This window comes from Papilio machaon, chromosome 5 (genome assembly GCF_912999745.1).
Source record: "Papilio machaon chromosome 5, ilPapMach1.1, whole genome shotgun sequence".
Taxonomy (NCBI): Eukaryota; Metazoa; Arthropoda; class Insecta; order Lepidoptera; family Papilionidae; genus Papilio; species Papilio machaon.
The window spans coordinates 8,733,145-8,790,406 of NC_059990.1; the positions used below are offsets into that span (position 1 = coordinate 8,733,145).

The window sequence follows — 57,262 nt, forward strand, 5'->3', positions numbered from 1 at the left end:
TAAAATAACTAATGATTTAGAGCCGACTACTATGTATTTTATATATGAATTCGATAAATTTTTAATTACTTCAAGCGAAGGGACTCGCTTTTAGCAGGAAGGCCGAGCTGTAAGCTATTTTATATATTCTGTAATTCCATAACCTAAAACATTATTTTGTCTATTCTATAAATCAATAACACTTTTGATTATTTTAAAATAACATCATTTATCATTGATTTGGGATCCACCATATTATTTAAATATTTGATTCACAAATTTGAAATAGAAATATTCTACTTATTTTGTTATTAATCGGACAGTAATTCGATATCGTAAATTAAAAGTATTGTAATGAGTAGTCTGAATGACAGCCAAGTTGGCATCATTCGGGGAATCGTGAGACAGATGTAAGATTAGTAATTGTAAAAAAGTTGTAATTTACAATTCATCAAAGAAAATATACGAGTTAAAGAAGACTGTATTTTATTAAAAGTATTCTCCGGCTGTGACTCCCACAATAAATACCACGGAAAAACTAAGTTATACAGAGTTCCGCTCAACAATGTGGCCGAGCCGTAATGGGGAGAAAAAACAAACTAAATGACAAAAAAATGAACTTCAAGAGTCTTTAAAAGCACCCTCAATGTAGGCGACATCGCTGCCGCATTGCTGTTGTACCTCAATTTACTTTTTTGTCGGTGTTTTTTAACTTACTGTGGAGAGTGGAACGTTTGGCTTTTTGCCTACAGAAAGGTCTATACGCCATTACCAATATTTTCTCCGTTATGGCCGATTAATTTGTCGACGCAGACAGCGTGGGCATGACGCTGGTTCTACAGCGCTTTTCAAAGCTCTGAAACATTTGGCGTTTGTTAAAAAAATTGATCACAAAGGGAACATGTCCGTAACATTACAAAGGGACTTAATAAACTAGACAGAAATTTGTAGCATTATGATAGTAGATCAACGCATAAGAACGAGTGTGAACGAAATGTATTGTAAATATTTTAGCTTACAAGATTAACTCGAACCTTTCGATGGTGTGGTGTTGATAACGAAATAACGGAGTTTATAACTCGAGTTAATGTTGGAAGCTACAGAATAGAAACTACCCTCTTACTATTGATCAACTGAAATGAATTCAAGGTTGATAATTATCTTAATTTAAAATTCCTTTTCTTGTTCCGACTCACGCCTTATATTTTTGAAATTTATGTACGTAAGTACCATTTAAGTTTTTCTTCCTGACAAACTAATTGGCCTATTTACAGAAAACCAAGTTGAAACACATTTATCTAGCTAGATCTAAAGCGAATCGGACGTAGGCAACTGTCCTAAGCTATTTTTTTATCATCAATATAATTTTGAATAATTTTTCTATCACATACCAAAATACATTTAAACAGTAAAAAAAAAGACATTAAATACAGAGTTTTATAAAAAAGCGTCTTTCAATACATCTGTAGGTATTGTTATGCGTTCTCGCGCGCTTGGCGCTAAGTAAAGCTGAAGAAAGTACTACATGCGAAGAGGAAATAGCGTTCTTGCATTGAAAGTGCACGACCTCATTTCACCACGTAAGAGCAAACTTTGATTCTTCGACACAATGGAGGTACGTAATAAGTGAGGTGATACGACTATTTTTAAAAGGTAAGACCATAGCTTTTTTTTAGACTAACAGAACAATGTTTTGTCCGTCATACAATCACCTACATCAATACATAAAGAACAAATTATAACGAATATGTGAAATTGATCCTGCATATGATAGATACATTTTAAGTGACATGTAAAACTATAGTAGCAAAAGGACAGCCAGGACTATGGTAGCATTTATATTGTATTCAAAAGAAAGATTAAATAGAGAGTTAGTGAGTCAGTTCTCCATATCATTAGAGACATGCCTATTTTGCATGTAAAAGGCAAACATCAATTAAATAACTATAACACTAAACTTTCAATTTTCATTAAATTAGAACCGTCAACGGACGATCACACGTGAGCTGTTCTTAATTAATTAATTATTATGTCTCACGAAAGTTTAAACAATTTAATGTCAGTTTTTCGTTGATTTCTAAGACAAAAATCTCTGTATTAAACATAACGTTACCCATGTCATCTTTGACAAAACAGAGATAACAATATGTTCTCAGAAACACACGATTCTTTATACAATAATTAAAAAAAAATCTCCACGGTGCTTCAACTTAAAACATTCCGTCGTACATAATATGTTAACAAATTACCTAAGTATCGAGGATGTCGACCTCTTGTTTCGAAATGCCTGTAAAAAAAGGGCCGCATTGAGCTCTACGTGCCTAACAACATTTCTAACGCCATTATCTAGCTCTAGTGTCATCTAGCGTAGTATGCCTTTTAAAATGCTCTCGTTTAAAGAACCGTAGCCACCTGAATCTGTGTAGATTTGGCGTCTCGCCAACCCACCTTAATACAAATATAGATGGTCACGTAGCACACTAAAAAGCTAAATATTCAATATGTGCCATTCAAAAAGTTATGAAATATGAATATATTAAATACAAATGAATATTGTCCTTAATCTTATGTCTATTAATAGAAGAAAGGATATAAAATCTTATATCTTCAATTTTGAATATTCCAACAACTTATGAAAAATTAATTTGTACACTTTTAATTACAGTGACTTAATTACAATATCATTTATTAGAATCAGTCAGTCAGTAAAATACCAGAATTATTAGAAAAATAATTATTTTAAATCTAATAATTTTTTCGTTGTCTTAAAGAAAGAAAAAATTCTTTTACCATTTGATATCTGTTAAAAAATGTTACTAAGCATTCTCTCACCTAATTTAGGAGAAACAAAACTGTTTTCCATTGGTCTATCTGGCTCACAGCCAGCGGACACCATTCAGATTCTGCCAACACCTAAACTAGTAATTGGATCACATATTTTGCTTTGTCACATTAAATTGAATTATTTACGCATTCATGTATGAAATATTTGAATAATGAAGCGTCTATTCATCGAGATGAATGTTTGACAATAGCTTATTTATAATGTAAGTCATATTAGAGATAGATTCATCTAGATTACAATCTCGTGTCGTGCCTTCTAGACGTTTTATACGCATCAATTTATTTAGCTGCTATCATTATACAAAAATTATTTTTATCACGTAATCAAAATGTTAATACTCCAGTGATAGAGTGAGACGTGACGCAACCGCGAAATTCTCAAAATAAACTCCTACCCTGAAGATGGACCTCCGACGGGTCCGAAACTAGTCGGTACCGTCACCGGATGATCATATGTAAGTTAAGTTGTTCTTAATTAATTTTATTATGTTTCACGAAAGTTTAAACAATTTAACTCCAGTGACTTTACTACCAATTGACTCTAATGCTCATGACACTTGGTTATACTTATTTTACTAAAGTAAATTATCATCATCATCATATCATTGCCCTTATCCTACTCCAGAGTGTGTTGCGCCGACACCCATGAGTGGGATAAGGGGATTTACATAATTTTCGTCTTCCATCATTTCAGTCAGTATTTTGGTAAATGTTTACATTTGTTAAACAAAAAAAATCTCCTTTGTCATAATTTAATTAAAAAGTAGAACGGTAAAGTCAATTTTAGCAAACAGTAGGTGAGTGCGTGGGCATTCATTACGCGGCCTGACCGGCGCGTGTCCGCGCATAATGCCGCGCGTTAGATCGTTTGTTACGTTCAGACAGCTGAGCCGACAGTCGAGCCATCGGAAAATTCGAGCTTATACAAATTTCTCATTACATTGACATTGTTACAAATGTAAAAAAATCGCAAAAAAAACACCTCAGACATTTTCTCATATTCTACGGTCTCTGGCTTCATACATTTCTTCAATATACAGGATATTCTGAAAAACATAAACAACTACCCCCTTTAATTCAACATACGAGTATGACGAATTAAGACAAATTATGTCTCGTAACTTTCATCGTGTTCTTAGGCTAGGCTTCAGGAGCTAAGCACTTCACTTTCAAGCTGCAGGCTCGGGTTCGAATCCCGCCGTGTGCCAATGTATTTTACCATGTTTTTGTACATTTATCCGACGTTGTTACGGTGAAGGAAAACATTGTGATACAACTTACACATATCTTAGAAGAAATTCAAACCAACCCGCACTGGGTCAGCGTGGTTGACTATGGCTTAGTCACCCATAGTCTGTGGTGACGTATATTGTGCTGATGATGATGATCTTCATCGTGCTCTTGATTACCTTACCCTATTACACTTTTGGTACTTTTAATATTAACTTAAGTATTAAAAGTTATTAATTTTTATAATTAAGTTCATACGTATATCTGCATTAAGCGTCGTCAAGTTACAAAGCCTCAATACCTTTGTACCTAATCCAGTGGCGTCGTGTGAACGTTTGTCGAGGTCGGCGAGGTGCCATCAGCAGGATAATCCTATCGGTTCACACGCGCCGCCACGGCTTCCATATCGAAACTCAATACCCGATATATATACACTTCTGCTTCATATTATTTGGGTTTCAGTATAGTCTGGGGTGATTAAACGAAAGTAAAGCTATGATCGGATATTCACACGTTAGTATAATCTTTAATCTATATATATAAAAGAAAGTCGTGTTAGTTACACCATTTATAACTCAAGAACGGCTGAATCGATTTGACTGAAAATTGGTGGGCAGGTAGCTTAGAACCAGGAAACGGACATAGGATAATTTTTACCCCTAATTTTTATTCCGCGCGGACGGAGTCGCGGGTAAAAGCTAGTTTGTAATAAATTAATAAATGGCAGTTAATCTAAAGATTTTTTATATCCGAGGATCAGATCACTAAAAAATTTGGATTTTTAATGGTTTCCATTATTATGTACGGTTCATATAACTTTAGAACAAAACACAAAACAATTTAATTGAAAAAGGCACCAATACAATTAGAGTATTATCAAAACACAGACAGAGGCCGCGTTTTTCGACAGTAAAAGTTAATTTGGTTCGATGTTCACCAAAAAAGGCACATAAAATAAAGTAGTGCGACAGAGTTAAAACGTCGGACCGTGGCTGGGAAAATTAAATGGCGCCCGAATAATAATAAAAATGAGTGTTTGCAACACAATGGGCGAGCGATGTCAATTTACACCGGCCTCTAGACAACGTTCAACGAAAACTGTAGAGAAACTATGCAGTAAATTTTGTATTTAAATTAAAAACATATATCCATATTATTACTGCTATAGATACGAGAGACATTTTAATAGAACCATTTCTTCTACTAATAAAAGCTTCTGTTTAAAAAAGGTAAGAAGTTTGTTTAGTTCTAAGACTAAGTAGCACTTAATATTATTCTGAATATAACCCTACTCCACGGGTATTACACTCAAAGTTAGCAAAATACCAATTTTTGTAAACCTTCAAAGTTCACTTCTCCCTTATAAAATAGTAAATTAACTAACATGAGGTGTTTTCGAAAGACATGTATACTGCAAGTAAAGATGCCTGACCTATATTTTTTCATAAGAGATGTTCCGTACGCATTTGAATGCAAGCGCTCGAGGTAAGTCATCAACTAGCCTCTAAGACGCGCCCTTCACCTCGAGTGGACTGCTAGCTTTTGACTAATCGTTTGCAGATTTTTCCCTGTGGTTATATTTGAGAAGAGTATTTGAAAGAAATATTAGTCTATACATCTCTTCATACAAATCAAGAAATAATTTACTACCGAGTTATTTAAACTATTTATTACAAACGAAACCAAACTTGCTGAATATTTAGATTTCAAACATCTTTACATTGATAGCTTTTTTAATTATGATGCAGCTTTTTAACACATGTATTTCTATTGGTAACTTTTTTATTCATTACAGGGATTACCCGCAACGTGCTCAGCACGGAAATAAAAAAAAATTGTAAGTTTCTGTCTGACACATTAGTAACCATCCAGTAAAAGTCCCATAAAAATCGGTCCAGCCATTTCGTAAATTACTCAGAACAAACGCGAACTTGCGGACAGACAAATGCAGATGCGCAGAAAAAAAAATGGTTTTACGTTATAAGTTACGTTAATACCTCATGTATACGACTTTTTATAGTATTTGCAACTACTCCGATTTAATTAATTGTCAGTTAAAATCATTCTTAAAAGATTCATAAGCATGTTAGCTTTTGAAATCTGACTATTATAAAAGGCCTTAAACACGCGCGGTCGCCAAGTCACAACCTTTGCACTACCGACACGCAACCACTCGATTTTTCAGGCTCAACGATTATTTAAAAATAAATTACACCTGCCTTAATACATTAACATATCGTGAATTGCCTACTGTTGACTACAAAATAAATGGTGTTTCATTGCCTTCTCACTTCTTTCTAATTAAGCGGTACGAATTTATGAGAAAGGATTAGTCAAAGTTGCATGTATTAAGGTGACTTTTACTATTATATTAAATGGCAATAAAATGTAATTATCATGGTAGGCTAACATGTTGTAATAATTGCCTAAAACTATCAACAACGCCTTTACGAAATTAGCAAATAAACGACTCATTTTTTTTGTTAATTTTTGTTATTAATTTACACATGTAATTTCTAAAAAAATAGAGCTCTTTATTCTTCTATAATTTACAATTTTACTCCAGTGATATTCTATTAACGTAGTCACTTTAGGCATATTAATTTCTAAAATAGGAAACGGCTTAAACACTCACACATCTCCGGTGTCGGCACCGACTAGTTTCAGTATCATCGTGAGTGGGGCTGGTGTTATTTCGCGGACGCGGCCCGTCGCTCACTCTGAGTCGCACTCACCCTGATGAAGGGCCCCCGATGGGCTCGAAACTAGTCGGTGCCGACACCGGATATATGTACGTGAGTGTTTTAGTCGTTTCCTATTTACGTTAATGATAATGTCTCACGAAAGTTTGAATAATTTTAATTCCTCTCGTAAAAACGGTGTTTATTTATCTACGTTATACATACGATTTAATTTTTAAGTAGTACTTAATTACACTGCGTACAAAATACTTAAGATTGATTGTTAAATTCTTAGAAGCTTTCATAATTAAATATTTTAGAAAGTGCAGAACATTCCACTTTCACTTAACCTTGTTTGTTATAATTATTACGTTTTCTACTTTATATTCAAGGAGCATGTTATAGTTTTATAGGTGGTTAGAAAATACCTTTTTTTTTTTCATCTAATTGACGGTTTGGTTCTGATCGCGTGACTCCTAAAGGGGGATTCGATTCAGTCGTCTACTACACAATTATTGGTTATATGTTAACATATAACAGGTGTATTTTTGATAGTTTAATTTGTATACTTAAGTTGAAATTGTTAAAACTTAAAAAGAATGATTAGATAGGTGTCACATTCGACGGTGTGCCACTCGGCAAATGCATGCATTATATTACCGCACGTAATCATAAGTTTCGTAGATTTATCACTCTCATTATCTTTGAAAACAACTGAGGTAGCAATATGTTTTATACAGGATGTTTCAGCAGTGAAAACGTACGATCACAACTAGGCTAACTCGATTGTTTGAATGACATCAGAATTTAAGTAACGTATCGACACACCGTGTGGCACCAGTCTTAAATTTTGTTTTGAATTTAGTAAACGTCATAGTAAAAATTTATATGCCCTTGACTCATTATAATGTTACTAATACTTATGATAAATCTATGTGTTTCTGCATGGTATATATTTTTGTGAAAATTGTATGATTTTTGTAAAAATATGTAATAAATGAATTTGAATTTGAATTTGAATAATATGAATGCAAATATTTAGATGGATAGATGGATGAATGTAAGGATGGATTGATGTTTGTTTGAAACTATCTCCAGAACGGCTCAACGGATCTAGATGAAATTTGGCACGGTTGTTGAACATAGTCTGAAAGAACACATAGGCTACTTATAAAGTGTTTTTAATGCCGTGCGGTCAAAGTCACGGGCGACAGCTAGTTAAATAATAAATCACCCAGATTGTAATACTTAAATATCAAGGGAATGTTGCAGAAACTTGATCAAAGGAGCGGCTTTTAAAATAGTTGGCACCGGTTTTAACCAGTTCTGGCCAGCGGAATTTGGTTGTGCTGTATGGTACAAGTTATAAACTTTTATCATTATAGTACTATGGTAATACTAATATATTTATTTTCATTATATTACGTGTTCTTATATTTCATTATTTAGTGACAGAAAAGGTAACTAGATCATAGTCAACCACGCTAAATAAGGGGTGAGTTTTTCGGTTGTAAAGAACTTAGTGCACTCTAAAAAAATAACACCCATACAAGTTAACTTACATGATGCACTCTCTATAATATTTTTATCAACAACATTCTTACAGTGAATGTAATTTGTATGCAAAAGATCGTACTCTTTCATTTTGGACTGTTTACAATGTGCCTGAAACTTTACACAGAATTTGGTGCAGCGGTTTAATGGTTTTTGATTTATTATACAATAGCCGTTTGATGTTCATTTAAAGTTATTAAATAATTGTTGTTTATAGCTACAGTGATATTTAATTTCGTATAAATAACTTAAAAAATCAGCATAATACAACATATTAAAATAATTATTTTACCATCATCATCTCCTTGACCGTGTCCCACCTACGTAGGGTCGGTGCACCAAGTTTCCGTCCTCCAAATGAATCTGTCTGTCATCATCTCCATTGTCACCCCCTTTTTGATCATGTCATCTTTCACGCAATCCATCAATCTCTTCCTAGGCCTACCTCTACCGGTGTACCTCCACACTCATACTTAACGTTGCCCGTTAAAATAAGTATTTTACCATCTTCTATTATCCTAGTACGGTGGTTTTTATTTTATAGTAGCTGTCAACTGTCAACGGCGACTCCGTTCGCGCGGAACTGAAAAAAAAACGTAATAAGTAGCCTTTGTGTTTTTCCAGATTATGTTCTATGTTTATGCTAAATTTCTTCAAGATCCGTTGTGCCGTTCCGGAGTTACTTTCAAAAATCCATCCATCCATCTAAACATTCGCATTTATAATATTAGTAGGAGTAAGAAGTAAGAATGCAATTAATAAATTGTTTTGTTGATATAATTGCTACTGTATTAGATAACTTTCTAGTTCTACTAACTAATTTTCCTAACAGTACACGGCTTTCTTTTATAAATGATTTCAGTAAATGGTGTTTACATATTAAAAATTTTTGCTTTAGTAATCGGTAATCGGTCAGTTATTAGCTTAAGCTAAAGGAATAATAACTTTATGAAACATTGGTATAAAGTCAGACTACGATTAAAATAGACCAGAAAATTCCATTTTAAAGATGCGGATAATTAAGGAAAGATCATTTTTGCTGTTTGAAACACTGTACTTTCTAAATTTAAACACTTTAGTGTTCGTTAAAGAGCGATTATATATTTTATATGAAATAGGTAAAATAGCAATGACAACTATTTGACTTAGTATAAAATACAATCAGCATTAGTTATTCGATTACCTTCGCGTCACTCACCACGTCAGGAATCGAGGCTAAATCGTTTGACCCAGAAACTAAAAAACTGTGTGATATTCTGTTCTATATATTTGCAACATTTTATATCAAAATAAAATTATTTATCAAATCATTAATCAAATAATTATTAAATCTTTTTTTTCTATCTCTACTTCTAAAGGAAGGGACTCTTCATTTCTTTAATGGTGAATAATATTAAAATGATAATCAATGTATTCTTGCCGGCCGGTATGTCAGTCAACTACTGATGCGAGTCCACTAGCGAATAATACCAGCGTAACACACGAATAATACCAGTCCCACTCACCCTTATGAAGGGCCACCGAAGGGCTCGAAACTAGTCGGTGACGGATAGAAATACATGAGTGATTTAACCGTTTCTATATAAGTTAAAAACAATTGTAATCAATGTTAGAAATGCTTGTTCCAGCTGTACATTGTGTTTTCATGATGAATCAATAATACAATTGCTCGATTCGTGTGTGCTTTCAAAACTGACGAAATTGTTATTTGTGTATTATTTCTCTAACTAGCTATCGACCGTGATTCCGTCCGCGCGGAATGAAAAAAAACTTATTAAGTATTCTATATGTTATTCCAGACTATGGTCTACATGTATGTCAAATTTCATCGAGATCCGTTGAGCTGTTCTGGACATACCTTCAAACGATATGAATATCAATCTGATCTGAACATTCGCATTTATAATATTGTTTAGAGTTTTTTTTATTTCAGGGAAACATCGTGATTTCTAAAATTCAAAATAATTCATTGTAATATAAATATAAGGAGCTTTTATTTTACATTTCTGAATTGGAAAAATAATATCATTGTTATTTCGATACCGTTTATTGAAAGGGAAATTGAACGATAAAAAAATAATAATATAATGTTATGTTTATAAATTAGAGAACATTTCATTTATACTCGGTTCGGAGTCGGTACTTTCTATTTCCGATAATAATAATTGAGATACCTTATTGAAGTAACACAATGGTTTTTAAAATTATTATGGTGGAAATGAGTCTTTATTTTGCAGATTTCTTTTCGTTTCCACTAAGGTTTAAAATGAGTCTAGATAGGAATGGAACTTCAGGACATCAAAATCATAGATAGATAAGTTGTGACCATTTTGGAATTTGTCTTGACTATGAAAACTTTAATTTTCTATTTTCATGTGAAAAATTATTTTGAGGTCCCATAGGAAAATAAAAGTAAATAGAAAAAGTTATATTGCTTTATTATCTCACATCATATTTGTGCTTGGCAGCTTTGCTAAAAAAAAACACTGCAATTCCCACGTGAGCAAACTTTTTCCTCGCAAATTTGTCCCGAACGAGATAAACAGGGGCTACTAGGACGATACAACGCCCGCGTCATGAATATAAACAGTTGAATTAGAACAGGGGTATATGATATAAAACATACGAAAATTCACTATACTGCCTTCATATAACAAAGGCATCTAAGGTATTACATTTTTGGTCACTATTTACTCCGTAGACATTCTTTTGTTTTATGACCACGTCTGAGAACATTCAAACAATCAAATTAATTTAGATCAGATGTTTTTATATGTTAAATACGTCCATTTTATTAATTGTGCTATCGTTTGTATTAATTAGTGTATCACAGAGTTGCAATTCTCAAATTCATTGTAATTTAAATCAAATGAAAATCATTGTAGCATTTTGTTTCGCAAATGAAATTGAACCGTGAGACAAAGAAGACAGATTAACGTGGAAACGTCCGAGTAATTGTGAAAAATGTGAATCCTACCATCGGAAAAAATAAAGATTTCAACAAAAATCGAAGCTAACGACTTCTTCGTATTGAAATGTGGACTTTATCTGTATGCAAATAAGATTAGTATTTCAATCTACATTATAGAAATACATCGATAGGATATTTTCGACGGGTTCTAAACATTACGTTTGCACATTTGTTACAAAATCCCACTGAATTATATACCAGTGAATAAATTATAAACGCTGGCTATTTTCTCTCAACGAGGTAGCTGAACTTTAATTAAGCTGCATTTTAAACGAATAGCCTAAAACATTTGAATAGTTTAAATTTTTAGAATTCTACTGTATTTTAGAACTTTAGTCCTTTTTTCGTACTGGAAGCCTAATTTTAATCCACATTCCTTCCACACTCTTTTCATGTCAGTAAATTGTAGGAAGAGAAAGTGAATTTGGCGGATTTTAGGACGCGTAGAATGGGAAAATATCCTTATGTGCTTCCTGACTCATCAATTAAAGGTAAGCAACGCATCTTCAACTGCAGATGTCCATAGTCAGCGGTCAATTCACGTCACGGCTTGAAAAGAACCTAGCAGGAAAATCATTGTTTCGAATATCAATATAGCATCTTACTATCATAGAATCTAAAGTTAATATGTCTGTTTAACACAATTTCTTAGGACAAAACAACTATATTAAAAAATTAAGACTCAACTATGTTTTTAACTACACCAACATAACATAGCTACAAATACTTACTCTTTGATGTGTACAAGATATCAAAGAGTAATAACAATGAACATACACAAGACAATAATATCGACAGTAATAAAATATTATTTTACTAGGAAGATCGGAAGAGACACTCAAGTTCGCCGTCTGGCACTGGCCTGAAGACCAGTATTCAAGTTATTCCTTAAACTGACACCTTATATTACAAGCCATTTTGATACTTATGTCTAGTATTTTAGGGTCGAATGATACGCATTTTATCATCTTTGGCATGCACCCAAAGATTTCGAACGTTCAGAAGACAAATCATTGGGAGAAAACAGATTCGCACCGCCATTGCCCCCGACGCTCGTCCATACGGAGGAAATATTGCTATTTATTATCATCAGAATTTATAAGCCAAATCAAAAAGGTAAACACATCGATCAAATGAAGACATTAAGTTCAATATAATGTTGGATAATTTACGGAAAAACTACAAAATTTTTGTGTTCCCATAAAATATCGTACAATAAACTTTACTCGGAAGAAAAATCGCAATCGCATGGGATAAACAAAAACATTGTTATCCAACTAATATAAAATCAACAAAGCAGAATAGAATAGTAGAATCGTAAATGTGAAATGCTCGTACAATACAAAGATGTACATATTAGTGTCTCTTAAATATCTCGCAGATATTTCCTTTTTGGAACAAAACACTATCGCGCATAGTTTCCTACACTAAACGGTTATAGTTGTTATTTATTAGTTATTTGTTTGTTCCAAACTGTATGTACATATTCGTTTCGATGTTTTGTCTTATCTTTAACTAATATAGCTTAGTGTGTGAATAACGTGCATATTCTGGAGTCTTTTAGTGTTAAATTAATTTAGAGTTGGCTACATTTAGAGTTATAAAAACAACTACGTGATTCTAGTGTTGGTATGAAGGTACAAAAAGCATTCCATACAAAATGAATTGCATTCTATTCGAGTCTGCACGGAATACATTTTCCACTTAGCTACAATGTATTGTTTTTAATCGTTGGAAACGGCATCAAACCCTCCAATGGAATTAAGTCATTTCACAAAACAACACGCAAACATCCATTCTGTGATTAAGTGTTATTAACATAAAAATGCCGGCTGTGAATGTGTTTAACCTAAAGCATTAAAATCACGAAGTAAAGCCTGACTTTACATAATGTACGGTAATTGGCTCATTATTATTTTTTTATTTTGATTTGGTCAAATTTCGTGACGCTGTTGTGTACATTACTTAAAGTTTCAAATTTTTTACTCAGCTTTCATTGAAAGTCGGAAATGTTTTTTAAAAATGAGTTGCCAATAGCTTAATAGTTACAGGTACGTACATTCTATAACGTGGTCGTAGTTTCGAATCCTGCCATTCAACTATTGGTGTTTTAATTCTTTTTATAAATCTTAGCGACCAGAGGTCATCGGTGCGCTGCGCAGTGCCCTCGCCTAATGTTTAAGACTAGTGCTAAACTAAAATGGTCACAAAAGAGAATAATAACGAAAAATAAATTATATTTAACAAATAAAACAATTTTCTATGCTTCGCTTACTAAAGTATATATAAATATTATTAAGATCTCCCCTAAATACGTTATAAACATTTCTAACAAAATAACAGAGTAAAATCAGCACTATGATTGATTTACTTTTCACATTTGATTGAAACAACATAAACGTAGCGTAGAAAGAAGCCCTTGAAACAATTAAAGACTACGCCTCGATTCTTGTTATGGTTATTTCATTCAAACTTTTTATAATTCAAAGAATTAAAGTCATGAGACTGGTGACTTATATTTTATTTAAAAAAAAAGAAGACTATCGTTCACAAACTGTAGTATTATTCTAGAATATTAGGACTGACTTTATTAGAGATGAACTCTGTTAATAATGTATTATGGCTGTTGCCATTCGATATCTCATTGTCACCAAATATCGTGAACGTCAAAAACTAGAATATGAAACGGATTATTTGAGTGCAATACAACGACTACAAAACAGGATATATATTTTTAAAGTTATACTTTATCAGAGTATCAATTGCAGAGTCAGTAATGAAAAAGAAGAAAGAGCTGGTAGGCATGACGTGGTACAAAAAGCTATCAGAGCTAATTGTGTGCCAACGAAAGAGAATTTCGATGGAAAGTACAGATTGGGCTCCCGATAAGAGCCCATTATCGTAAACTTGGAGCGTTCCAACAGAAACTTTGTACACACGGTCCTATATTTAACAAGTTCTTAACGAGTTTTACTTTATTTTATTCTCGCGTGTTAGTATTTAGCGGGCGGTATGCGCTAGTTTCCACAGCTTTACACTGATATTACAACTCATAGAATCATAACTCCGAAAGGGCTTTATTATAGTTATAATAAATTTCACCCTCATTATATTTTACTGCTTTACGTTACGATGAAAAATTTCGACGCTTCTTATCGAGTACAGCTGTTAAAGTATTTAATCAGATAACGTGTAATCGTGTTACAGTTTTCTTTATCTTTTATTTAACAAAAACCTAGAGTGATTAATTCCGTTGTAAAAAACAAGCAAAACATTTTTACTGTTAAGATAGACACTCTTCGAGTTCAGTTTGTTACTTACAATGGATGTACGTGTGTAGTAATTGAAACTTTGTACAAGAATGAAATAACGTACAATACAAAATCAACATATAAAAAAAAGTCGTAAGCGAGTTTTCCGTAGTCGAGAGTTAGAGAGCGAGGTCCGTATATTGTTAACAAATAAGAGACTTCAACGGGAGCTTTAGAAGGAGCAATAAAAGACGGGACGTGACGCCGCCCGGAGACTGATGGCGCAACAGCGGCGCTATTTCAACTTTTCGTTGTACTTTAAAATTGTACTTGTAGCGGGAATTATGTAGGGAATTTGTCTTTGCCTTTATTACTTCTTGAGAAGTTTGCTTCCTGACTTAAAAATTCTATTTGTTGTCGTATTAAATGGAATTAATATAGCAAACGAGATAACGTAACACATCTGCAACAAGTTGAAAGATTTCTGATGTGTTCGTACCTTAAATATAGATAAACTAGCTGTTGCCCGTGGCAAAGAGAAGATTTTGGTTACAGAAAACCGTCTTAGGAAATTGAATCTCAATCAGAATAAAAGCTATTTAAACTATATTTTCTTGTGATGTTGATAAAACATAAATAATTTTCGTTTCGATTATATATAAGTTCGTACAAAATACGACATGTAATTGAAACTGGGTGTACGGCAATAATTTTCGATAAAGCTTTTAAAAAGGAAGATTTATGTGAGCATTAATTATTACTGAATTTAAATAAAGTTCGTAAAACGTGTATACGCATTACATGAATAAAAATCGTTTTATGTAAATTGAGAGAAAAGCGGCCATCACACCTCTTTGTTTGGGAAAGATATTTGCACGGATATTACTCACATTAATAAATAACTATATTAATAACAATATTTACTCAAATTGGTAGGTCCTTTATGTCGCACTCAGAGTCCTTAAATGGTCTTTAATCTACAGTTTAAGTACATTAAGTTTCATTGAGACTACTCGTAGCACTAACTTAACAAAACCTTAAGTATCTGTTTACGTTAACCTTTTTTTTGTGATTTACGTCCCAAGAATTTGCGAATTTTTTTGTTTTTATATACCGATATAGCTGTCGCACGCGCGGAGTTAAAAAAAACCTAATTAGTACCCTATGTGTTCTTCTAGACTATGTTCAGAGATCTAAATCAAATTATCGATACGTCCAAGCCATCGTTTAAAGCTTTCAATCGATTGCATTTCAACGTCATAGAGATGTGTTGCACTCAGAGTTGTTGGCGTTTTGCTCATAAAAGTAAGCGAAGTTTGTTGCAGTAAGTGTTAATGTTCAAATGAAAATAAAATGTTCCCACTTAAACGTATACGAATTGTTGTGCAACTTTCTTAAACTGTGCAAAGGCGTTTATGATTGAATAATTTAACAGTTTTCTTTTGTTAATCAATGACGTGAAGGTGGTAATATAAAAGAAAAGAAAGGTTCTGCGACTACTGCTATATTTATTAGGAAAACATAGGTAGATAAGAAAGGTACTTGAAAACCTGCATACATGTCCCAAAGTCATCAGAAAGGTATATAATTATAAATACTTTTAAAACAAAATGCATTGTAAAACATACGGAGTCGTAATCAAGCTCCGAGGTCGTAGTCTTTGCGTCGAGTCTACGTACTACAATATACGTAATTCAATTTACAAGAGTTACAAACAAAACAAAATATCAATTTTAATTCTTAAAGTAAAAGTGGGCGTGCTTGAGACGGTGAAACAAAATCAAGTGAAATCAAGTTTTATGTTACAGCATATTAAGCAAAGGAAAGGAATGTACATTGCCTATTTTTGTTTTAATTAGGACCCGCTATTAAATCGGAGAAATTACGGTTCGTAGCAATAAGTAAAAATGTATTAAATACGAAACATACGCTATAAAACGAAATGCTCAACTCTAGGAAACGGTGGCCATATGTTGCGACTTACGACATCGTTGTTGAATTTTATTTATTTTAAAGGTGCTATGAAATCGAACGGTGAGAATAAACATTTCGGTGAAGGTGTATTTTAAATGAAAGTTTAAACACGTTGAGAACTTGCAGTTGCCTGTGCACGTATTGTGAACGGAAAACGTTAGAGGTGAATGCATGACTTCCTCAATACAAAAGCTTTGTAACACACTTACTTGTACGGATCGCTTTCAATACTAATAAATAATTCCAGATAAAAAAGAAGATATTATACATCCAGTAAAACTTTTTTTTACTTTTGGAACGAAGTTCCTTATCGCGCGTTGTGAAAGGGGACTAGACGGAAAAAAATCTTACAAAAAGTTGTCACGACACTTTTTGCTATAGACGAATGAGCGCTACTTCACCATGGCAACGACGTGACAATATATAACGAAAATTCATAGAAATAAAATGTACTTCTTGTGAAGACTTAAGTTTTTTATTCATAGAATAAACATTGGTTCCTTCACTAATTAATTGAAAGGAACTTCGTTCCATCCGGGTGTCCCTTAACACCTCTCAAGTTTTTTTTAATAAGAATTTGGTTTAATAATTTATCACTCAAATAAAAAAGTACCTGATCTAAAACATGTAGTTGTAGAGTATCCTTTATAGTTGTAGAGTATACTATACAGAGTATCCTTTTTAAATATTACTATAAAGAAGTAGTTCCGTAGATAGTAATCGGAATAATTTATAGAGACTTTTACAAGTAAACGACCTCGTAAATAACCCTATTTAAAGGCCTCTGGGCGTGGGTTACGTGTAACAACGCTTTTCATTACTTTTATGAAGGTGTGTTGTTTACATTGTTTTTAATAAATACTGTTTCAAGAAGCAGTGATGGGTAAAATAGCCACAATCTAATTTGGCTTAGAATTTCACCTGACTAGGTACTGGTTTTTTTATTATTTTTTCCTAAATATAACTTTTTAACACTGGTAGAATCCAACAACAACATCTGTTGCACGAATTGACCGGCTCGCCAGGTGAAATACCACGACGGTACAGAAGACAGGCGTGAAGTGGAAGCAATTCCGCGTTTCGTCTAATGAGTGTGGTTCCGGAGACCTAATTTTAGTCCGCTTTCCCTTCTCACACTTTTCTTATAAGAAAAAGATGGGAAAGGAAAGTGGAATTAACAGAGGAGGGAATGTATAAGAAGGAGATATATTATCTTACTGCGTGTCCTCTTCTCCGTCTGTTGCTGATGTCTCTGGGCAGGGGTCGCTTTGCTATTCAGATGGCTTTGAGGCGAATTCCGATGGCCGCTCGCTCGTTCTACTGTTATACTACAATGTAGGTATACTAATGTCACTTAAAAAATATAAAGATGTAGGTTACTTATCTGTCGTTGCCGACGAAGGTGCATAAATCATTTCAATTTTTAAATAATTTTTCAATATATTACTGTTTGTACACAGTATACAGCGTAATACATATCGAGTTGTATTTCGCGTGAGAAAGTGAAGTTACGTTTACCCCTGTTTTAATTTTTACACGGTGCACACATGACGCTATATTTCGTTACGTTCGCACGGGTATAGAATAGGAGGTTTTAATTTACAAATATAAATAATTCACTAATAATCAAATAATGAAAAGGGAATGTTACCTAATATTGTGTATAAATGTTATGAATTTGTATTCAATAAAAAAGTAATAAACTGTATATTAAATAAAATAGTTATGATTTAGTGTATATGTCGTCCGTCAATGTTTCGCATTATACGAATAGGTATTATCTTTACCTACATATATTTAAACAACTTCATGATATGAAATATTTATTAGTTAATAAAATACAAAGAAAACAAAAGGAAAAACTAAACAAAATCCGTCTTTAATCCTTAATTGTAACACTATTCTGTTCATTTATAAACTTAGCCGGACCAAGAATACGAAGTAATTTCAACTAAGAAACTCAGCTTGGACAACGTAAGCTCGAATTAATTTTAATTCAATCCTTGTTAGCTAAGTTGCCGATGCGTCAGTTCAGGTGGAGTTAGACCAAAGAGAAGTACAGAACTTTGAATGTTATCTCCGGCAAGTATGTTTCTAAGTAACAAAGGATCGTTATTTACTTGACTTCATGTTGCTATCGATAACTTAAGCTTGACTTGTTACATTAAACCTTTAGAACAATAGATTAGAATTTACAATTAAACTTTAGAATAATAGTTATGTAGTCTCGTTAATGTAAGGCCATAATATATCCATTAATTTTGCCACTTTTATATATATCTTAGTACATAGTATTCTATATTTCTGTAGTATTATACACGTGTGTGTACGAATAACTTAAGTTGCCCTGAATTTTACTAATATTTTACAATGAAATATTTATTAATCTTTACTTAATAGAAGTTTTAATCTTAATATAATCTCTTTACATCTTAATAAACATAATATAATAAATAATGCTTTTCTTAAATTAATAACAAGAAAGTTACCTAACTTACGACGGTGCATTGTTTAAATTTTAATGCTTCGTTTCGTTTCAAGACTAGTAGCTTAAAAAGGACTTACTTTGCAACTTTTGAGGATGATTATTTTATGAAGTATCTTCATCTTAGGAAGTAGAATTTACTATGTCATATTATCAAGCATAAAACATCAAGAAACTGTGGTATTAATTTTCATTATGATAAATACATTTCGAAAATTACATAAATACTTTATTACAGTTTAAAAGAAAAACATTTTTTTTAACACTGGCAAATTATTCTAAGTTTTTTTTTACTTATAAGATTCCTGGTTATTTATATAATATTCCATTTTTTTTAAATTCATTGTCACTTAATGAATTGTAATAAATACCTAGTTTACTTTGTGAAATCAAAAAAACTAATCTAAAATTCCAACCTAATGTTAAGGTGGTGTTTATCTCAATAATTATATTTAAAAATATTATTTTAAAAACTCGAATAACTCCAATATTCAAATAACACGCTACAACAACATGCTCATAAAATAAAATAGCAAAGTTAAATGCAGTGAGTAAATTAAAGCGTGCAACTGACGCCGCCCCTGGGACAGGCCACGTTGAAATGGAATTAGTACAAAAACGAATTAAAAATGTACATAGATGAAAGATTAAAATAATGTTTTCAGTTAACGTCACAAAAATGAATTATTCGAAGTATTACTTAATATACTGTAAATAGCTAGTGTAATCCAAGCTTTAACGTAAATCTGTGCTTTCGTAAGACTTTCACTTTATCATTTTGTTGTCATTGTTCTTTTATAAAAAAATTGTTGAGATGACATTATTTTTAGTACAATTATTTTGAAAGTGGAATCTCACTAAAATTGTACATGACGTCATAATAAAAAACTCAAATTTTGTCCTTTTTGTTACAACAAATCAGTTGTTATTGTTGTATTTTGTTTCCTTTTTATTCCATTGTCGATTTATATTCTTTTATATTCGTAACCAGGTTATTTGTATCAAAGATATCATATTTGCTTATTTCTCAGACACCATAGCTTCTTTCTCAAAACAATATAATACAATTTATATTATAAGAGTTGTTTCTGACGGCAGAGAAAATGTACTGCTTGTTTGTTCCTTTGTGTTTTGTTTGCTGTGGTTGTGGCCATGAAACAAGAGTTAAATAATCATTTCACAAATTTTAGTAAAGAAGATGAAGCCATCGAGATTACATGAATTCAAAAACTATTGTTACTGCTTCCCCTATTTTTACTGTCAAATATTAGGTCCTTACATATGAAATTGGCGTTTTTCGTACTGGCCACTTTAATCACGAATTTCTCCTCTTTGGTAAGGAATTCCAAATTCAAATTTGTACAGCTATAGACTCATGTATTTGTGGTTCGATGACCGTCATTCATTTGTTTTTTTTCTTCTGTTTTTTTCTGTTTGCGTCACTCATTTTACAAAATGGGAAACTTAAAATATCGCATTATTTACGAGTACGAGTTCCGCCGTGGCACTAGTGCTGCGGAAACGACTCGAAGGGTGAATGATGTGTATGGCGGTCGTGTTGCAAAAGAAAACACAGTTCGTTTTTGGTTCCAACGTTTTCGTTCTGGAAATTTCGATCTGCAGAACAAGCCCCGTGGACGGCCTGAGACTCAAGTTGATAATGAAGAGTTGAAGGCTATTGAGGAAGCGGATCCATCGCAAACCACGTCCGAGTTAGCTGCAGGCTGCGATGTTAGTGATAAAACTGTTTTAATTCACTTAAAGCAAATTGGGAAGATTAAAAAGCTTGAAAGGTGGGTACCTCACGAATTGACTGAAGCAAACCGGCAAACGCGCGTCGACTGTTGCGTTACATTACTAAACCGGCACAATAATGAAGGTATTTTAAACCGAATCATTACCTGTGATGAAAAATGGGTTCTTTACGATAATCGGAAGCGCTCAGCGCAATGGTTGGATCCTGGCCAGCCGGCCAAATCCTGCCCCAAGCGAAAATTAACCCCAAAAAAGTTACTTGTAAGCGTTTGGTGGACTAGTGCCGGTATTGTTCATTACAGTTTTCTCAAATCTGGCCAGACTATTACGGCTGATGTCTATTGTCAGCAATTGCAAACCATGATGGAAAAGCTAGCGGCTAAACAACCTAGGCTGGTCAATCGCTCCACGCCACTGCTGCTTCACGACAACGCTAGACCACACACTGCGCAACAGACGGCTACTAAATTAGAAGAGCTTCAATTGGAAAGTCTAAGACATCCTCCGTACTCCCCGGACCTTGCTCCAACAGATTACAATTTTTTTCGAAATTTGGATAACTTCTTGCAAGGGAAAAAATTCAACTCCGATGGGGCAGTCCAAATCGCCTTCAAAGATTTTATTGATTCCCGTCCGACTGGTTTTTTTAGTAAAGGGACCAATGAACTACCTATGAGATGGCAAAAGTGCATAGAAAATAATGGTTCATACTTTGATTAATTAAATATATTACATTAAAAAATATTCGACTTTTTGTTCCTCCCATACAGAACGCCAATTTCATATGTAAGGACCTAATATTTAAATAAATTTTGTGATCTCAATTTTTTTTATTATTTAAATGTATGTTTTATTTTGTACTGAACTTATTAAAACGTGTATAAATTATAAAACGTATTTTTAATCCGGATTAAGTAAAAAGTAAAGTATTTAAGATTCAGAATTAGATTATTAAAGATAACATTTTTATGCATGTTGAAAAACGCTAATCTTATGGCCTTGTATTAGGAATATAATATATCGCAGACGGTCCCATATAATGCCAGTTCTCTTATTTTATTCCTTTCCTCTTTATTTATTTTAATATTATTTATGATTTTTTATTTTGTTCTCTGTAAATGGCGTCGCCATTTGCTACCGACAGCTTTATGATTTTTTTATTAATGTACTCACTTGTATTGTGCGGAAGAGTTTTAGAGACGCTGTTCATTAGTTTCAACATTTATATATATTTTTAAGTATAGTTTAGTAATAAAAGCAATTGCAGAGAGCATTAAATAAATAAATTGTTATGTATAACCAGAAATTAGACGTATGTTCTATTCTACGAATCTCGAATGTTTTGAGAGTGAAGCGCACAAGTTTCGCAGTCTGACGTCACTGCAACCAGAAACAGATGCAAGTTTAATGTCTCTCGCTCCACAATAGCATTTCCTTATTACACACTCGGCTGAAGAGTGTAGAGGAGCTGCATCAGACTCTCGTTAAGGCTGTGTGAGACCGAATGTTTACAAATGTATAATAGATTGTCTGTTTATCGGAATTGTTACAAAGTTTAAGTACAGTAATTATGAGACAAGCTTCTTTAGATTTTTTGTTTGTTAATATGCTGTAGAGTACTACAAAGCAGTGTATCAATGTTGATAATATTAACAGAAAAATATTGAGACATGTAACTTTAAGTGGCAATCTCTCCTATTCAATATTTGATTAGCTGTGGGTTTCTAAGACCTCCGTTTAAACATACTGTTATCTCTGCTTTGTGTCAAAGATAATAGCGAGACAGATAGACAGAGTTACTTTCGCATTTATCTTATTCTTACTAATATTAGAAATACGAATATTTAGATTGATGGATGGATGTATTGAAGGATGGGTGTTTGTTTGAAGTTATCTCCGGAACGGCTCGGATCTTGATGAAATTTGGCACAGATGTAGAACATAGTCTGGAAGAACACATAGGCTACTTATTAAGTTTTTTTTAATTCCGCGCGGACGGAGTTGCTGTCGACGGCTAGTAATATTATAAGTAAAGATGACTTAAATACGTGTCTTTGATACCTAGTCTAAACATTACCATTAAATATTGATTTACTGAACCAGAACCTAAGCTAACATGGCGTACCTACGTTATCGTCCAAACATTTGTGTTTACGTTGACGAGGTTTGATTGTCAAACTAAAATCAACAAGTTTACTTTCTAGCCATTTTACACTGAAATTATTATTGACAATAGAATTTCACTAAAATATTTCTCTTTCTTAGTGTGAGGTGTAATTTAAATAAGAGGTGAGTCACAGAAGAGAAAAATAATGAGAATGCGAAATTAAACATTTTACAGCATCTTAGGTGAAAACACTGATAGAGCGTTTGTCCACCAATACCGTCACCGGCACCGTCTCGAGTTTATTTCAGTTCGAGATCAAAGTGACGTGACGGTGGTCATTTGTCAACAACGACGATCTCGGTGGAATATATTTGATATGACGGCGCCGGCGAGGTGGACATGTAAACGATGTATTGCCTCGGCGCCGTTCTAGCGGTAGCGCCGATCTACGTAAAATAGCGTAGGCTGAGATGATGGCGCTCGGGTGATGAGAGTGCGGACAAGCCGCTGTAGTAAACGTATTGTCACTACCTCGGCACCGTCATCACGTTCTCGTTGACGTAACGGTGATGATGTTGGTGGACAAACTGACATAGGCTTCCTGACAGCGACATCATTATTATTTTTAGCTTTTTATACCATCACTTACGTTTTATTTTGATAATACTTTATGATAAATAGAAAAAATGAATTTAATTAAAACACAAAAACATCGCACGTTATTATCATATCTGGATCAAATACGTCGACTTATGTCGATATAGAACTTCAACACCGACTCAATCAAAGATATATGAAAGGGGCGATGTGTTCAAGTGCTTGTCAAGTACAAACACGCTATTAAGCGCCTGACGCTCTTGTGGTTCAGGACTTAACAATGATGACGTAATACACAACGCTTGTCTACTTACGAACCAATCAATATTCTCAGATCAAAATACATATTCTAATATATATCGTTTCTATAATTAAAAATAAAACTTAAAAGTAACCTTTGAAAGAAAAAATAAATTAGATTTCATAAAATTGCTTTATTCAAATTTAATGTACGTCTACAAGATTACGTTAATGCTTTCTTTAAAGGTTAAGTAAACATGTCTATAAAATGTTTAGACTGAAACATCACGGAGATTAGAAAATAGGCACAAGTTCTAAGAATCAGCCAAAAATTTATGAAAGTAATAATTAATTTTAAGCTTCATAACACGAAGATTATTTTTAGTTGATATTTTAACTAAGAATCATCGACTCTTTTAAGGCTATCGTTAATTGATTGATAAAATTGATACTTTTAATGTTAAAAAAAAAAATATCCAGTGAATGAAAAGAAAAATATTTAGAAAAACAAAATCATTGAAATATTAACACAGCCGAGATACTGAAAAATATGCTCCTCTTAGAGAATAATTCGCAGTAAGTTGGGCCATTAACTTTTATCTCGCGAGAAGCGACGCAGAGAAGTAGGTTTGGGGTGGCGCGGATAAATGTTGACATATAAGTACCTCCTACAGAATTATATGAACTGTGAAAAATAATTTTACATGAATAAATCTGAATAGAATTTACCCTAGAATTATATTGACTTCGGTGTACTGGTTTAATATAAAAATGCTGAAGGAAATTTTAAATATAGATTTAATATCCACTAAGAGGCTTACCGCGCGATCTGTTTCTAGTGTGGAGTCGCATTTATTCCTATCACTGGCACAACTGGCATTCTCGTTATTAAGTAAATAAAAATCGGGGGATTCTATATTATTCGATAGATAAGTTTTCATAATGATCGATTGAAATGAAATATTTGTTATACAGATTATTTAATAAAACATTATTTTACGAAAGGCAGAAAATTACGAAAACGAACGACTCACAGCGTCAAGTTCTAGCGTCAGCGTCTAGTTCTTCTAGACTATATTTTACAACCGTGCCAAATTTCATCAAGATCCATTGAACCGTTCTGGAGACACCTTCAAATAAACATCCATCCATGCATTTAAATATTCGCATTTATAATATTAGTAATATTATATTACATCCCTGAAAACTTACACTTTATTTTAAATCGTGTCAGATGTTAATGTTTATGAAAAAAGACTGTCTCTTTTAATTATCTTAATTATTCAAAGCGGTAAATTAAATAATACGGTAAATCTGTTCCGCATAAAAGGTGAAACACAGAAATACGGGGACTTTCGTACTCGAGCCCTAAATCATGGCGAGACAAGGTTAATGGGGTTGAAACCCCGCCGCCCGCGGCCAGTCACGTAGCTTAGGCAAAATTTAATAAATTCCATCTCTATTACAATTCTTCGCAGTGCATAAAAAACTGTTTCTTGTTTACCGTTAAAAATTTTGACGAAATTATATTAAGACTAAATAACTGAAAAAAAGCGTATATTTTTTCCACAACAATATTAATCTTTAAGGGTAATGGGTTGATCATCGTAGTGATCAATGAGGGAGGTCTATGTTTAGCAGTATGGATGGATGGATGAAATATTTGTAGTATAAAAATCACTTAACATTAGTAACCCCTTTTATTGTATGGTTAAGAACATTAGTTTGAGTATTAATTAAAGTTCTTTTTAGAGCATTTGATGTATTCAAATTAACGTGGACTTTAACATAAACGGTATCATATAAATCATCCGCTATCTGAGTGCTCGCTTGTCATTAACCACAGTAATCGGGTCTCTTTATTCTGAAGACTTAATGGACCACCTCGACGACATCGAAAAATGGCCGCACACTTAAATCGAATGCTTACTGGTCCAACCGTGAATAGAGCCATTAAAATTTCCTTTGAATAGCTATAACTGCGAACGAGTTTAAGTTCATAAAGTGAATTACGTTTATGTCTTTAATTACTAAGTATTGCATTTTTAGGTGATTTATAAATCATGCTCATAAGTTTCACATAGTGTGATAATGTGATTTGATATTAATTGTTGCAATATAAAGTAATGTAGGTAAATTTTACTATAATCCTATTTCGTTAGAATGTGCTGACAGTTTCGTAGTATTAGCGGTTCTCTTCGACCCTACTCACGCAGCAAATCATCCGATAAGTTTCAAATTACCGTAATAGAAATTAAGCTGCCGATGAATAAACGATGAACGATGTTCATTTGTTCTCTGATTCATATTCCATGAAGAAATTATATTAAACCAATCAAATGAAATAGTATGTAGTTATAGCAACCATATACAAGTAGCTGGTGTTTAATTAATATTATGTTTAATTAATCTATTTAAAGTCGTGATCGTCGAAATGTAAAAAGACAGCCTCAACTTTTATGACGTCATTAGAATAGAAGATATCCCTTAACTTCCTCCTTAGCCTGCACCATATCTAATTAGTTGATTTTTTTATAATTTAATTGCAAATGCTAATGCCAACTTAGTTTGACATAGTTTTTATTTACGATTAATTTTGGCACATTCGAAATATCGATGCAAACTTTTTAGTAACAGCAAACTGTTTTATTTCGGAGTTGGGTCATGATGGTATGACAGATAAAGTCTCTAGGCACGCCCGAAAATAATCCGTATAAGATTTAAATGACGAGGGATCAGTTGCGTCAACGATTGGCTGTAACAGCTGAATGTTAATAAAGGCATTAGATAATAGGAACACTTGAGAAACCGATTAAATTAAACAAACGATTAAACCAAATTTGATTAAATTTAGTTGGTTTAGCTGTTTGACAAAAATATAAAAATGTATGACAAATACCACTTGATTTAGGATCAAAGGAATAAGGTAACATACTAGGAACGTTTAAAATGTTCATTATATTTTTTTATTTTACAATACTTATTGATTAAATCTCTACGAGGATTTCTTCGTTGTCCATTCCTTTTCTTCAAACGTGCCAAGCATTTGAACGCTGCGCTTCTCTTTTGTTTTTCTTTTCTTAGGAACTTGAAAGCAACGTTGTATTTTTTTTTTTTTTCAAATTCGATTATCAAGTCTTTAACATGTTCAAGCTATGATTCTACTGAACTTAGATATTTGGGTAGCTAGACTTAGGTAGTTTTAACTTAAACGGCACGCACATACTTGTACTGAATATAGCTATAAATTTAAAGGTGAATATTCTAATATTAATCGAATAAACTTGTTATTCTGTACTTCTATTTTGTTGTTAACAGCGGTAATTATAAAACAATTAGGTGATCGCGTGTAAAACGAAACTTGGAATCAGCGATGCAATTTTCTACCGTTTTGGGAAAATTCGTCGACGCTCTGCTAACAATATTACTTGTACAAAACATCTTTAATCGCTACGTTTTATTAATTTATGTATTTACCATCTTTCATTTTGTTTTTATCATCCTCTGTTTTTGCTACGATAAAAACCAAAGGGCCTTTTTAATTTCAAGACTCAATGCTTACAAATGTTTAATATAGGTCAAGTAAACGACACCCATAATACAATGTGCCGCACAAGAATCTGAATAACGTTCCCATTAACACCAGTCTTAAGGAAATAGGATCATGTTTCAAAATAATTAAATAAAAGGTGATCGATCGAAAATCAAAATAACTTCACATACAATACGGAGGATAAAACATTACATGTAACCTTCGGCAATCGAAACTATTCCAAAATAAAACCGCACTTCGGTCAGCAACTGAGAAAACGAACAAGCAAATTCGATTAAACGATTGGACTCTGTAACAAGGGTGAATGTAGTTAGGAAAGAAAAAGGTCAGTAATGAAGATAACTTTAATCTGTTGATGACATAAGTTTCATTAATTTTAAGTGTTTTTCAGATCACGGGGTCATCATCGCCAGCTCACTATACGTCCCCACCGTGGGTCTCGGAGCCAACCCCAACTTAGGGGTGACTAGGCCATAGTCAACCCTGCTGGCCAATTGCGGGTTTAGTCTAGTCCACAAAGATTATTATCATGACTTTTATTATTTTTATAGCAGTTTTCGTCCTCTGATACATATAGTAAACTTTTAAAATGTATGTAGAGTCGAGCTATCCGTTAATAGCTTGGCTTTGCCATTTAGGTATTGACGTTCAATTTAAATTTCCTATTCCTAGCTCGTAGGAGAGTGCATTAAATTTCATGTACGTGAAATGTACGCCACTGGCTTTAAGTCCGGTGTATCGGGTGACGTGACCAAAGAGGGTCTCGTATTTCTAGTGCAATTTTATTTGTATTTGTTTACTCAAATAATAAAGAAGTACTGGTGTTACTGGAAACTGTTACTGTCAAATTTAAATTCAAATTTCTGTTACAATATAAAATGTTTCCGTTAACACATAGAGATGTTTACTCGCGTAAATTGTAACATGTACTTAGTCGTTAAAATATAGAAAAACTATAATGTTAATGTAAAAATCACAACCTCGATGGTGTTTTGGAAAGAAAGTGAATGAACATTTAATATATGAGGGCATTAGTACTTCGGGAATCCACTTGAGGAACTCAGATTGAATTTTTATTGGTACGAAATTGAATGGTAAATGCGAATGAAGACACGTGGAAGAGAAATTTACGTTCTTTTAAAGGGAATCCCGAAGTTGTTTACCCGATGCGTTACTAAATTTAAATATACCGTTTCCGACAATATTTTCGTGACGTAGTTATAAAATTCGTCCGAAAATTGTTGAGTTTATTTTTATTGTACTCCGTAGACCTTTTATGGCCACCTCATAAAAATTATGTAAAGATAAATGATGTAAAAACAACAGTACAAAACAACAAACCTTTTTGAATATCCTTCCGCGACAAAAAGTGTTTAACTTATGCGGCCAGGTTTAAATGGACAACATTTTAAATCTCATTTAAGTAAGCGTGACTTAAGTATAAGAACTCATTTATACAATAATTTAATATGAAATATAAATGAGCTTAATTAGAAATGCTACTACTCTAGATAACTTGATAAGTGGTATATATTTATAACACAGAGTTTTATATTAAAAAAAAAGAAAAACAATAACCAGACCTCTTGTTAACCAACACGTAAGGAAACATTGTCGATTAGTTTTAAAGTACACAGTTAATATATACTTACTATACTTTTTAATTATAAATTCCTTAGTGAGTGTCTGCAGACGGTACGATAAGGTATATAGCAAACGTAATTACATTTGCGAGACGCTTTCGCACATGCAGTTAGCACTACGCCTTATCCAATTGTTTCGTAATTGACGTAACTTCTGCTGCACTACATTTCACCTTGCGACTGTTCCTTTGCTTAGAGCCACTTTGGACTTGTGTTGGAGATAATCAACGTTTCATTAAATTATTTTGTACTCTTCCTATCTTTTTTAATAATATAAATGTTGTGTACAGAATAACTTATTGATATTAAGTTCATAACAGAGATATATTTGTGGTGTCCGGTGACAGCTTATTTTCTTATCCATAACCTTTGAACACGGTATTTGTATTTATATAGGCCCCATTTAGCATCATACAATCTTTATTTCTACTGTTATAATAAATTGTTCTGAATATGTTACATTTCGAGTTAAAATTAATAAAATTCTATGGCTTGTACATCCTTGTACACGGTCAGTTGTCAGAATTTGTAGCGTCCGTTGTTTACGGCACAGTAAAACAATACAAAGCACCTTAGCGTCGCTGCGTTTTATTTTTAATTCATATCCAGTAGACGGCGGCAGTAACTCATAGGGTATCACACTCGGTCCAGTAATGGTATCGTTTTGTTTGCTGTCATAGTATGCAACTGTACTTTGTTAAACGTTTTTGTAACATTTTTCACTATATTTTCAACGTTATTCAACGTACAAATCTACATATGTCTAGGATTTTTATCGCCATCAAACTATTTCAGCGGCGTGAAATATTTTATGTGAAAACTTGTGATTTATAATATGACTTACTAACGAAACTGAACTGTTTTGTTTATTATAAATTAAATATATTCCTCTTACTAAATCTACACTAAGGGACTCCTTTAACTACCACCAAGTCATATCTTGAAATTACAATCTACTTAATAGGCAATGAACATGGCAAACTAAACGGGCTGCCTAATGATGTCATTACCGCCGCTCATCAACATCTACATCACACACACACACACACACATTACTTGTTATATTATGTGCTCTTTGTTTATACGTTTCGTTGAGAATGGTTTATCAAAATATTAGTATTCATAATTATACTTCTAATTAAAAACTTTTACATACTGATAGTCACACAGCATCAATTTACCCAAAATCATATTGAGTTGGTAAGTACACTTACAGCGTCGGTGGCTTAGGGGTTAAGATCTTGACTTGCAATCTGCAGTTCGTGGGTTCGAATCCCGCCATGTACCAATGTGTTTTTCGATTTTCGATTTACATATGTACATTTATCCGACGTTCCTACGGTGAAGGAAAACATCGTGATGCAACCTGCACATATCTGAGAAAAATTCAATGATATGTGTGAAGTCAACCAACCCGCACTTGGCCAGCGTGGTTGACTATGGCCTATTACCCCTAAGTTGGGGTAGGCTCCGAGCCCCTCGGTGGGGACGTATAGTGAGCTGATGATGAAGTACACTTACAGCGGATTCTGTTGGTAAAGAGTGGCAGGCAGACAGGCGTTCGATTAAATGATTTTTTTTTTTCACTGTTTAGAGATATACTCCATCCTCTTTATGATTCTTTTTTTACTCTACTTTTCTTTATTTTCTTATGTTAAAAGGAATTTTCTTCATCTTAAGTCTGTGTTAGCGTATTATTCTATAAAGTGAATTTTGTGGAAAGCTTTTGTGAACGTGTAAGTCTCGCGGGCGGCAATCCGAATAGAACGGGCGCTCGTAAAATGTTCCGAGCGATTAACCATTTTGACCAGCTATTTAACATAATATAATAGCAATTTGCAACAAAAGCGAGAAAAAGAAGTATATTCTCGCTACCTTCTTTTAGAAAATATATTAATAATATTTTAATGGAAGCTAGATTATTAGTTTTTGTAAAATGCCGACTTCAGATTGTAAGATTGTTGATTCCAAAAATTAATGTATAACATCCTTTTTTTTTTTTTTCAAAAATCGTTGTTCTTGAATACATTTATGAAACTAAGATTGAGTTTTTATAAGCCTGATATGAAACTTTTTATTTCGATAACATAAATTTGTTTGTACCGTAAAAATATTTTTCCTTAACACATTTCATAAACATCATCGCAAAGAGGTTCTGTATTATGCGATTGTAATACTTTCATAGTTGGACAATTCCTATGTAGCATATGCATAAAATTGAATGTCGAATTATTACTAAAGTCAGGCTAATTTACAGCCCGTACTCAAAAAGTTTTTCCATCGTATTTATAGGTTTGTATTATTCATCGTATTGTTTAAAAAGTAAAAGCTAATATTTAAATGTTTCACTAATAAATGTTCATTAAAGTAACATTCGTAGACAATTGCTACGCCGTAGACGTAGTAATTGCGAATGTAGGAAAAGACAATTGTGACTTTCAAAGTGATCCAGTTTCTAAGAGAGTTTGCCACTTATTTAATTAAGTATAATAACCAATTTAGTACTTCTTAATGTACAAGTATATGTGTAATCATTACGTAAAGCTAATGAATTATGCTTCGTTTCCAAAAGTACGATTTTACATATATTTATTTAACAGCTTTTAATTTAACAATTTTATATAGCAAGCTTACCTTATGAAAATATGAGCAAAATTCAATATATGTTAAACGCACGTCAGCCATCGCTTGTCCGTAGTGCTGACGTGATCCAGGAAATTTCAGATTAAATTTTTAAAATATTTTAAAGAGAAAACCTTGTTACTAAATGAAAGGCTGCGAAAAAAATTTTAAGCTTCGCTGCCTTTGTATATTATAGTATCACGAAGAACAATAAAAAGGTAAACCGCAAATACAAAATTAAAAGTCACATTGTTTATGAACAATCTATTTAGCATTAAAGATAAATTAAAGAACATGAGCGTCGGGAGCTCAGGGATTCACTTCAGTTGTAATTTGCAGGTTCTCGGTTCGAGTCCCATCAAACAAGGTTTTTTTGTATACTGGATTTATATATGTACATTCATACAATTTTCTTATTATGCAACCTAGTCATATCGACGAAGAAATTCGAAGATATGTGTTCAGTCAACCAACCCGCAGCAGGTCAGCATGGTTGACTATGGCCTATTCACCCCTAACTTAGACTCCGAGCCGATTGGGGTTTTACAATAAGCTGATGATGATGAAGAACATTCATAACATAAGATTCAACGCAAAAATCTTATTCAATGCAAAAGCCTATCCTAAGTAAGGGGGTGACTAGACCATAATCAACCACGCTGGCCTAGTGCGCGATGGTTAACTTCACACATACCTTTAAATTTCTTCGCAGAGATGTGCATGTTGCATCACAATGATTTTCGTCACCGTAAGAACGTTGGATAAATGTACAAATGTAAATCAAAAAACACATTGGTACATGGGGAGATTCAAACCCAGGACCTGCGTATGATAATAACGATTAAATTTAATTTAAAAATAATATCATTAAAAAAAAAATCATTCACTTTTCCAATATTAAAAGCAATATTCGAAGCTAACTACTATTTGCATTTCCCGCACGTGCGGTAGATAGCGTTTATATAGTTTCTTAATTACCGCTGATCTTAATGCACCGTAACCACCATCTCATTAGTGTAATTAAGTTGGTTTGAACTGAGCTGCAGATAGTTCAACGTTGGGACATAAACAGTTACTACTCATTAATGTTTTGTGATAACTCTACAAACAAAAATGAATCACAGCTGATACAAAATCATTCGGTTAATTTTTAAGCAAGTTTTTTTTAATTGGGGTGGGATGTGACAGAGTTCAGATAGAGACACTTAAAACTGTCAATTTTTATAGCCCACTAAAGTTCTTCAAAGATTTTTAATTCGTTTAATTTTTGTTGGAAAATGTATTTCATCAGAATTAGTAGTAAAAGTGTTTTACTGTTGTAATTTTAAATAGCTCCTTTTAAATAAATACTTTATTAGGTTTTTGCTATCTATTGAAAATAGAAAAACTTCAAAGAGAAAGGAAGCCGAACTAGTTAGTTTTTAATTAACTCTAAACTCAAAGCAATGATTAAATTGGAATATCTATAACCTACTCAACTTCCTGCGGATAAATGGAAAAGCAATTTGTCCGAAGAGCAGAAAAAAATTAATTTGAAAACATTTTACCTCAAATATTTAATACTTTTTGTAAATTTATTGATAATTATTTAAAAAAAAACTAGATCAATTCTAAATTTTATATTTACAAATTTTTGAAATTTCGAAACATTGTAAGAAATGTCGGTTCATTATAAAATAAAAAATTATAAAAGTATCAAGAACACTCACGCTATGTTGTATTAGTCAGTTATCCATGTTGTACACTCCGTACAAATTTGTTGACTGAAAGCAATACTTCTATGATCGATTATTTTTTAGAAACGTTTCAAATGTTATCAATTCAAATCATTTTTTTTTATTTATAGAATATACATTGAAATTTTTCTAATGACCAAGAAGTAGACAGTGGCTCAAGGGATAAATTATTGTAAAAAAAATCATTACAAACTTACTTTCACACACAACAATTTGTGTGAAGCGATGTGTAATTTTCACGTTAAACCACTGGGTATAAAAATGACTTGCAAATCAGGACAAAATAAAAACATTTTGTAAAAACATTCACTTGGGGCAACCTATCTTCAAATGCGGGTGTCTATTGGCAGAAGTCATTTCCCTATTAAGGCGAATTCAGGCCAACTTATACGATAAAAAATCGAATACGAGAAATACGATAAATTTTACGAAATGAATATAAGCAACATTCAAAGTAATTATTTTCTATAAGTGTAAATTATGAAAACACTAATAGGGGAAAGGCCTAGCAGACGATCCAATGTAATTGCTTACAATCAGCCCTTGTAACAGTAACGAGATATCCTTAACAATTAAAGTGAAGCTCATCAAAAAGTTTTAACGACTGCTCTACTTTGTAGGAGAAAAAAAAACGAAGAAAAAGCGATTGAAAACAAGTCGTTTAAGTGGTAACAGCTACCCGTGCTGCTCTGAAATTGGTTTCTTTTACAAATTGGTTAACAACTCAATTTCAAAGGAATCCGCCTGCTTTTAATAACTCGCTTACTCGTTAATTGGAAATTATTAAAGTATTCTAAAGACCTTTAAAGTACTGGCATGATAAAAAAAAAACATTACACAAGGAAAAAAAAAGCATTTTATCTATGGGTCCTACGTATAAGGGCCAAAGTAACAATTTAATGATTTATACTTTTTTATGTTGTCTACCTCTTAGTTTAGTTAACAACATGCACTAAACATAAAAACACATTTACACGTGAAAACGTGTTTTTTTTCTGAAGTAAAAGGACATATGCGGCCTATTTTCATGTATGGTTGAAACTTTGAGAGCCTTGCCTGCGAAGTTGTCAATTTGCACATTGGTCTTTATTAGTAGGAGCCATCGATTTACGATTAAAAATTATAATCAAAGCGGTTTAATAGAGCTTTATAAATTTTGGTTTAAAGTGTTGTCCTTGTAATTACAGATTTTCCCTTATTAATTTTATTTATTAATCCTTTTACGAGTTATTTGAAACATTGTAAAACTCCAAGTTGTGGTAAAGTAAATTAAGATCGAAATTTCTCTTTTTATAGCCGCATAAAAATAAACTAAAAGCTCTAGAAGGGAGAAGGAGTTCTTTAAGACATTTCGTAGACAGTATTGTGATTACATTTTTATAGCTTTCGAAGTGAGATAAGATTATAAATTACTCTTACTAATATTATAAATGCGAATGTTTGGATGGATGGATGTTTGTTTGAAGATATCTCTGGAACGGCTCAACGGATCTTGATAAGATTTAGCATAGATGTAGAACATAGTCTGGAAAAACACATGGTCTAATTACGTGTTTTTTAAATTCCACGCGGACAGAGTCGCGGGCGACATCTAGTATTAAATAATGTTATTTTGCTATTGATACAATATCACGATGTTCATAGTGAAAAAGCATATAATCTTCGTAATTTTAATTTTATTTATTCAATAATGTGAATATTTTTTGTTTGGTACCAAAGTGCTTTCATTTCTATGGTAAATCTTAGATATTTTTCAGGTATGCTACATCATTTTTAGCGCATTAATAATTTATTTTAATTGCAGTAAAATATTTTTCTTACAGCAATTAAATTCGAACAACTCGAAGTGGGTACATTCTTTACATAAAAGTTGCCAGTTAATTTTCTGTTAATATTTAAATGGCTCTATACTTTATTTTTCTTGCTATAAATGAAGTAGTTTTACGTGACTGAAATGTTCGCGGTGAATATTTGATAGAAAAGTATGTATTTCTTTTCAAGGTGTACATTTACGACACGCCATTTTGAATGCAACGTGCAATTTCTAATTTTTCCTTTAGTTACCATATTTATGTTAATCTTTTTAATGTAAATACTACAAAAACAAATAGTACACTTTAAAAAATAGCAATTAATGTACATTTTAGTTTAATATTTTGTTTGTTTTATATAAAGAGATTCAATAATACTTGTTATGTTACAGACACGAGGAGCATTTTCCTTTATAATTTTAATAATATTTGAATATTATCGTCAGTGCCGCTATCTGTCACAGGTGTCAAACAAGACAACTTAAACTGTACTGTATTTTTCTGAAAGTACGGTTTGGTTCGTAATGTCTTGTCTAATGAATTTGGTTAATAGTATTTGGTTTTCTTACTCTAACAGTCATATATAAACGTTCTGGCGAAAAACATTACCCCCTTTAAATTGGGTAAAAATAAGAACACTAGGAAACACGGACTTGAATTATTTTAAGCCGCGCTAATTTTCATTGTACCGCAAACTCATTTGCATAATTAATTCACTTGCACGCGTTTCAACGTTCAAATATTAAAGTTGCGGCCGATCGGAACATTTACATTTAAAATGTATTGAAGTATTGTCAGACTGTGAACAAATTTTAAACGAAATGACTTTTCAACAATCTCTATATTGATGACCATGGACAGTGAGTTGACTAATCAAAGACTTTCCTTTTTTCGTTACTTACATTGTTGTTATTTACATTACTGTTTATATTCTACTTATGATATTATTCCAAGTTAAAAAACGTATTCTTATCTTCATTTTAACAATACTTCAGAAGTAGAAGGCTTGACGGCAATTATGCAACCATTAGCCTGTCTTAACAGTCGAGCGAAAAATAAAATTTACTAGTCTTTTAATAATAGTTTAGTTTTACGACCCGAGTTTTTAAAAATTATGCATCTTTTAACAATAATTTAACGAAGAGAAAAATATTTTAAATAGTTACTTTATTAATTTATGTGCGTTTAGTTTTATAATTTAACTAATGGTCGCAGACGACTCCGTGAGCGCGGAATTAAAAAAAAACGTAACGAGAAGCCTATGTGTTCTTCCAGACTATTTTCTATATCTATGCCAAATTTCAGCGTGATCCGTTGAGCCATTCAGGAAATACCTTCCAACAAACATCCATTTATCCATCTAAACATTCGCATTTATAATATTAGTAAGATTGGAGATTAATAAAACGTCAACTTATAGATTTAATTTTAATTAATTTATTTGTGTTTAGGTTTATTTTAAGCAATTTAAAAGAAGACACGGTGATGTATATGAATAGTAGACTGTATATCAATAACAATGAACTCAACAACTGTATTTGCTCTCCAAATTTTACAAAAGGTTTTAATTCTATAAGTATAAAATAAAACTTATTGTTATAAGTTCTCGTTGTCAATTGTTCAAACAGCTGTCTTGTTAACCCGGCCAATAATTTAATAGTGATGTCCTATAACATTTTTTTTCTTAAATAATGATGCATTTCATACACGTCGTTTTTCATAATCCACTGCTGAACGTAGGCCTCCCTCATAGATTGCCACAATGCCCAGTCCTGTGTCGGCCGTATCCAATGCACTTCCGCAACCTTGTCTAGGTCATCAGTCAATCACGTATTTCTTAGCGATGTCAATTAGTAACAAAATAAAATAAATTAACACATTAGTTTCCTTATTTCAGTTTTTTGTGGTACTAATTATTAGATTGTCGACTCAATTTATGAAAATGATTAAGAATAGTATGAAATTTTATTTGCCAAAGGATAACCTGTGAATAGATCAAAAATATTGAAATAATGGATAGTAAAACATAAACGATGTTTTGTACAATAATAATTTAAAATCTGAGCGGCAGTTTTTGAAATCATCGAACTAAACCTCTTAAACTTTATTTTTTGTACTAATAAAAATTGTGAATCAACCCATCACTAGACACATAAAATTATATATATAATATACGCTTAATGTGTAATTAGACGCAATATAGTGACGCGTTACTAGAGTAGTCTGTGGTTATCGAAATGATATTTATAATTATTGGTGTAATTTTTATACTTTTGATATGGCAATATAAAAGTTACACGTATTGGGGCAGAAGAAACATCAAACATGATTTTCCAATACCAATATTTGGTAATCATATAAAAAACTTATTTGGATTACGAACTGAGATCGAAATGGGTACGGAAATGTATAGAAAATATCCAAATGAAAGATTAGTTGGATATTACAGATGTAAAACACCAGTACTCATAATTCGAGATCCAGAATTAGTGAAACACATTCTAGTAAATGACTTTGTCAGTTTTTATGGACGTGGCCTTGGAAGAGATCATGAAGAAATGTTAATGCTGAATCTGTTTCATTCGCAAGGTGATCTATGGCAACTACTGAGGCATGCTATTTCTCCAACATTCACCACTGCCAAACTACGTGCTATGTTTCCTTTAATACAAAAATGTACGGTAAGACTTCAGTCTGTCGCCCAGGAACTATCCGAAAGTGGCAAAGAAATATCTGCGCATGAGTTGATGGAGCGATATACAATCGAATTCATTGGTTCTTGTGGCTTTGGGATTGATATGAACACATTAAATACAGATAAATCTCTTTTTATTGAACTGGGAAAAATTATATTTACTAAGTCCAAATGGCAAATGTTTTTCTTAGCTTTACGAGAATTTTTCTCAAAAAATAGTTTCATAAAAAATATTTCCGTCGCAAGAAATGAAATAATTACTACGATTATAGAATTAATGGATAACATTCGTAAAGAAAGAAACGAGAAAAAAATACAAAGAAATGATTTTGTTGATATACTTTTAAAATTAGAAAAGGAAAAAGTTATTGAAGACGAGTCAATATTGAGAAAGGACGAAAATGGTGTACCCGTTAAAATAAAGTTAAATTATAATGAAATACATACTGCTGCGCAATTGTTTATATTTTTCGCCGGTGGTTTTGAGACATCTGCAACAACGATGAGTTGGACATTGCATCAACTTTCCTATTATCCAGATGTACAACGTAAGGTTCAAGAGGAGCTTGATATAACTCTACAAAAATACAATGGAATTTGTTATGATGCTATTATGGAACTTTCCTATTTAAAAATGACAATTAAGGAGGCAATAAGAACGTTTACGCCAGCTGGATATATATCACGTGAATGTATGAAAAAATGTGTTATACCGGGAACTGATATCACAATAGACCCGGGTGTACTTATAAACATTCCTGCTCAAGCTATACATTTAGATCCTCAAAATTTTGACAATCCTGATGAATTTAGACCTGAAAGATTTACTCTAGAAGAAGAAAGTAAGCGTCATAAATATGCGTTTCTGCCCTTCGGAGGAGGTCCTAGAAAGTGCATTGGTATGAAATAACCGTACAAGATTTAACTTGCGTATTGCTTTCTGATATTTCTTTTAATTATTGTTTTTTTTTTAGCTAGCCGCCTGGGCCTCATAGAGACAATGAGTGGATTGGCGGCTATATTGCAACATTTCACCGTCTATCCAGGACCATCATCAAAACGCAGTTTTAAAATCAAACGCAATGCTTTTATAATTCAAGCAGTCGATGAAGATATACCTATTTTATTAAAGCCAAGGAAATTTCTCTAGCTTTACAATACTATTTTTTTATTTATCTCAGTCAAAAATCATGCAATTAATGATGTAAAAAAGCAGTTAGTTAGTTATTTTACATTACTATTGATACCGAATAATTTCAAGTACAGTATCAAATGAAAACGATTGTAAATGAAATAGAATAGGCTACTAAAAATGTTAAAACTTAGCAGATGAACCGAATATCTATAACCTACTCAACTTCCTGAGAATAAATGGAAAAGCAATTTGTTCGAAGAGCAGAAAAAAATTAATTTGAAAACATTTTATATTTAATACTTTTTGTATATTTATTGATAATTATTTTAAAAATTAATTAAAAAAAAATTATATTTAATTTTTTGAAATTTCGAAACATTATAAGAAATGTCGGTTCATTATAAAAGTATCAAGAACACTCACGCTGTGTTGTATGAGTCTGTTATCCATGTTGTACACTCTGTACATATAATATCTTAATGATAATTTTTCTTATATACGTTTCAAATGTAACCAATTCAAATCATTTTTTTATTCTTCATAGAAATATTGAGTTTCATAGCAAAAGATAAAAATAAGCTGTAATATACATTGAAACTTTTCTAATGAACAACAAGTAGACAGTAGTTCAAGGGACTTCTTTTTCAGTGCCATCTCCTAACGAAGGTTGGCGACAATCATAGCAACTTTAACTCTGGACACAGCTCGAAATATAGAACATTTTGTTGTACCATTGGTGCACATTTTTTAGCCAAGATGTTCTTCTCCTTCCTGGATTTCTTTTTCCTTGTATCTTTCCCTGAATAATGATTTGTAGTAGTTCGTACTTCGGTCCTCACAGTATATGCCCTACTCTAACTTTCGTTTCTTTATAGTTTTATTAAATTTCCACTTCTTTCCCCAAGCGTTGCAACACTACTTCATTCCGTATTTTGTTCAAGGACATCCCTAACATTCTTCTGTACATCCACTTTTCGAAAGCTTCGATCTTTTTGCATAAGGTTTCAGGGACAAAGGTTGCAAGGGACAAATTGTCGTAAACAATTCATTACAAAGTTACTTTTACACACAACAATTTGTGTGAAGCGATGTGTTTAACGTTAAACCAATGGGTTTAAAAATGACTTGCAAATCAGAAAAAATTAAAAACGTTTTGTAAAAACATTCACTTAGAATGCTAGGATTAAAATTTAATTCTTTAAGGTCGGCAACCTATCTTCAAATGCGGGTGTCTATTGGCAGCATTCATTTCTTAAGGCTAATTCAGGCCAACTTATACGATAAAAAATCATCACGTAACGATATTAATTAAATCAAGTTTTTGCTTTTTTCAAAGTTTGAATTTATAGTATATGTATAGTATAAGTTCTAGATATAAAAATCTAGCAAAAAAATGTATTAACTATTTTACGAAATGAATATAAGCAACGTTCAACGTAATTATTTTTTATAAGTGTAAATTATGAAAACACTAATAGGGGAAAGGCCTAGCAGACGATCCAATGTAATTACTTACAATCAGCCCGTGTAACAGTAACGAGATATCCTTAACAATTAAAGTGAAGCTCATCAAAAAGTTTTAACGACTGCTCTACTTTGTAGGAGAAAAAAAACGAAGAAAAAGCGATTGAAAACAAGTCGTTTAAGTGGTAACAGCTACCCGTGCTGCTCTGAAATTGGTTTCTTTTACAAATATGTTAACAACTCGATTTCAAAGGAATCCGCCTGCTTTTAATAACTCGCTTACTCGTTAATTGGAAATTATTAAAGTATTCTAAAGACCTTTAAAGTACTGGCATGATAAAAAAAAACATTACACAAGGAAAAAAAAAGCATTTTATCTATGGGTCCTACGTATAAGGGCCAAAGTAACAATTTAATGATTTATACTTTTTTATGTTGTCTACCTCTTAGTTTAGTTAACAACATGCACTAAACATAAATACACATTTACAGGTGAAAACGTGTTTTTTTTTCTGAAGTAAAAGGACATATGCGGCCTATTTTCATGTATGGTTGAAACTTTGAGAGCCTTGCCTGCGAAGTTGTCAATTTGCACATTGGTCTTTATTAGTAGGAGCCATCGATTTACGATTAAAAATTATAATCAAAGCGGCTTAATAGAGCTTTATAAATTTTGGTTTAAAGTGTTGTCCTTGTAATTACAGATTTTCCCTTTTTAATTTTATTTATTAATCCTTTTACGAGTTATTTGAAACATTGTAAAACTCCACGTTGTGGTAAAGTAAATTAAGATCGAAATTTCTCTTTTTATAGCCGCATAAAAATAAACTAAAAGCTCTAGAAGGGAGAAGGAGTTCTTTAAGACATTTCGTAGACAGTATTGTGATTACATTTTTATAGCTTTCGAAAATACGTGAGATAAGATTATAAATTACTCTTACTAATATTATAAATGCAAATGTTTGGATGGATTGATGTTTGTTTAAAGATATCTCTGGAACGGCTCAACGGATCTTGATGAGATTTAGCATAGATGTTGAACATATTCTGGAAGAACACATAGGCTAATTACGTTTTTTTTTTTAATTCCACGCGGACAGAGTCGCGGGCGACATTTAGTATTAAAATAATGTTATTTTGCTATTGATACAATATCACGATGTTCATAGTAAAAAAGCATATAATCTTCGTAATTTTTATTTATTCAATAATGTGAATATTTTTTGTTTGGTACCAAAGTGCTTTCATTTCTATAGTAAATCTTAGATATTTTTCAGGTATGCTACATCATTTTTAGCGCAGTAATAATTTATTTTAATTGCAGTAAAATATTTTTCTTACAGCAATTAAATTCGAACAACTCGAAGTGGGTACATTCTTTACATAAAAGTTGCCAGTTAATTTTCTGTTAATATTTAAATAGCTTTATACTTTACATTTCTTGCTATAAATGAAGTAGTTTTACGTGACTGAAATGTTCGCGGTGAATATTTGATAGAAAAGTATGTATTTCTTTTCAAGGTGTACATTTACGACACGCCATTTTGGATGCAACGTGCAATTTCTAATTTTTCCTTTAGTTACCATATTTATGTTAATCTTTTTAATGTAAATACTACAAAAACAAATAGTACACTTCAAAAATAGCAATTAATGTACGTTTTAGTTTAATATTTTGTTTGTTTTTTTTAAAGAGATTATATAATACTTGCTATGTTACAGACATGACGAGCACTTTCCTTAATAATTTTAATAATAATTGAATACTAGCTGTGGCTCGCGACTCCGTCCGCTCGCAGTTAAAAAAAAAACTTAATAGCGGTATGAATTTTTTCTCGCCTTTTAAACCTTCCCTAGACCGTCACGAACATTTCAAAACTAAGATCATATAAATCCGTTCAGCCGTTCCCGAGTTTTAGCGAGACTAACGAACAGCAATTCATTTTTATATACATATATTAGATTATCGTCAGTGCCGCTCTCTGTCACAGGTGTCAAATAAGACAACTTAAACTGTACTGGTGTTATATTTTTTTGAAAGTATGGTTTGGTTCCTAATGTCTTGTCTAATAAAATATGTTAATAGTCTTTGGTTTTCTTACTCTAACTGTCATATATATATATACTAGCTGTTGCCCGCGACTCCGTCCGCGCGCAGTTAATAAGCTTATATGACACGTTCGTAGATTTACCATAGCAGCGCCATCTATTGATTACTTACTTAACCCAGTCGAAAGGTATCGACATCTGTTAGAATCATTTGGAGTTAACAGATAATTGTGACTGTCAAATAATAACAGACAAATAATTAGCAGTAAATTAAAATTGCGACTATAATTTGAGATTTAAACTATCCTATCTCTCAAGTTGGATCGAACTGCACATGGTGTGCGAATTTTATTATAATCGGTTAAGTGGTTTAGGAGTCCATTGAGGACAAACATTGTGACACGAGATTTATATATATTAAGATAAACCCGCATTCATACGTTCAGGCGAAAAATATTACCCCCTTTAAATTGGGTAAAAATAAGAACACTAGGAAACACGGACTTGAATTATTTTAAGCCGCGCTAATTTTCATTGTACCGCAAACTCATTTGCATAATTAATTCACTTGCACGCGTTTCAACGTTAAAATATTAAAGTTGCGGCCGATCGGAACATTTACATTTAAAATGTATCGAAGTATTGTCAGCCTGTGAACAAATTTTAAACGAAATGACTTTTCAACAATCTCTATATTGATGACTATGGACAGTGAGTTGACTAATCAAAGACTTTCCTTTTTATTTGTTATTTAAATTAATTACTTCTTACATTCTACTCTTTATGATATTAATCCAAGTTAAAAAAACGTATTCTTATCTTCATTTTAACAATACTTCAGAAGTAGAAGGCTTGACGGCAATTATGCAACCATTAGCCTGTCTTAACAGTAGAGCGAAAAATAAAATTTACTATTATTTTAATAATAGTTTAGTTTTACGACCTGAGTTTTAAAATTATGCATCTTTTAACAATAACTTAACGAAGAGGAATATATTTTGAATAGTAACTTTATTAATTTATGTGTGTTTAGTTTTATAATTTAACTAGTGGTCGCACACGATTCCGTGCGCGCGGAATTAAAAAAACCGTAATGAGTAGCCTATGTGTTCTTCCAGACTATTCTATATCTATGCCAAATTTCAGCGTGATCCGTTGAGCCATTCAGGAAATACCTTCTAACAAACATTCATTCATCCATCTAAACATTCATCATCTCCCTGGCCTTATCCCACTTACGTGGGGTCGGCACACAAGGTTTTATGAGCCTTAAAGTTTTGGCTTAAGTTTTTACGGCCGGCCGCCTGCCTGTCGCCAACTCTACTTGGGAGGATTATTTTTTTTAAATTAAATATATACATAATAGATAAATAAAAACTTGAGAGGTGTCAAGGGACACCCGGATGGAACGAAGTTCCTTTCGATTAATTAGTGAAGGAATTGTAATATTTTTTTTTTTTTAAGTTATAATAATATTTATTTTATTATTAATAATCGTCGCGAAACCACACTGTTCAATGCGAAATAGAAATGAAAATATCTGGCTTGCTTTCTATAAGAGAGAGAGAGAGAGAGACAGACAGAGAAACATGCGACGCCCTTACTATAGCAAAAAAGTGTCGTGACAACTTTTCGTAAGAATTTTTTCCGTCTAGCCCCCTTTCACAACGCGCGATAAGGAACTTCGTTCCAATATAAAAATTTATTCTGAAAATACACCAAAAATAAAAATTAGTAATAAAAACTTGATACTTGACTTGTAAATAGAGCACAACTTGTCTTGATAATCAAAATATTAAAATTAAAAATCTAAACATATTATATCTATCATCCATCTAAACATTCGCATTTATAATATTAGTAAGATTGAAGATTAATAAAATGTCAACTTATAGATTTAATTTGAATTTATTTGTGTTTAGGTTTATTTAAAGCAATTTTTTTTTAAATTCAAAGATATGGCAATGTACTGTATGTCAATAACAATCAATAACAGTAAACTCCAACAACTGTATTTGCTCTCCACATTTTACAAAAGGTTTTATTTCTATAAGTATAAAATAAAATGTATTGTTTTAAGTTCTCATTGTCAAACGTACATAAAAACAGCTGGCTTGTTTACACGGCCAATATTTTAATAGTGATGTCGTATAATATTTTTTTTTCTTAAATAACGCCCAATAATAATTTCTTAATTAATAGCCCCCCCCCCCCCCCCGCCCTCCATCGATTGTCCTGTTCTGTCCTGTGTCGGTCGTATCCAGTGCAATTCCGCAACCTTGAAAAGTTCATCGGTCAATCACGTTTTTCTTAGCAATGTCATTTAGTAAAAACTAATTAACACATAATAGTTTCCTAATTACAATTTTATGTGATAAAAATTATTGCCGACTCAATATATGAAAATGTTTTAAAATACTCATCATCATCAGCTCACTATACGTCCCCACCGAGGGGCTCGGAGCCTACCCCAAGTTAGGGGTGGCGAATCAGCGAATTCAACATCTTAAACTTTATTTTTTGTACTAGTAAAAATTGTGAATCGTCCCATCACTAGACACATAGAATTATATATATAATATACGCTTAATGTGTAATTAGACGCAATATAGTGACGCATTACTAGAGTAGTCTGTGGTTATCGAAATGATATTTATAATTTTTGGTGTAATTCTTATACTTTTGATATGGCAATATAAAAGCTATACGTATTGGGGCAGAAGAAACATCAAACATGATTTTCCAATACCAATATTTGGTAATCATATAAAAAACTTATTTGGCTTACGAACTGAAATCGAAATGGGTACGGAAATGTATAGAAAATATCCATATGAAAGATTAGTGGGATATTACAGATGTAATACACCAGTACTCATAATTCGAGATCCAGAATTAGTGAAACACATTCTAGTAAATGACTTTGTCAGTTTTTATGGACGTGGCCTTGGAAGATATCATGAAGAAATGATAATGCTGAATCTGTTTCATTCGCAAGGTGATCTATGGCAACTACTGAGGCATGCTATTTCACCAACATTCACCACTGCCAAACTACGAGCTATGTTTCCTTTAATACAAAATTGTACGGTAAGACTTCAGTCTGTCGCCCAGGAACTATCCGAAAGTGGCAAAGAAATATCTGCGCATGAGTTGATGGCGCGTTATACAATCGAATTCATTGGTTCTTGTGGCTTTGGGATTGATATGAACACATTAAATACAGATAAATCTCTTTTTATTGAACTGGGAAAAATTATATTTACTAAGACCAAATGGCAAATGTTTTTCTTAGCATTACGAGATTTTTTATCAAAAAATGGTTTCATAAAAAATATTTCCGTCGCAAGAAATGAAATAATTACTGCGATTATAGAATTAATGGATAACATTCGTAAAGAAAGAAACCAGAAACAAATGCAAAGGAATGATTTTGTTGACATACTTTTAAAATTAGAAAAGGAAAAAGTTATTGAAGACGAGTCAATATTGAGAAAGGACGAAAATGGTGTACCCGTTAAAATAAAGTTAAATTATACTGAAATGCATACTGCTGCGCAATTGTTTATATTTTTCGCCGGTGGTTTTGAGACATCTGCAACAACGATGAGTTGGACATTACATCAACTTTCCTATCATCCAGATGTACAACGTAAGGTTCAAGAGGAGCTTGATAAAACTCTACAAAAATACAATGGAATTTGTTACGATGCTATTATGGAGCTTACATATTTAAAAATGACAATTAAGGAGGCAATAAGAACGTTTACGCCAACTGGATATATATCACGTGAATGTATGAAAAAATATGTTATTCCAGGAACTAACATCACTATAGACCCAGGGGTACTTATAAACATTCCTGCTCAAGCTATACATTTAGATCCTCAAAATTTTGACAATCCTGATGAATTTAGACCTGAAAGATTTACTCCAGAAGAAGAAAGTAAGCGTCATAAATATTCGTTTCTGCCCTTTGGAGGAGGTCCTAGAAAGTGCATTGGTATGAAATAACCGTACAAGATTTAACTTGCGTATTGCTTTCTGTTCTTTTTTTTAATTATTGTTTTTTTTTTTAGCTAGCCGCCTGGGCCTAATAGAGACAATGAGTGGTTTGGCGGCTATATTGCAACATTTCACCGTCTATCCAGGACCATCATCAAAACGCACTTTTAAAATCAAACGCAATGCTTTTATAATTCAAGCAGTCGATGAAGATATACCGATTTTATTAAAGCCAAGGAAATTTCTCTAGCTTTACAATACTATTTTTTTATTTATATCAGTCAAAAATCATGCAATTAATGATGTAAAAAAGCAGTTAGTTTGTTATTTTTACATTACTATGGATACCGAATAATTTCAAGTACAGTATCAAATGAAAACGAAATAGAATAGGCTACTAAAAATGTTAAAACTTAGCAGATGAACCGAATAAAATATATTAAGGAACAAAACTTATTCGTTATCATTACTTAATTTAAATATATAATATAAAAACTAAAATATGTCATTAAAAGGCCTTGCTTGCCTTTAGGCAAGGTTCCGAAGATACTGGCAGCGTTCCCCCTTTGAATGGCCAGACTAATTCTTTGTCCGAGGTAGCTGCCAGCTCTTCGGTCTCTTGTGATGTCGACTAACCTTTTTGCTGTTTCCTTTAAACGTTGTTATTATTTGTTACGCTCTTCTTGGTTAATGTCATATGGCTAAGGTAGCTGCCTATTTGAAGCTAACAGACAAGTATCAAGTAATCTATACATAATATAAAATTGGAGTGTCTGTATGTACTATTAAAAAAATTTGAGTTGCTGAAAAAAAAAAACATTTTTTAAAATTCTTGTCTGTCTGTCTGTCTGTCTGTATGTCTGTTTTTTCATTATTTTTTTTCAATTTCATCTCACACGTCAACTATATGTGTTTTATGTCATTTGTGCATGACACTATGCCCTAGGATATTTCGGGGACACCTTACTTGTCAAAATTGGTTAAAAGGTTTATGCGCTAGGTCATCACAAAGAAATTTACATAAATACAAATCCATATAAAACCTACACACGCCCTAAAAACAATACCCTTATTTCGGTCATGCAGAAAGATCATATCATATTCCCTTGGGATCGATCTATTATTACAGATAGCAATAACTGAAGTATTGTAATAAATATCACACAGTTAAATCATAGTATATATATATCGTTATGTGACAATATACAAGTAAATGATGTTGTTGATGATGAAGTTTGGATGGATGGATGTTTGTTTGAAGGTTTGTTAGAACGGCTCAACGGGTCTCGATGATATTTGACATACATGTAAAACATAGTCTGGAAGTTTTTATTCCGCACGGACTGAGTCGCTGGCGACATCTTTAATAAAATAAAAATAACAGTTGCTAAAAGGACATTATTTCATAATTATAGCCTGATCTGAGACTCTTATAATGTTAAATGATATTACCCCACACAACAAGAATCCTTGAAAGCTGAGGAAAGTTGTTAAAATACCTAGACTCACTTAACTCACGATGTTACCACAGGCTTGTAAATTATCCTAATAATCGTATCAGTAAAAGGAATAATAGCGAATTGCTCGACCAACATCTTATAAAACTCTCGCTGAATTAAGGGGAAATATAGGACTGACTATATAGTCAGTCCTATATTTCCCCTTTATTATACAGTAACGAGTTATTTACGAGATAGTTACTATATAGTAACGAGATTCCTCAATTTGTTTTCTCGCCAATGAATGCTTGAGTCATACGATTCCCCAGCCAGCCAGTGTTGCACTATCTATATATATAAAAATAGCCGACTTCAAAACAAAAAAAACTATCTCAAACAAAATGCGCTTAAAAGTAACTTAAAAAAAACAATTTCAAACAAAATTCACTCAAAAGTAACATAAAAAAACAATTTCAAACAAAATGCATTCAAAAGTACCATAAAAACAATCTCAAACAAAATACACTAAAAAGAAACAAAATAATGTCATGAAAACTTCTTTCTTTCTTTCTTCTCTCTTTCAAAAACCCTCTAAACTCTAAAGAAAGTTCTCTTCTTTCTTGTAACATGTCTATATTGTATAATTATTGTTATTTCGCAGTCGGTGTCGGCCGAAGTAAATAGGTGACATTTTATATTTGAGATGTATTAGACATACTTACGTTTATGTCCCTACTTAGGCCGAAACCGACTCCAAAATAACAATAATTATACAATATAGACATGTTACAAGAAAGAAGAGAACTTTCTTTAGAGTTTAGAGGGTTTTTGAAAGAGAGAAGAAAGAAAGAAAGAAGTTTTCATGACATTATTTTGTTTCTTTTTAGTGTATTTTGTTTGAGATTGTTTTTATGGTACTTTTGAATGCATTTTGTTTGAAATTGTTTTTTTATGTTACTTTTGAGTGAATTTTGTTTGAAATTGTTTTTTTTAAGTTACTTTTAAGCGCATTTTGTTTGAGATAGTTTTTTTTGTTTTGAAGTCGGCTATTTTTTTTTCTTAAAATGTTTGTTTTATTTCTCAATTTTTAGTGAATTTGAAGTTTAATTACAAATTTCCTTAATACGTATAAGGACATAAATAAGACAAATAAAGAAAAGGACTTTCCTATTTAATATGTGTGTACTTCAATTCAAAAACTAATTTAGAATACACCAGATAACCACTTATCCTTTAAACAATGAAATAATTATCAAAATCGGTATACAAATTGAAAATTAACGATCTAATACATCGTAGCGTGCCTTTAATTTTGTCCAGCCGCGCGCCGCAGTAGCATTTTTCGAATGCGCGTAGTTTTTAATAATTTAATATCTTCCAAACTATTGATCAGAATTACATAGTTTAAAGGCTAATGTAATCTGCATTTAATACTCTAGCCATCAAACATATTTATTTGGATAAGGATTCATATCGAATATAATATAATAGCGCCGTAAGCTTACGACGCTGTTTTTCGTGTGCAATTTAATCGAAGTTTGTTCATAATAACATGGTTTTTGTGAGACATCCATAGATGATAGATATATGCCACCTGAGACTTTTATTTAGCAAATTTAAGGATCTATAATTACTCGATACATCATTTTAATGTAGGTCATATAGTTTGACCTACGTAAGCCCAGAAAGCAAATTTGTGCTATTCATTGTAACGCGATGTAGCATTTTTCGTTTCCGCGTAATTTTATTCTTACGATATCTCCTAAACTATTAGACAGAATGATATAGTTTCAATTGCAAATATAATCTACATTAAATTCTCTTGATAATGAACATATTTATTTACATAAGGGTTAATACTGAACTTGAATAATAGCGTCGGAAATAGGGCATGAATTTAATTAATGTTTCTAAAGAAAAAAATGGTTATTGTGAGAAAACTATAAAAGATAGATATATGCTATCGCGGACTTTTATTTAGCACATTTAAAGAGCTACAATTCGCCATACATCATTTTTATGTAGGTCCTATAGTTTAGCCTACGTAAGCGCTGAAAGCAAAAATGTCCCTAATTTCCGCAACAAATTTTGAAGCTATATTCAAAATCTACTAGTCTTCTAGTTATTTTAAAAAAAAAACAAAAAAATGGGACCCACCTGCAAGCACTTCCTTTCGATTAAAATAATTTTTATCAAAATCGGACCACCAGGGGCCGAGTTTCGCGGTAACACACATAAAAAAAAAAAAAAAAAAAAAAAATACAGTCGAATTGATAACCTCCTTCTTTTTGAAGTCGGCTAAAAAGTGGTGTTAGTTACACTATTTATAACTCAAGATCGGTCGAACTGATTTAGCTGAAAATTGATGGGCAGGTTAGAACTAGGAGACGGACATAGGAACTTTTTTATCTTGTGTGTATTTTTTTTTTATTCCGCGCGGACGAAGTCGCGGATAGAAGCTAGTTTTATATAAATTGTATTCTAAAAAATCTTTCTATTTTTTTTTTGTGTTCATATTTAAACATATTGTATAGATTATTCATTATAATGAACTATGAATAAACGTTATGAATGATTTATGATGGCTTTATCAACATAAATTGTGTGACTTACATTTGTTACATTGTCTGGTTAATTCAAGCTGTGTAAATATAAGCTTACTCAAAATACATAAGCTGAGTCAAAATACACAATATATTCATACAAAATAGGTAACTTTGCACAGTTGCTATGGTATCATAATTCTTATTGTGTTTTTAATTATATTAAAATAAATTATAAAAGAATACACATCGTGATCTAATAACTGTTCTAGGGAGGAAATAACATAAATAAAAACGCAACGTGATAAAATATAAAACAGATTTAAATATGTATTATATCTGAGTGGTACTCTTTATATGTTTAACTACTGAATAGGTTCAAGGAGCGTAATCTTGAAGCCGAAATATTAGGAATGATCTTCGACAGGGCAAAAAATTATTACTAACTTGAATGGAAATAAAATATCGTCAATCCATTTTTAACGTGATTTCAAAATACAATTTATATGTGGATAATTTCGGAAATTGGAAATTATCAATATGCCTACATAGATAGACATCATTAAAGATCGTTGATCCACTTGAAGAATTAATGTTTTATGTAGGACGTTTATACAACTGTCCAAATAAATATAAAGATTATTGCACACTTAAAAGCGTTTCACACAAGCGGTTGTAGTTACCTTAATATCAAGCTAGAATGAGAAAAAGTTATAAATTTGCTAGCAAATTAATATTAGCAAAAATTTAAATTAATATAAATTTATATTATTCCATCGCGTCGCACTGCTCGCGCCGATCGCGTGGTGGGGCCCTGTCGGTTGGGTGAAGTGCTTTTAAGTGTGTTATAACCTTAATAAAACATAATATAAAAACTCTCGGTATCAACGCTGCACATAATTTCCTGTTTTAGTATAGACATGATGATCGTGCTGTTTATTGCTATTGGAGTGATAGTTTTGATTTTATCATCTCGTAATTACACGTATTGGATTTTTAGAAACGTAAAATGTGATCCTCCAATACCACTTTTCGGCAATTATTACAAAGTATTGTTAGGAATGAAAACTGATATCGAAGACGTAAGTGATTTATATAAGAAGTATAAATCTGAAAAGGTAGTCGGCTATTACCGCGGAACAACTCCAGAACTTATTATTCGAGATCCGGATATAATAAAAAACATTTTAAATGTTGATTTTTCACATTTCCATGCTCGCGGAGTAGGAAGAGATCCAAAATATGAACCTCTTATGTTGAATGTATTTTCTAGTGATGGTGATCGCTGGAAATTACTCCGACATGGTCTTTCACCAGCATTCACCAGCAACAAATTACGAAACATGTTTCCTCTGATATTAAAATGTACAGACAAACTTCAAGCAGTTGCTAAAATATTGGCAAATAAAGGTGAGCAAATTAGTGCAGTAGATTTAATGTCACGTTTTACAATCGAGTTTATAGGTGCTTGTGGTTTTGGTCTTGAGATGAACACAATAAATACAGAAAATTCTCTATTTATAAGACTAAGAGAAATCATTTTTACAAAATCTAGAAAACAAATGCTACTTTTTGCCCTACGTGTTTTATTTCCTGGTGTTAAGATTATTAACAAGATTCCAATTGCCAATGAAGAAGTACAAACTACTATTCTGGAAATAATGAAATGTATACGGGATCAAAGAAACAATAAACCTTCTGATAGAAACGATTTTGTAGATCTGTTACTAGAATTAGAAGAAAACAAAATACTTCGAGGAGATTCTCTCGATATAAAAGACGAGAATGGATTACCTAAGAAAGTTGAACTTGAAATAACACCTATGATTTCTGCATCACAATTATTTATATTCTTTGCTGCTGGGTTTGAGACTTCAGCTACTGCTATGAGTTGCACTTTACATCAACTAGCATTCCACCCTGAAATACAAATAAAAGTGCATGAAGAAATTGATACTGTACTATCTAAATACGATAACAAAATTTGCTACGAAGCAATAATGGAAATGTCTTACCTGGAAATGGTTTTCAAAGAATCTATGAGAATATTTCCTCCAGGTGGAGTGACATTTCGTGTCTGTATAAAAAAATATAATATTCCTGAACTCGGATTAACTATAGAAGCTGGAACAAAGATTATAATACCTATTCAAGCATTGCACATGGATCCAAAATATTATGATAATCCATCAGAATTTAAACCCGATAGGTTTTCTCCTGAATCAGTAAAAACACGGCACAGATATGTTTACCTTCCATTTGGCGAAGGACCTCGAAAATGTATAGGTAAATGCTTAAAGTTGTTTTGGATATTTCTATTCATCTGATATTTACAGAATTATAATAATCTTACGAGTTCGAATTCTTCGAAATTTAATTTTATACAACTATTATTATATACTAAAATATCTTTTTCTATTGCAGGTGCTCGCTTAGGGATTATAGAATCGTTGACTGGACTAGTTGGGTTATTACAAAAATTCACTGTAGAACCAGCACCATCATCTAAGAAAGATATCAAATCCAAAAAGACCGCGTACCTAGTGCAGGTGAACGATGACGGAGTTCCAGTAAAATTGATTCCACGAAAAACACAAAACGCATAGTATTTGGGTAAAACCTAATTTATAAACAAAATATGACAGACAATTAATGATTTTTATACTTAAATGAGGGCCTAGCACGAATATTCGTGAGAACGTTTTCGTAACGTCATCAACCAAAATTGTATGAAATTTTGTGCAGCGCATATCTCATTTGTATGAGATTTGTCGTTGTACTTTACGCCCAATAACTATACAAATCTCATACAAATGATGTCGATGACATTACATATACTTTGTCACGAATTTTCGTGCTTCGTGTTTTTGTTCTAATTACGACGACGGTAAGTTGATACGGTGTCATTATGAAAAATTATATTATACCTTTTAAAAGTTGAACTCTACGATACGCATTTTGTGGGATCGAAAGGTCTTTCGGGTCAATTATTAGTGACCTCTTACGTGCATACGATTAATTGTCGTCTGTTATCGACATTTCCCTTTACTTATTTCCTTAATCGTCCCATCTAATGTTCTAAATCGACCATTCAAAAATATAAAGGACTATTAATGAGTTATTTTATTAATTGCATTTTTGCTAAAGTAAAATATGGCAAAAATAAATCTTGGTTCCGTAAAACAAAGTTTAAAAATAGATAATCAAAATCGTTACTAAATCTTCGATTTTTTACTATAATTTTCATTTGCATTTTTTAGTCTTTTTCCTTTAAACCTTCGATATTTTGTTTTTATTCTTATCTATCTTTTACGTTGTAACATGATCTGTATAAAAAATGTTATCTTTGGACTTTTAGTATGACGATCTCCATACTCGCCATACTCAAAGTTGCTCAAAGTTTTTAAGATTGCTAAGGAAATTCTTTAGTGTAAATTTAGTATGAGATGCTACACTAAGGGACTGGTTAAGCAACAATAAATTAAATGTAGTTATAAGATATATATTTTTACTAATAAAATATGGAAATAAACCCGAAATAGTTTTTTTTAAACCTTACACTACACAAAACCATTTCAGTGAAATTCAATATATATTCCATTAGCCATATAGCTGCTACAATTTCACGTGATCTGAAAAAAATGACATAATCGAAACGGTATCCAGAATCGAATTAAGCTAATGCGTCTCTGCGCCGCACGTTAACTGTTCGTAATTAATATGCGTGGAAAAATATGGAAATTCGATGTTATTGCTTCTCGTTATACCACTGGGAAATGTCGTTTCCATTTATTTTATTAAAGCACTTACCATAATATTTTAAGACATTAATTGTTGATATCTTCATACTTTAGGTAATTTAAACGTTATCGTAATACGTTTGTAAATGTTTGTCGATCTCTAAACAGAATAATTTTATCAATATAATATAAAACCTACACCCCAAGGCTGTATCTTGGAAAACTCTTCTGACAACTTCCTTAAATCTAAAAATAACAGTGGTAGTCGTCAGCAACAACAACATCTGTTGCACGAATGGGCCGGTTCGTCCGGTGAAATACCACGACCACATAGAAGACCGGCGTGAAGAGGAAGCAATTCCGCGTTTCGTCTGATGAGTGCGGTACCGGAGGCTTAATTTTGGTCCTCTTTCCCTTCCCACCCTTTTCTTATTAGGGAAGGATGGGAAGGGGAAGTGGATTTGGCGGAGGTGGGAACGCATGGGAAAGAGAAATATCCTCTTTCTGTGCGTCCCTTACTCCGTTGATTAAAGGTAGGCAACGCATCTGTATTTGCGGATGTCTATGGGCAACGGTCGCCTCGCTATTGCGGCGAATCCAGGTGGCCGTTTGCTCGTTTGCCAACTTATGATATAAAAAAAGAAATTTTAGAAAAACCCTAGACTCATAAGAAATTGATTAGTGTGGATACTAATCTAATTAACTGCGGATATAATTTATGTAATTAACTATCAAAACTCTTAAAGAAATTAATCGGTTTAAAATGAAAACGTAATATTTATTTTTAACTTACACTTCGTATAAAAGGAATAACTTGTCTATACAATTATTAACATTGGTAAAACACGACATGACGGTTAATCAATTAAGGACCAATTACATTCGATCGACTACAGGCAAGGTAATGGTTCTCTATAAATTTCTATCATTAATTAATATTCTGTTACAAAAGCTTTTTACCAATTACCATGACAAAGCCACGTTAAAAGTTTTTAAAGTTATAAGCATTATTAGAATTAAACAATTATCGAGAATTACTAATGTAAGTAGAAATTCAAATATTGAAAACGGAGATCAGTATATTATATAAAAAAGTTGGTTCAGCTTACAGAATAAACTAACAGTTTAAAGGTAATGTAATAAAAAGTTAAACATAAAGCTTGTAAAAACTACTTTAAACAAAACTCTTTATTTATTCCGTTTCTTGTAAGAGGATATACGATATGAAATTAAATGTTTTATTCTTTTAAAAAGCTTACGTACAAAGTGAAACAGCATTCTATTACTTTATCTAACTTGCGTTTGCTTTAATGGCGTAGGCGGGGTAAACAACCTTTGTTGTTGCCACACACTTAGCTTGCTTTTCCTTTTATATAAATGAATAAAGCTTCCTTTATTATCTACTACTTCACATTAGCTATACCATGAAGTTATATGAAAATAATCTTATATATAAAATTCTCGTGTCACAATGTTCGTTCCCGTACTCCTCCGAAACGGTTTGACTGATTCTCATGAAATTTTGTGAGCATATTCAGTAGGTCTGAGAATCGGCCAACATCTATTTTTCATACCCTTATTAAGTTTTTTTTAACTGAGCGCGGACGGAGTCGCGGGCGACAGCTAGTCTTAAAATGAAATTGTCTACGTATAAAACGTTATTTCCACTAAGCGACTAGTGTATGAGAGTGGTTGCGAAGAGTTCTAAGTATTATTCCTTAATTTAAATGCATTGTTTGAAATTTTAATCGCTTTTCGTCATATCGCTGATAAGTAAAAATGATTTTTGTATTAAAGGATTAGTTACCACACATTAAATTGCAGAGCATCAAATTTTGTTCGTGCCAAAAAAGAAATGGAAAATTATATGGTGTTTGAAATTAGAATTGCTTCCAGTAAATGTAATATTATGGGTAATGTAACTCGGCAGCATCCCCTTGATATTTGGTCACACGTAAATCTACGCAGTGGCCGCTCTGTGGAAAAATAAAGGGGCCGTTATAGCCACTAAAACTTTTCAAATGACCACAATTACTAACATTGTGTCGTAAGAGAGTTCCCCATAAAGAATTCATGATTACTTACTCTGCTGTTTTATCATGTATTTTTTTTTTCATTTTGCATATTATATTTATTTTTATGTATTTTGTTATGAAAAATGAAATTAAGTAAATAAATTTCTCCACGTCTTTATCTATAATTATCTCTTCAGTCGTTTGATATTAAGCGAATCGGAAATAAAGTTCATTGAATCGACACTAATTGGACAAAATTCATTCATATTATTCATTCTCGATTCTGTGAAGTCGGACGCTACTTTGATACATATATGATTTCGGTATACACTGGACTAATAAAATGTTAAAGGACTATCTGTTTTTTTATATCAAAAAGTGGCGAACGAACAAACGGCCTAAATTCGCCGAAATAGTGAAGCGACCGCTGCTCATAGACATCCGTAATGCAGATGCGTTGCCTACCTTTAATCAACGGAGAAGGAGACGCACAGCAAAAGGATATTACCCCTTCCTATACGTCCTTCTTCCATCAAATCCATTTACCCTTTCCATCCTTTCCTAATAAGAAAATGGTGGGAAGGGAAAGAGGACTAAATTAGGCCTCCGGCACGCACACTCACCAATTCCACTTTACGCCTGTCTTCTGTGTGGTCATGGTGTTTCACCGGTGGATCCGGCAATTCGCACCCAACAAATATTGTTGTTGCGGGATCTCCCACTGAGATAAATTAAAACAATAATTATTTTTCTATTCTATTGAATTAATTTCGCAATCTATTGGTACAGTATTAAGTCGAGGTTCTTTTTTTTAATATTTGTTAAGTCCGAAAGAATTTCAAATTAAGTTCATATTGTGGTTTTAAATTCAAAGTGCACATCATCGACACACTTTAGGATGGCTGAGTTTAAAACTGCCATTCATCAGTATTAATATCCACCAAATACCAATTTATACGTTTACATTATCCAAAGTATCGTTCGTTGCAAAAACGAAAATCCTATTTTGCCATTTCCCATGTTAAATGGGACATTTTCCGAAGGTAGGAACATGCTTTTTAGAGTAAGCGTCGCTGTAAATAAATTACAATGCATGTTTTGCGGCATTAACTGATATATGTTGGTTACATTTTGCGTGGCGCAG

At 32.4% G+C, this 57,262-nt stretch overlaps 3 protein-coding genes across 3 annotated transcripts; all 3 read left to right on the forward strand.

Annotated features, from left to right (window-relative positions):
• Positions 1–37,246: 37,246 nt before the first annotated feature.
• On the forward strand, positions 37,247–38,903 carry LOC106710585 (cytochrome P450 6B5). The gene is made up of 2 exons (XM_014502677.2): positions 37,247–38,627; positions 38,703–38,903. Exons 1-2 carry the CDS (start codon positions 37,271–37,273, stop codon positions 38,876–38,878), a joined length of 1,533 nt encoding a protein of 510 aa, XP_014358163.2. The 5' UTR covers positions 37,247–37,270; the 3' UTR covers positions 38,879–38,903.
• Positions 38,904–45,022: 6,119 nt separating this feature from the next.
• On the forward strand, positions 45,023–46,631 carry LOC123721032 (cytochrome P450 6B5-like). The gene is made up of 2 exons (XM_045678058.1): positions 45,023–46,379; positions 46,456–46,631. The coding sequence occupies exons 1-2, from the start codon at positions 45,023–45,025 to the stop codon at positions 46,629–46,631; spliced, it is 1,533 nt and encodes a 510-aa protein (XP_045534014.1).
• Positions 46,632–51,200: 4,569 nt separating this feature from the next.
• Positions 51,201–53,049, forward strand: LOC106710571 (cytochrome P450 6B5). The gene is made up of 2 exons (XM_014502657.2): positions 51,201–52,649; positions 52,788–53,049. The coding sequence occupies exons 1-2, from the start codon at positions 51,284–51,286 to the stop codon at positions 52,967–52,969; spliced, it is 1,548 nt and encodes a 515-aa protein (XP_014358143.2). The 5' UTR covers positions 51,201–51,283; the 3' UTR covers positions 52,970–53,049.
• The last annotated feature ends 4,213 nt before the right edge of the window (positions 53,050–57,262 follow it).

Coding starts and splice junctions, on each gene's coding strand:
- LOC106710585 (XM_014502677.2), top strand. CDS start 37,271: ATGATATTTATAATTATTGGTGTAATTTTTATACTTTTGATATGGCAA. Junction 38,628..38,702: donor AGGTCCTAGAAAGTGCATTG/GTATGAAATAAC, acceptor TTTTTTTTTTAG/CTAGCCGCCTGGGCCTCATA.
- LOC123721032 (XM_045678058.1), top strand. CDS start 45,023: ATGATATTTATAATTTTTGGTGTAATTCTTATACTTTTGATATGGCAA. Junction 46,380..46,455: donor AGGTCCTAGAAAGTGCATTG/GTATGAAATAAC, acceptor TTTTTTTTTTAG/CTAGCCGCCTGGGCCTAATA.
- LOC106710571 (XM_014502657.2), top strand. CDS start 51,284: ATGATGATCGTGCTGTTTATTGCTATTGGAGTGATAGTTTTGATTTTA. Junction 52,650..52,787: donor AGGACCTCGAAAATGTATAG/GTAAATGCTTAA, acceptor TTTCTATTGCAG/GTGCTCGCTTAGGGATTATA.